A 71,458-nucleotide genomic window follows, 5' to 3' on the forward strand; every position below is an offset into this window, starting at 1 on the left:
ATATCTGAAGAACCATTTCATAATGCAAACAACCCTTTAATCATGTAAAGGGTTCTTTCTACATAGAACCATTTTCTTTCCTAAAGAACCTGTGAAGAACCTTTTTTAAGAGTGTGTATAAGTTTAAAACTACATCACCAGTATGGTGTCAGTATGATTTACACTAATTTCTATTTTTTTGCTAAGTTTAATGTAATAAAAATGTAAAATATAAAATGTGCTATATAGTAGTGAATGCAGCATTCTGGTTAATGAGTACAGTCACATGGTTTTTATACAGAAGCTTTTCTTTTTTCAAAAAACTAGAAAACAAATGATGGCAGCACTCAAACTTTCTAAGTGTTGAAACCATTAAAATAGTTTCAGTATGTCCCCTTAACAATAGTCAAAACCTTCATACCCATGGGTGATTTAAAGAATGAGCTTACCTGAGCCCAGAGTAATTCCAGGCCTCTGATTGGCCAGAGATTCATTTATTTACCCTCTACCCAGCCACACACATACACATACATGGCCAAATGTATTCAAAATATCAGCTCTGTTGGCTGAAATGAATTCATTTGACTTGAGAAATTATATCAGCTGCTTAGCAAAATGTGCAAAATCAGGGCTCAAAATTGCACAAAAAGAAAAAGCTGAACAGACTTTGATGAAAAAGAGCAAAACAATGGGATTTTTGTAAATTACTACGAATTTGCTCCTATAGCCAAGATGCAATGTCAGCATTAAACTGATTCTTACTCAGTAACTGGTGTTTTCTAGTGTGAGATAACATTAGTTATTGATTCTGTTGGTTTCTGAACTTAAGTTACATTATCCTAATTTCATAAGTTTTAACTAGACCAGGGGGTGGAAACATATGGCTCCAGAGCTACATGCGGCTCTTTTACTGCCCTGTTGTGGCTCCACAGCAGAATTAGATTTGTAGGTAAAAATAAAATAATCCTACTAGTAAAATAAAGCTCTGCTGATCGTTCAACACAGTTTAACAATAAACGGTCTTAAACTCTGGAGTTAATGTAGAACTGCTAATTCACCGACCTTTAACCCTTTGGATTGGTGTGCAGACTGATGGTCACCATAGAGAAAGATTTAAGATGAACGTTGATAATTTGGAGTGCCTATAAGCACTTTTTCCTGCACCGGTTTCCTGATACATTTAATCTGCAACAAGAAACTATTAAACACTAAAAAGTCATGAAGCTGAAGTCATTCAAAAGCTTCTTGTTCGAATTTTCACATTTCACCTTAAATGGAAAAGTTTCCTGACTGAGATGCGAGAAAAGCGGCTACAGCTGAGCTAAAGGTTAAAGCAGAGCACAATAAGTCTGCGTTTTCGTTTATATTATATTTGTTAGCCTATACTACAGACAGATTCACTCGAAAGAGGCCCCGAATGTTCTGTTGTAACTCCCGTTAGGATGAAGCAATCTAAATAAAAAAATATGCTACATACCTTGATGTATGTGTAATTGATTGCATTACATGTGATGCTGGAAGTGATCTCCGTTTTCTACCAGACACATTTCAACGCAGTGCTCCATGTTCCTGAATGTATCAGCAAACATTAGAGAGGTTAAACATTGTGACGGCTGTCTGGCGCCTACATCATTGCTCCAAGGCAGGGACATCCCAGCTTGTTCGAAGCTCCATATACTGAGGAGCTCATTGCACATTGTTTTGTTCAGATTGCTTCGTCCTAGCGAGAGTTATTACAGAATATTTGGGGCCTCTTTTGAGTGAATCTCCCTGTAGTACATTAGCACATACTGAGACATAATTACAGCCAAGATGCTAAAATGGGCATAAAATGTTGTGGCTCACGAGGTGGTTTGATTTTTTATTGAAACGACAAAATGCCTCTTCTTAACATTTAGGTTGCCGACTCCTGAACTAGACCAATAGGGACCAGATCTACCTGTAGCCCCAGGGCCCATGAGCAGGTTCAGTCGCCTCTCTTCATATTAAGAAAAATGCTTTGATGAACATGAAGCTGAGTTAAATATACCCAAAAAAATAAGCTGCTTTATATGAACAAAACCTTTGCAGGTGTTTTAACCAGAAAGCAAGATGTCCCCAAACATATGACTGCCAGATGTAGGTCATCATATCCTGCTATTTGGGTTTGACCTGCCATATACTTTAAGCTTGACTTTACCTGGATTTACCACCCTGTCACTTTCCATCTTCCTTGAGGGGAGGCAAGAGAGACATTTCAAGAGCAACCGTGTCATTTACTTATCAAATCAGATAACAGCGCAGCCGTGACCCAGAACCTGCGGGTGAGAGTTAAAAAAGCTGTCACGTTCAGGGCTTGATGCACACAGTCAGACTTTATTTCATTATTTTCTACAGTGATAGAGTCGTTTCTGTCTATTACCCTGTAACCCAGTGGTTTCTGTTCCTGCTCTTGGGAACCCCATGATTGACACGTTCTTCCTTTTGCCTAATCTAACACACCTGATTTAAATCCTAAGCTGACTGTTAAGCCCTCCATGAGCTGGGTCAAATCTGTTAAGGCAGGAAAAACAAGGAGCTGGTGTGGAGTTAGAAGCTGTAGCCAATGTGTTCATAAACATTTACAAATTGAATTATATTAAATACATTACATGTCATTAATCTTGTTGTCTTAGAGATAAATGAGTAATCAGTATCTGTAATATGATTACCAGAAAATAACTGTAATGTTTTACCCTACTTTGTTACAGGGAATGTTAATGTTAATGTTATGCTTTATCACTCCTACAAGTGAGATTTGTCATTTTGCTGCCTAACTCAGTCCAGTCTGGAAGCTGTACAGTCCTTCCTCCAGAGCAGCACTGCCTGGGGCTGTGGAGAGTTAAGTGATTTGTCCAAGGGCACAATCAGGAATACCCAGCCAATCCTTGGATTTGAACCCATAATCTTCTGGTTGCTTGTTCTCCAAAAAGTAATTATATTACTATAACAGTCTAAAGAATATAGATTGTGGAGTTCCTCAAGGGTCAGTATTGGGGCCGCTATTATTTTCCTTGGACTCCATCTCCCAGAATCCTCTGGGAGATCACATGACTCCTGACCCTCCACCATGCTCCTATCACAGATCTCTCTCTCCTGAGAACTGATCTGTTACACCTGTTGAGCTCTCATTAGCTTTAATATAAAGCCCGGGCTTTTAGAACAGTTCAGTGTGAGGTATTGCTTCTTTCTAGAGCCACTGAGTGTTTATTTCCTGTGTTGTGTTTTCCGGTTTTTGACTTATCCTGTGTATTTTGACTCACCCGTTTTTGCCTGACCCCTTTTGGATTGTGTTTGCCTGTTCTTATGTTTGTGTGTCTTTACTTGCTGCCTTTTCTGGATTTGACCTGTGCCTGTTTCTTGACAACGATTCAAACAGTAAAGGCTTTTTTGTTCTTTTTATCTGCGAGCGTCTGAGTGGTTCTGTCACGTTACAATGCTCTTTACTTGGCAGCAAAGAATGTATTCTTCGTTTTGTTTGCTGATGGCACAAATATGGAGACTGCATGGCTATGTGCTTGATTTGATACACCTGTCAGCAATGAGTGGCTGAAACACCTGAACTCAATAATAAGGACACACATTTTTATCCATATAGTGCATAATGACTGCAGTTAAATGTTCCGGATGATTATATGATGCAATTCTCATGTTGGTATGTAACAGATACTAGTAATAGTAACGTGCTGTATTCTAGAGTGGAGCAGCTTAACAGCTCTTAATAAAGATCTCAGTGTCCTATGGCAGGGGCCTCAACTCTGGTACTGAATTTAAATAATCTGATATGATAGTGAGCATCATAATGTGGACAGTTTTTTTTTGCCTTTTATCATTGTAAACACTGCACAAATATATTTCTGTTTTAGGAAAAGATATTTCAAACGTGCTTATGAGATTAAAAACATAATTGTTTATGCAGTATTGTGATCATATTGTAAACCATAATGTTTAGATAATGATCATGATACAGTTTTTTACATACCGGCACATGCTTAGCCCAACACTAGTGCCATCCTATAAAGCAGTGGTCTGCTGTATAGCCCCTTAGATGCAATACATCTCTGGAAACTGGGCCAGGTCCTAGTTTGTGAACCATTTAAGATTGAGCAGCAAATAATATTTCATCATAAACAACCACAGAAGGTCAGAGCTCTGTTTAGTTGTGAATCAGAAGCAGAAGCGCTAATTATGTAAAGTAGGCCTCTGCAGTATATTATGGGAAATCTTTACCGCACTATTTGTAAAATGATAGTAAAACTGTTGCTGCTTGGGTAACCTGAAATGTCCACTCATATACAGTTTCATTAATAAAGATTAGTGATAATGGCCTAATCGCACCCCTTATATCCACTGTGTACTCATGTAAACTAAAGGGGAGAAAAAGTTTGCTACTGTCACAGCGTGTGCTTGCAGTCATATTAATGTTAAAATATGCACGCGGTAAATGGATTTTAAGCACAGGCTGGCACAGAGGGATAGCAGAGGTGGGGAATGTGGGCGGAAAAACGACAGCAGCGCAAAACTCACACACCTGAAATGTACTCACGGTGCGCTCGCACGCGCTCACACACAAACAGCACTTGTCCTCCTCCACCTAACAAGACTAATTATCAAGCAGCAGGGAGCGAGTGTGTGCGTGAGTGAGGGGGAGAGGGGGGACCTCACTCGATTAAAACTGCCAGCTGCCCTAAGGACTGATTTATTCCCCAGCAGAATGAAAGAGAGAGAGAGAGAGAGAGGGAGAGAGAAGTACTTTCACAATTAACCACATCCGCAGATGACACAGCAGCTTCCACACTCTCATCAAACTGAGTTCTGGTCAGAATCACAATCAGTTTTATTCACAAATAGGCATCAAGTGCTGCAGCTAGCAGGTTTTGTCGCATTTGCGTAGTATTTTTCTTTAACAAGCGAGATGATGTGTCAATATAGTGAGCTTTTACTTGATAAAATGACTTAAAACAAGTAGAAATGTCTGAAAATAAGTTAAATTATCTTCCAATAAACATACAACAATCACAAAATGTGAAATATTAGATCTGTAGACTAGATTTCAGATAATTTGTCTTGGCAAGATATGATTTTCTCCAGCAAATCTATGGAAAACAGTGTAAAAAAAGGTCTAGCCCACTGATTGATATATGCTATGTTGCCTAAGTATGTGGACACACCTTTTAATTATTGCGTTCAGGTGTTTCAGCCTCACTTAAAATTAAGCACATAGTCTTGTAATCTCCATAGGCTGATGAGCTCAGTGACTTTAAAGGTGGCACTGTCATAGGATGCCACCTTTGCCACAAGAAGTTTCTTTTATGAAGGTTCTGCCCTGCTAGATCTGCCCCAGACAACTGTAAGTGCTTTCATTGCCCATGGTTTTAGAATGGGATGTCAAACAAGCTCATATACTTGTGATGGTCAGATGTCCCTGTACATTAGTCATATAGTGGACGAGTGGCTTGGTCTGGTTTAGCCCATGTTATAATTCTATTTCTTTCAACTGCATGGCAGTACAATTTGAGGTGCACTACCTCCTCAGCTAATTTTGGAGGTTTAACGGGGAGGATAAAAATAAGACTCTGACAAAAAAGAGGGGGTGTTATATGGGTGTATGGTAAAAACTGCTGGACAACAAGCAGAAAGTGTTTTCTACATATCAAACATTCGTCATCAACCTTGAAATAAAGACGTTATCCTTGAGGGCATTCACCAAGAGTTCTGAAATGAGTGATGTATATAAATAAAAAGATAGGTGTCCATAAGTACCCATATAGCAACTGCACATTCAAAAACAAGAACTGACCCAAACATGACCCAACTGACCTTACGGTTCTAGCTGTAGTTCATTTCCCACCTGCTCAAGAGACAACTGGGACCATTATAATAACCTCGATGAAAGATTTTACCGTCTTTTTGATTATTTTGTCGCTCTAAAGCAGTGGTCACCAGACCTGCTCCTAGGGAGCTCCCTTCTTGCAGACTTTAGCTCAAGCCCTATTCTTAGTCCTAATCTGGATGGAAGCGCAAGATGTTTTTATTTGACCACAATGAATGAAAACATTGAGTATAACACAAAAGAACATGAAACAAGAATCACAAAGGGGAAACTAAATGCAGGTTCGATGCAAGACTAGACAAGGAAAGACTGAAACAATGGGCTAGACATACACTAGACACAATGGGGAACACCTGGGAGAAGGAGGAGAAGAGGACTACACACAGGCGGGAATACTAATGGGAAGATGGGAACAAGGTGGAAACAAAGACTAAAATTAAAATGAGTGCACATGGCAGAAAAGCACATGGCTATGACAGAGGGGCAGAAACAGGCACACACAGGGAAACACTGGGGAATCCCTGACACCACTCCACCTGAACCATCTAATTATTCCTTCCGAAAGTCCCTTAATTAGCTGAAGGAAGTTTTTTTTATATTTGAGTTGGAGTAGAAACCTGCAGAAAGGTCGATATCCAGGAGGAGAGTTGGTGACTGCTGCTCTAAAGGGTCTAATTTGGCTAATTAGCTACCTTGCTTGCTAGTTAGCTTAACTCATTCGCTGTTATCAAATGATTTGCTGTCACAGAAATGTCTACATTTACACAGAATTGAGTGTAGAATCAAACAAAGCTTCAATTTTTCTCTGTCGTGTGTGAAAATAGAGCAAAACGCTTGTTCTGCGGATGCTAGCATTAATGCTAACACTGTTAGCTTCTTAACTAGCTTATGTCAGCTTATGTTGAACTCTCTACACAGTAATAATTCTAAAAATAGCAGTTAAAACATCAATACACCATCCTAGTTTATATTCTAGTGCATTTATAGTTGTGTAATAGTGCTTGGCAACTTAATCTCCATCTGGAAGAGTAAAGGATTCGCTACATTGCTTCAGCTACAAGTGTTAGCACAGATACTGGGATTGATACTGCTTTTGGCAGCGCTACCTGCTTTTAAAAGCTGCAAAATGGGGAAAAATGTAAAATCTATTACTTAGTTACCAGACCTTTTCAAAAATGGATTGAATTATAATGTTTTTAGCAAGCAAATTAGCTCACTGAGGCTAGGCTAGCTTAGGGCAAGTGCATTCGGACTGAACAATCTGCTTCTGATTGTTCCCCATATAAGTTTTGATGACCCCATGACGTTATCTAATACCTTGGAAACCCTTTCATAGACTCCAAAAGAACCCTTAATGTATCATTTTGAGATATGATGTATTGTGTAAACAGCTGTATTTGACATCACTGCCTTAAACACAAGATTTTACCATTATTGCTAATATTTTGTTGGTTATGTTTGAATTCATAGTAAATTGTGCCATAATCTGAGCTACTTCCATGATGACTGGATGTAACTTATCCACTCGGATGTACGGCCACTTGGATTATGTCCACAAACATTCTGATTCGATCTGCAGAATACAGTACATTAAAAAACATAAAGAACTTCTGCTTATTTGTTCATGTAGTGTTTTAAAATAAAACTAATTTAGATACATTACCTTGAGTAAACTGAGTACGTAATGAGAATGCTGCCCCAAGAGGCTCATGTCTTGCACTGCAGTGGACCTTTCATTCTTTCATATGCAAAACAGGTCCCATACTTTTAATACCTCCCTCCTTCTTTCCTTGATTGGCTTAGAGAGTTTGGGATCTGGCCAATTAAAATGCATAAAGCAACATGGCAGCTACAAAAACATAGCTTTTAAGTATCATGAGAACCAAAGCACTGACCTGCATATACTTGAGGACCACTCGTCTAAAGTTTGAGGTTTGCTGTGGTAGCCAAAAGCATGACTTGGATATTGCTGAGCAGTGTTTCCTAAGAATCCCCCCACATTCAGCTCATTATCAATCCCTTAAAGACTTCAAATAGCTGGGTTGGGGCAGTGAAATGTGTGGCGGGACTCCAGAAGCAGGAAAGAGAAACACTGTTGAAGGTATTGCGTTTAGATGTTGTTAAATAAAAAATACGTCCTGAAATACTATGTTGTCAGAGTACTGGGCAGTAGTATCCAGATGCAGCCCTGCAGGCCAAGCCTGAGGCTGAGCAAAGCCTCCAGCAGAAGCAGCTCCAGTTTGGATGAATGTTAGCCAGCTCTTGAGCTAAATGGATTGGTTAGCTTTTGGAGGGCCTTAAGCAGGATGTTTTGTGGGCCACCCATCTTGCTAGTTTATGTACTGTAAAATTATAGGCTAACTAATAATCCAGAAGTTGTTAAGGGGCCTACTGGCACCCTAAGCAGCTGCTTAAGTTGCTTATTAGGTAGAGCCAGCAGTGCTCATTAAACTTCTAGATTTTAGGACTGTTATGTTCCCTCATTGTCATTTTTGAAACAGCTCTATATTCCCAGATTCCTGTATTCCCAGGGTCCTATTTTTCTCATTGTTATGTTTGAAACAGCTCTATATTTCCTCATTATCATTTTTGAAACAGCCATTTATTTCCAGAGTCCTATATTCCCAGAGTCCTATATTCCCAGAGTCCTATATTCCTAGAGTCCTGTGTTCTCAGGGTCCTTTTTTCCCTCACTGTCATTTTTGAAACAGCCCTATATTTCCAGAGTCCTATATTCCCAGGGTCCTATTTTCCCAGATCCCTATGTTCCCTCATTGTAATTTTTGAAACAGCCCCATATTCCTAGAGGCCTATATTCCCAGGGTCCTATACTCCCTCATTATGTTTGAAACAGTCCTACATTCCCAGAGTCCTGTATTCTCAGGGTCCTATTTTCCCTCATTGTAATTTTTGAAACAGCTCTATATTCCCAGATTCCTGTATTCCCAGAGTCCTATATTCCTAGAGTCCTGTGTTCTCAGGGTCCTTTTTTCCCTCACTGTCATTTTTGAAACAGCCCTATATTTCCAGAGTCCTATATTCCCAGGGTCCTATTTTCCCAGATCCCTATGTTCCCTCATTGTAATTTTTGAAACAGCCCCATATTCCTAGAGGCCTATATTCCCAGGGTCCTATACTCCCTCATTATGTTTGAAACAGTCCTACATTCTCAGAGTCCTGTATTCTCAGGGTCCTATTTTCCCTCATTGTAATTTTTGAAACAGCTCTATATTCCCAGATTCCTGTATTCCCAGGGTCCTAATTTTCCTCATTGTAATGTTTGAAACAGTCCTATATTCAAGAGTCCTGTATTCCCTGGGTCTTATTTTCCCAGAACCCTATGTTCCCTTATCAAAGTTTTAATGAGAAATACCTCTAGGTATGTTGCCTTGGTCATATTTCCTCAACTTGAAAATAAGAGTAATGTCCACACTTCTGGTACATTTATCTGTTTGCTATATTTATCTAATATATTTATATGTTCAGCAAAGAAAATCTGAATTCATGTTCATTATTTATGTGCTGCTTCTGAATACATTCCCTCACTATACCAAACTCTAACTGAGCTTTTAAGTGAACAAGAATGAGAATCTATTCCATCTATTAGAACATTTGCCCTTCATTTCGATACCATTTTCAGAATTCTTTTCTCAACCCACCCTCACCATTTCCCCTTCCCTCATACCATGTAAGTTTATGACCTACCAAGAAGCTGGCGAACAGGAAGCCAACTTCAGCCTCATTCTTCTGTGAACCAAAACATAAGATAACCTATATGTTTTGGTGTTTTTTACTAATTAGTATTCACTGATCATTAAATAAATGTGGGTTGAACAGTGAAATATCGGTGTCTCTGCCGAAGCACTCAGCATACTTTTTGTGAACAAAGCTCCTCAAAGTCGTCCATCTTTGTTTATTGGCACGCCTCGTTTTTACCGACCAATCACAGGTTTCGTCCGCAGAGTTTGCCCAGCTGCCGTGTGCACAACACTTTGAACAGGTGTTCATTTTCTCTGCAATTCCATCATATTGTTCACTGAAGCCAGGTGAATGTAGTCTCCACAAAAAGTACACTGAGGCCTTTAGGTGCTTTTTGTATGTGTTTCTTTTAGCTGCCTAGCCTTGTGTTATTGGCTAGAAGGACAAGTTAGCGGTCCTCCTACTGCTAAGTGTGGGTTTGTTTTGGCAGGATACAACAGTGACTACCTTCTTACTAAGGGTTAACCCATCCGTGTTTGATGATCAAGCTAATCAGAAATAGTAATGTAGTTAGCTATTAAAATATATCACAGCATGCATGTTTATCTAACACAACAAATGTAAGTTATTAACATGCTATGTTTGGTATCTTAAGTACATTTACCTTAAAATTGCAGGTTTGTTCACCAGAGCTTAACTTATTCTTTTAGGGTAACTGGTTACCTCAAATTTTTTAAGTTATGTGAACTTATTTGAGCTTACAGTATGTGGCATATGTTCTTATTTCTTATGTACACCCAAAAAAGTTACTGTTTACCTGAACTTCATTCAATTATGGAAAATATATCCCCACAAATTAATGTCTTTCTTTCAAAAAAAAGGCCATTTTGTTCAATCAACATGATTTACTTCAATTGCCTAAACCTCGTCTGCTATCACATTCCCAGCTCAATTCGTTTAAGGTCATTGAACTTCATTTACTGGTGTTGATTTATCTTAGTTTCATTTCTAGAACCACACTCAACAATAGAGTGCCAACAATAACGAAGCCAATTAACCTAAATATACATTTCAAGCACACACCTGAGGGAATATTGCCTAGGAAAGAAAGAAAAACCAGAGGTGGTGAATAAAATAATCCACGTCCAGTACGCAAATAGATGGTGCAAGGAGCCAATAACATCTTAAACACAATGTGTGAATAAAAAAGCACCCCCATCTTAAAATAGTTGAGGAAAATGGCATAATATATCCTATTCAGACTTAATTTGTTTGAATATACCAGATGAAAATCTCATCAGACTTAGAAAAACACAATTCATTCTCTTTTATTTGACTTTATTGGCTTTGGCTGATTAAAAATCTGGGATAATTATGGTCTGTCAAGGCTAATGCATTTTTACAATGGGTGAATTTAATTAATATCAGCTTGATTTGTTTTTCGTAACACGTTCAGTAGCCAGTTCTGTGTACTGCAATACAGGACTGAAGCTTGTAACAGGGTTAGCCCAAGCATGTGTGGCCGATGTGCTTCCTTTACAGGGCTGAGCTGAGTCCTGCTGCTCCTCTGGGGTTTCACGTGTGCAGCTTTCTCTTCAGAGTTTAGTTCTGCTGCTCTTACAGGCCTGAGAGAGTCCTGCTGTCAGTGAGAGAGAGGCCCTGCTCCGGGTTTGTTTGAAGCTCTTTGGAGCCATCTGCTGTCTCCACATTGCTCTTGATTGTTAAGGCTGGTGTTCCCATTAGGAGAGAGAGTGTGATTTGATTACTAAGAGGTGGAACTGTGCATGTGCGCCTGCTTCCCGCTGACTCAAACGCTGCCAAATGGGTCTTTGGAGGAATTTACCATCCTTTCTTAATTCTCAATAGAGTCTGAATGCTCCGCTTCAAGGCTATCTGCATTTTCACTCCTGTTGAAGCAGCATCAGCCATGCTCGCATTAAATTACCATCACTTTGCCATTAGCTTTCATCGACAAAGCATTAGCTATGCTAATATTACTGTCTTACAGGGCCTGACCTAGATGGTTTAACGGCCGTCCTTCAGCTTTGCTAAATAAGCAAAGCTACCTGGCTGGGTAGCGAGCGCCATGACCTAATATGTGCTTATGCAGTTCAGGATCATTTAACACGGTTGGAAGGTTTGACTGGTGCTAAAGGGAAAACACTGCATCTAGCCTTTACTGTGGTGAGGATATGTGTGGATTAGCCCACATCATTTTTCTTTCACAAGCCTGTCACAATTACTACATAATCGCAATTATTTGAAATCACCATGACTATTTTCTACAGCTGTTAGCTTTCACAATCACATTGAAGTGGAATTATACATCCATCTTCTAAGCTGCTTATCCTTCTGGGTCACAGGGGGTGCTTGAGCCTATCCCAGTGGTCACTGGGCGGAAGGCAGGAAACACCATGGACAGGTCCCCAGGGGAATCCAACACAAGAACATGCAAACTCCACACAGAAAGGACCATGGTCGCCCGGCTGGGGAATCGAGCCCAGGCCCTTCTGCAAAGCAACAGTGCTACCCACTGAGCTGCCCAGATTGCTACAGATTTTTTGAAATCCCTGGAAATTTCAGTATAGAAATCAATTCAGAGTGATGTGAAATGGTGCACTGTAAAGAAGTGAGACGTCTCAGAAGGCAGAGGTGAAGTAAGACAATTTTAGCCCTCGTTGGGACTTTACAAGTTGACAGATAACAATTCAGTAGAAACTAAAGCGCCTTTGGCGTAGGCCCTGTCCTCAGTCCAGGTTTTGGAGCATCAAGACCCTCGGAGATCCTGCTGAATCAAGGTGGCAGGCATGGAGACTTCCCCCAGCAACCCCGCCCCCCCCCCAACCCCCCAGAAAACCGGATGGGACCAAACTGGTGGCGGTGGGGAACATGGAGGGGAACATCGATATGTTGGCACCTGAAAGCAGGTGCAAGAATCTTCATGAAAAATGTGTAAGTGGGTTCTAAGAAGAGCAAACAGTACTTTTCAAAGCTTTCCTAATGTTTATATATAACATAAAACTCTTTGAGGATGATTCGTTTTCCTATGAAACTGAAGCTCCACTATGTATGTTTTGGGGATATGGTGGAAATGTGTAATTGCATGCAACGTGTGTAAAAACATTTTGAAACGTCAGGTTTTAAAGTGTCCTTTAAAGTAGACCGTTTGAAAAGGTGACCAATAGATCTCCTAGTTAGTTTTAAAACTGGAAACATTCAAATCAGAAAGAAGAAAAGCAATGACAGGACAGAAAGAAGCAGAATATTTTGGCCTCTCTTTGTCCCCTTGTACTAGGCAAAATGTTAACTGTGGCATTTCTTATCACTATAAATGAAATGGGTATAAGCTTGAGCTTGAGGCTCTGAAAGATACAGGCTAACTCATTTCTGAAACATGCTCTGGACGGGGAACATTTTGGTGCACTTTAAAAAACGACGTCAGCTTAACTTTAAATAAACTTTTCCAACACAGAATTTTTCTCATTTTGGGCTCACAATCTCCTGATGCTGGGTTGAGTAAATGGACTAGAACACATGACCATGCTACCACCGTTAAAGCGACAAATTTTTTCTACACTGTATTAACATTTATGGACACAAAATGTGAGTAACTTCAGGTGTTCCTGAGTGGTGCGACAGGCTAAGCCATCACTCCAACAGGAGATCATCAGCTTGCCTGGCGATGCCATAGCCATCCATAAGTGTGTACCAGTTAGTGGAGTCCCAGCTAGTGGAGAAATTGTATTACAAATCTATATTATTTAACCAACTGAAATGCAGAACTAAAAAATGACAAGAAAATATGTATTTTGACTCAGCTAAGAAGTTTGAGTTGAGTGAACTCTAGTGTCGTCATGTTGAGTTAACTCAAGCTCAGTAATCAGTTTCTTTATACTTTTATTTTGAGCTGAATTCTCATTTTTAACAGTGTAGTGCTAGCATTGCTGGCAACGTTCTGACCTTATCTTAAAAATCTTTTACCTTCTCCAAAAGAAATTAGTGTCCTGAAGTTAAAGAACCTTCAGATGTCCTGAAATATTGCACAGTGACTGAATGAAGGCCGCGATTTTTTCCAAATATTTGCGTGAGAGGTAAACAAAGTCATTCAGAGTGGTTGGATGTGAAAATGTTCCTTGTATAGACACTTAGCAACTCAGATTTTTTTTTTTTTTTACAGTGGTGGTGATAGGAACCAGGAGTCACAATGTATACAACCCAAATATAGCCATTTTATTTACTCTCCAAAACCACCAGAGAACCGTCTGAGTTTTATATGTATTGTTGATGATTGTAAAATAGTGGAAGCCATAGTCATCTCACAAAACCATCACAAAATAATGTCTCAGACATCAGGCAGTGTATTTATAATCACTTCATCTATCAACGTTCTGTGAGGGAACTTTTAGAGGCATTAAACTCTTTAGCTGTCTGGTTCCCCTCACTATCTCTACGATCAATTCTGACCTCTCATCAAACCTCTTTGAATGACCAGATCATTATGCACAAATTTAGAAAAATTGGTAGAATTCCCTCGTTATGGTACTTTGCCATAGTCTGTGCTGCCTCTGAGTGGTTGGAAGTACTGGTAACCACTCAAAACTGGATATAAAACCCCAAATCTGAACAAACATGAACAACTGGGCCGACCTTGATTCGCTCCAATCAATTCGCCTTACAATGGATGGCTTAGAAAAGCTCCTTCAAACAAACACGTAAACATAGCAACCCATCAATATGTGTTCTCACCCGGAAGGCTGCTTCACTCTGTTATGAACAAAAAATGTTATTAAACTCAAATATTGTGCTTTGCAGTGACTTAAGCTGAGTAAACACTATTGAGACACCAGCATTCAAGGGTTCATGTTGTTAAAGACCATTCAATTTTCTGGAATTTCTAACAGGCTTGGCAAGTAGCTCTGGTCATAAAAGGTTGAAAAAGGGCATGCTGGCCTAAAACTAGCAATTAATGTTATTTGTTGTTTTATGTAGTATTCCACAGTAGCAGCATTGCTTCCGCCACTGGGGCACCACTGTAGGAGGTGAGTAGGCATGTTCACAACAAATGTAGCAATGGTTACATTTTTCATTTTCATTTTGAGTGCCCCATTGAAGTAGAGTCCTGCTTCTGTGGTGATAATTCTCTTAAACGTAAAGAGGAAGTAAAAGTATTAAGAAATGACCAAAACTAAAGCAAATACACTATACGGACAAAAGTCACGGGACACCTACACATCACACCCACATGAGCTTTTATGAATCCCATTCTAAATCTATAGGCATTAATATTGAGTTGGTCCCCCTTTGCAGCTCTATCAGCTTCCATTATTCTGGGAAGCTTCTACAAGATTTTGGAGAGAGTCTGTGGGAATTTTTGGCCATTCATCCAGAAGAGCATTTGTGTGGTCAGGCACTGATGATGGACGAGAAGGTCTGGCTCACAATCTCTTTTCTAGTTTATCCTAAAGGTGTGTGATGGGGTTGAGGTCAGGGCTCTGTGAGGGCCAGTCAAGTTCTTTCACACCAAACTCACCCAGTCAGGCCTTTATGGCGCTGCTTTGTGCACTGGGGCTCAGTCAGCAGAAAAGGTTCTTCCCCAAACTGTTCTCACAAAGTTGGAAGCACACAATGTCCAAAATGTCTTGGTGCTGAAGCATTAAGATTTCCCTTCACTGGAACTAAGGGTTCTAGACCAACCCCTGAAAAACAGTACTTACTTTTAGCTTTTTGACAATAACTAATCACTTCTTTGCATAAGAAAGGAGGCCCTCTGCTAAATATTTGGCTAAGCTAATTGGCTACCTAAGCTATTAGCTTACTTTGACCATTACCTTAGATCTTACTAAAATGCAGAACATATTATATAGAACATATTAGCCACTTTTTTATTTCATTTATTTGAAAGTAGTATAGTAGTATATTTTGAATGCATACTTAAACAATGCTTATCTAAAGAAAAGTATATTTGTCATCAATTACTTTAAAGGAATGATTTTAGTACATTTTAGTTGCAACTTCCAATTATATTGGTACCCGTAAGAGTACACACTTAAAATATGTTGCATGTGTAGAACTTCACTGCAACATTAGATGTTCCAGTTTAGAGCATTTTAAAAGCACTTATAAGTTTAGAAGATATATATATATATATATATATATATATATATATATATATATATAGTCCTATTTAATTATTTCTGCAAGTACATATCAAAGTGACTACTTAAATGTGGTTTATAAAAGTAAATACATGTTTCATTTAGTGTATTTAGTGATATTGATTGAGTTGCAAAATAACTCAATAAGTACCACTTAAGTGTATCAGTGCATACAGTATGCTACGGTTTAAAATGCAACCCACTTGTCATATTGGAGATGCTCTGACCCAGTCATCTGGCCGTATCGTTTTGGCCCTTTCAAAGCTGCTCAGGTCTTCATGCCTGCCCAATTCTTCAGAGCCAACAAATTGACAACAAGAACTGACTGTTCACTTACCATCCAATATATCCTTGACCTTGACATGTGCTGTAGATGATCAAAGTTTTCCTCTTAGTTTGTGAGTGGTCATAAATGTGGGCTCATCTGTGGATATCATTGGAGTCTATTCATTTTCAGCTTTGTTTGCAACTCATACTGGCCACACCTAACATTACAGCCAGCTCTGTAGCTGCGTGCATTTCACCACAATACATTTTGGGAAGCGATTACATTTTGGAAAGGTTTCGAGAGCACTGCACTTTCAGCAAGCTGGTCAATGCTTTTGGGATTTAGGTTTGAAAGATAAAAAGGTTAGAGAAGGCAAGTTCAAAGTGTTGTGTTCAAGCGGTTGTGGGGGGAAAATGCCATTGAAGAAATGTCTCATGGTGCAGACAAACTGTCTTTCCACAAAATATGAAGGCTTTTGAACAGAAATGCTGCTGTTTTTTTATCTTTCGTATCTCTTTTAGCTGATATCTCTGTAATCTCTGAGCTGTTTCATGTTGAAGTTTGTTCTCTTTTATTATTTTTAGCATAAAAGAAGAGCTTCATTCCATTCCTTGGGCTGTAGAATTCAGTACTAAAAGAGAGTGGCATGTTTTCTCATGACTGGCCTATTAATAATTGTAAATAATTGTCCACTTTATTACAAATCCTGTTCCAAAAAAGTTGGGACAGTATGTGAAATGCTAATAAAACCATGAAGCAGTGATTAGTAAATTCTGTTGGACCTGAAACTGAAACCAATGTTTGATATTTTACCTTCAAACTTCATTGTGTTCTTGTAAATATATTCCAAATTTGACACCTGGAACACATTCCAAAAATTTTGGGCCACTGTATTACATTACCTTTCCTTTAAACAGCACCTAATTAACATTTAGGGACTAAATACATAAAGCATTATTTTTTGCCATTCTTTTGTTATAAAAGTTGTGCAACCCTACAGGGCCTTTGCTGTCTTTTTTTTGGCCTTAATAAAACAAGCTTTTACAGTAGGAAACAGACAGACTGCAGGCAGGCACTGTCCGATTATGCAGCCATGCTGTTGTCACACGTATAGAATCCGTCATGTTGAAATGAGCATGGATGTCCCTGAAAAAGATGGCATATAGAAGGCAGCAGACATTGGCTTTTGAACTTTACACTCGTAACAATCTCAATGGTCCTTTTCTTCTTTGGCCTACAGAAGACAACTTCCATTATTTCCATAAACTGTCTCACCACAATACAATTTCAGATCAGCTCGAGCCCAGAGAAGTCGGCGGCGTTTCTGGTTGTTGTTAATGTATGGCTTCCACTGTGCATAGTGCAATCTTAACTTGCATTTGTGGATAGTGACAGGCAGTGTTTACTGACAACAACTTGGCAAAGTATTTCTGATTCCATAAGGTGATATCTATCACAAAAGCATGCCAGTTTTTAATGCAGTGCCATCTGAGGTGTGGAAGGTGATGGGCACTCAGTTGTGTTTCTCGGCCTTGCCTTTTATGCACAGAGATTTATCCAGATTCCCTAAATGATATGATATTATGCACTGTAAACAGTGAAATCCTTGCAGTCCTTTATTGAGGAACATCCTAAACCTGTTGAATTTTCTGCTGATACATTTTTGGCAAAGGGGCAAACCTTGACTATCCTTGCTCATAAAGGACTAGGCCTTTCCTAGATGCTCCTTTTATATCCAAGCATGACTACACTAAGATTTCTCAACACTTCTATAATCAATTAGTCATAATTATTGTCTGTGGTAATCAATAGTATAAAACAGATGCAGCAGATTAGGTTGAAAAATATATTCCTTCGCAAGTTCACCAGCTTTACTGAGAAATCCTGCTTTGGTCAGGAGATTAGAAGGGTCCTAAATGACGCACGGATGGCTCTGTACTCACAGGAGGGTGTTTTAGATAGCATCAGAAAGCTCATTAAGAAGCTCAGTCAAACACACCAAGCCCTCCTTGGCATCAACAATATGCTTGAGCAGTCGCGTCGAACCGCTAAATAATAAACAAGCTTATAATGAACAACAATGAGGAACCTACTATCTAAGGAAAATTCTCAGCATTTTGTGTACAGCTTAAGTGTCCCTATGTTTAGGTGAGTTGTAAAATTTTTCAAATGCAATTTCCTACAAACATATATAGCTAAATTACACAGACATATATACTATATTACACATGGCTTTCCTGAAGCACATGTTGCACAAGGGGAAGCTCACACTTTCTTACCCAAGAAATCATGAACCCAAATCAGTAGGAGCTCAAGAATGCATGTGTTCACAGTAGCAAGTTTCAAATGAAGAGGTGAAATAGTTTTCACAATTAGTTTTTTCTATGATTTTCATTACATTCATTAATGGTAAGACATTATATAAACAACTTGTCTGTTCTAAACTAGAACAATAATTGGCACATTGGTACATAAACACAATATTACAATCGTCCTGTGGGTAGCGTCCTGTGACACAAACTGCAGAGCAGATGAGCTATCATCTCTGACTTTACATCTACAAGGTGGACAGAAGGGAAGGAGTGTCTAATAGAGTGGACAGTGAGTGGACACAGTGTTTAAAAACTCCAGCAGCACTGCTGTGTCTGATCCACCCGTACCAGCACAACACACACTAACACACCACCACCATGTCAGTGTTACTGCAGTGCTGAGAATGATCCACCACCCAAATAGTACCTGCTCTTGAGGGTCCATGGGGGTCCTGACCACTGAAGAACAGGGTAAAAGGGGGCTAACAAAGTATGCAGAGAAACAGATGGACTACAGTCTGTAACTGTAGAACTACAAAGTGCACCTATATAGTAAGTGGAGCTGATAAAATGGACAATGAGCATAGAAACAAGGAGGTGGTCATAATGTTATGCCTGATCGGTACAATATAGTGCTGTGGAAAAGTATTCACCCTGATTTCCTCTATTTTTGTATATTTATCACTATAATTGGTAATTCAGATCCTCATACAAAATTTAACATGAGCCAAAGAGAACATGAGGAAACACAGCACAGTTTTTAAATGATAATTTCCTTTACTGAAGGAAAAAATGCAGCACTTATACCACCCTTATTAAAAAGCATTCCTAAACTTAATAACTGGTTGTGCCACCTTAACCAATAACTTTATATAACTGTAGATCAGTCTTTCACATCACTGTCGAGGAGTTTTGGCCCAATCTTCTTTGCACAATTGCTTTAATTCAGCCATACTGGAGGGCTTTCAAGCATGAGCTGTCCATTTAAGGTCCTGCCACAGCATCTCAATATGGTTCAAGTCAGGACCTTGACTGGGCCACTCCAAAACTGTAATTTTGTTTCTTTTGAGCCAGTCAGAGGTGGACGTGCTCTTGTGCTTTCGATTGTTGTCTTGATTCATAACACAAATGAGCTTGAGCTTCAGATGATGGACTGATGAGCGGACATTCTCCAGCATGACTTTCTGGTAGACTGTTTTTTTTAGTAGCCCAGGCCCTAAAGCAGAAAAGCATGCCCCACACCATCACACTACCACCGCCATGTTTCACTGCTGGTATGATGCTCTTATTTTTGTGAAATGCTATGTTAGCTTTATGCCAAATGTATGTGGTAAAAAAAAAAAGATAATGCAGCATATTTCATGTTCCTGTGGTTTCTGCCTTGCAACCCTCCCATGGATACCACTATATTTCATATTTCAATAACTGAATTGAAATGTAACAACTGGGAACCTTTAGCCTATTTCACATTGTTGGAAAGGTTCCATTTAAGTGATGTTTTGATTAAATAGTACGGGTAGTAATCAAGCCTGTGAGTATCTAGTTTAATTAATTCCATTTATCGACTAAATTTGGTGGATTGAGTAACAATGGAGGCAATAAGTGTTTCACTGTAAATTATTTATTTCAATAAAAGTACTAAATTAATAAATTCAAATGAATCCAGTTTTGTTTCTCTTCATTTCTTTCTTAATTCCTCCTTTCTCTTCTTGCCCTCTTTTCCTTCTTTCCTTCCTTCCTTCCTTCATTTCTTCTTTTTCTTCTTTTCTTTATTTCTTCTTCCTTTCTTCATTCTTTCTTTTCTTCTTTTATTGTCTTTCTTTTTTTCTTTCTTTCTTTATTTATTTATTTATTTCCATCTGTCCTTGCTGTTTTATACATTTGAATTCTGTGACCTGTTGCTTAGATTTTTTTCTCATATTTTCTAGCCCTGCAAGCACCGTTTTTCCTTTAGCAAAGGCAAATCTAGCTACTTAAGATTTAGCGAGTGAAATTATTTAGACACATAGTTATGTAGAGGCCATTGATTTATGTGGCCCATTCATTACAGGAAAGACTGAGACCACCCCAGTTGTTATGTTTTGCATTTGAGTAGAAGTGAAAAAGTGAAAAACTTAATATGACGTGAATGTCTATCAGGGAGTAATTTTATAAGTGCTCTTCACACGCAATGTATAGTTATGCTGAACGCCAAGACGATGCAACTCCTCTTCAAGCTTGGGAGAAAGAGTGAGAGAGAGAGAGAGAGAGTGAGAGAGAGAGAGTGAGAGAGAGAGAGGGAGAGTATTAATATGAATCTTTGATAGAATAGTATTAATATCAGTCCATTTTCTTTTAGTCTCTTACAGAAGTCTCTCCAGTTTTTAGGTCATTTTTTAACTAATGATTCAAAACTGGTGTAAAATGGTTCAGAATGGTCCACTCGGTTTAGCTGCATTAATATGGAGTAGAAACTGAGAAGCCACTCACCTTCATCAGGACCAGCTTCTCAATATCAGACTCTGATAGGACCCCATGTGTAATGACCTTTGCTCTCAGGCCAATCCGTACATCTGTGGAAACCCAATTAGAAACCACTATACACTATATATAGTAAAAGATTTGTAGTTATTTTCAGCTCCATATTTAACATAAACACCATTAGTAAAGATAGGTAAGAAAAAAGGTCATCAAAAATGTCTGGTGTGCAGCTGTTTTTAATAGCTATTGTCTAATTTATGAAGTTCAAGATCTTCCACATGGTCATTAATGACAAAGGGGACCTGGCCTCTGTGTTACCTCATATTTATACCCCAGTGAAACAGGAAATCATGGATGAGCATTTAAAAGTTCCTGTACACTCTGATAGACTCTTACCAAGGGTGCCAGAAATGATGCAGGTGATTATATATGTATTTCATGTGCATTTATCTCACAGAAACTTCCATATGCACACCTGCTAACTTTACATTTTTGCATGAAACTTTCACCATATAAAGCCAGAATTACACATACTTGCCATGGAGGGCTGAATTGTAGAATTCACTGCAATAGATGGTTGACTTGTGGAATTCACTGCCATGGAGAGTTGGGTTATGGAATTCACTGTTGTGGGGGGTTGAGTTGTTGAATTCACATGTGTGGAGGATTGAGCTGTAGAATTTATGCCTGTGGAGGGTTCGGCCATGAAATTCACTACTGTCGAACGTGGATGAGCTGTGGGATTCAATGTTGTAGATGGTTGAGCTGTGGAATTCACTGCTGTAGAGGGTGGAACTGTGGAATTCACTGCTGTAGAGGGTGTAACTGTGGAATTCACTGCTGTAGAGGGTGGAACTGTGGAATTCACCAGTGTTGAGGGTTTAGCTGTGGAAATTCTCTGCTGTAAAGGGTGGAATTGTGGCATTCACTGCTGTAGAGGGTTGAGCTGTGGAATTCACCACCATGGAAGGTGGTGTTGTGGCATTCACTGCTGCAGAGGGTTGAAATGTGGAATTCACTGCTGTAGAGGGTTGAGCTGTGGAACTCACTGCTGTAGATGGTTGAGCTGTGGAATTCACCACCATGGAAGGTGGTGTTGTGGCATTCACTGCTGTAGAGGGTTGAAATGTGGAACTCACTGCTGTAGAGGGTTGAACTGTGGAATTCAGTGCTGTAGATGGTTGAGCTGTGGAATTCACTGCTGTAGAGGGTGTAACTGTGGAATTCACTGCTGTAAAGGGTGTAACTGTGGAATTCACCGGTCTTGAGGGTTTAGCTGTGGAATTCTCTGTTGTAGAGGGTTGAGCTGTCGAATTCACTGCTGTAAAGGGTGGAACTGTGGCATTCACTGCTGTAGAGGGTTGAGCTGTCGAATTCACTGCTGTAAAGGGTGGAACTGTGGCATTCACTGCTGTAGAGGGTTGAGCTGTCGAATTCACTGCTGTAAAGGGTGGAACTGTGGCATTCACTGCTGTAGAGGGTTGAGCTGTGGAATTCACCACCATGGAAGGTGGTGTTGTGGAATTCACTGCTGTAGAGGGTTGAGCTGTGGAATTCACTGCTGTAGAGGGTTGAGCTGTGGAATTCACTGCTGTAGATGGTTGAGCTGTGGAACTCACTGCTGTAGATGGTTGAGCTGTGGAATTCACTGCTGTAGAGGGTTGAACTGTGGAATTCACTGCTGTAGATGGTTGAGCTGTGGAATTCACTGCTGTAGAGGGTGTAACTGTGGAATTCACTGCTGTAAAGGGTGGAACTGTGGAATTCACCGGTGTTGAGGGTTTAGCTGTGGAATTCACCACCATGGAAGGTCGTGTTGTGGAATTCACTGCTGTAGAGGATTGAGCTGTGGAATTCACCACCATGGAAGGTCGTGTTGTGGAATTCACTGCTGTAGATGGTTGAGCTGTGGAATTCACTGCTGTAGAGGGTGTAACTGTGGAATTCACTGCTGTAAAGGGTGGAACTGTGGAATTCACCAGTGTTGAGGGTTTAGCTGTGGAATTCACCACCATGGAAGGTCGTGCTGTGGAATTCACTGCTGTAGAGGGTTGAGCTGTGGAATTCACTGCTGTAGAGGGTTGAGCTGTGGAAGTCACTGCTGTAGATGGGTGAGCTGTGGAACTCACTGCTATAGATGGGTGAGCTGTGGAACTCACTGCTGTAGATGGGTGAGCTGTGGAATTCACTGCTGTGGAAGGTTGAACTGTAGAATTCACTGCTGTAGAGGGTTGAGCTGTGTAATTAACTGCCGTGAAGAGTTGTGTTGTGAAATTCAATGCCTTGGGGGATTGGGTCGTGGAGTTCACTGTGGTAGAGGCTTGAATTGTAAAATTCAATGCTGTGGACGACTGAGTTATGGTATTCGCTGTGGAAGGTTCAGTCATGAAATTCAAAGCTGGGAAGAATTGAGCTGTGGAATTTACTGCTGTGAAGAGTTGCATTGTGGAATTCACTGTTGAGGATTGAGATGTGGAATTTACTGTTGCAGAGGGCTGAGTTGTGGACTGTACTGTAGTAAAGTGTTGAGATAAGGAATTCACTGCTGTGGAGGATTGAGTTGCATTATTCACTGTGGAGAACTGAGCTGTAGCATTCATTGCTGTTGAGGATTGACCTGTAGAATTTACTGCCATGGAAGTTTGAGTTGTGGAATTCACTTCTGTAGAGAGTTGAACTGTGGAATTCAGTGTGGAAAGTTGAGCTGTAAAATTCACAGCTGTGGAGTGTTGAGATATGGAATTCAATGCAGTGGAGGGCTGAGTTGTGGAATTCACTTTGGAGGACTGAGCTGTAGAAGTCATCACTGTGGAGGGTTGAGCTGTGTCATTCATTGCCATAGAGGGTTGAGCTGTGGAATTTACTGCAGTGGAGGGTTGAGCAGTATAATTTATTGTTGTGGACGGGTGGAGCTGTGTAACTGACTGCTGTAGAGGCTTGAGCTGTGGAATTCACTGCTGCAGAGGATTGAGCTGTGGAATTCACTGCTGTAGAGGATTGAGCTGTGGCATTCCCTGCTGTAGAAGGTGGAACTGTGGAATTTACTGCTGTAGAGGGTTGAGCTGTGGAATTCACTGCTGTATAGGGTGGAACTGTGGAATTCACTACTGTAAAGTGTGGAACTGTGGAATTCACTGCTGTAGAGGGGTGAGCTGTGGAATTCACTGCTGTAAAGGGTGGAGCTGTGGAATTCACTGCTGTAAAGGGTTGAACTGTGGCATTCACTGCTGTAAAGGGTGGAACTGTGGCATTCACTGCTGTAGAGGGTTGAGCTGTGGAATTCATTGCTGCAGAGGCTTGAGCTGTGGAATTCACTGCTGTAGAGGATTGAGCTGTGGAATTCACTGCTGTAGAGGCTTGAGCTGTGGAATTCACTGCTGTAGAGGTGGAACTGTGGAATTCACTGCTGCAGAGGGTTGAGCTGTGGAATTCACTGCTGTAAAGGGTGGAACTGTGGAATTCACTGCTGTAAAGGGTGGAACTGTGGCATTCACTGCTGTAAAAGGTGGAACTGTGGCATTCACTGCTGTAGAGGGTTGAGCTGTGGAATTCACTGCTGCAGAGGGTTGAGCTGTGGAATTCACTGCTGTAGAGGGTTGAACTGTGGAATTCACTGCTGTAGATGGTTGAGCTGTGGAATTCACTGCTGTAGATGGTGGAACTGTGGAATTCACTGCTGCAGAGGGTTGAGCTGTGGAATTCACTGCTGTAAAGAGTGGAACTGTGGAATTCACTGCTGCAGAGGGTTCAGCTGTGGAATTCATTGCTGTAGAGGGTTGAACTGTGGAATTCACTGCTGTAGAGGGTTGAACTGTGGAATTCACTGCTGTAGAGGGTTGAGCTGTGGAATTCACTGCTGTAGATGGTTGAACTGTGAAATTCACTGCTGTAGAGGGTTGAGCTGTGGAATTCATCACCATGGAAGGTCGTGTTGTAGAATTCACTGCTGCAGAGGGTTGATCTGTGGAATTCACTGCTGCAGAGGGTTGATCTGTAGAATTCACTGCTGCAGAGGGTTGAACTGTGGAATTCTCTGCTGTAAAGGTTGGAACTGTGGAATTCACTGCTGTAGAGGGTTGAGCTGTGGAATTCATCACCATGGAAGGTCGTGTTGTAGAATTCACTGCTGCAGAGGGTTGAACTGTGGAATTCACTGCTGTAAAGGGTGGAACTGTGGAATTCACTGCTGCAGAGGGTTGAGCTGTGGAATTCACTGCTGTAAAGGGTGGAACTGTGGAATTCACTGCTGTAGAGGGTTGAGCTGTGGAATTCACTGCTGCAGAGGGTTGAACTGTGGAATTCACTGCTGTAAAGGGTGGAACTGTGGAATTCACTGCTGTAGATGGTTGAGCTGTGGAATTCACTGCTGTAGAGGGTTGAGCTGTGGAATTCACTGCTGTAGAGGGTTGAGATGTGGAATTCACTGCTGTAGAGGGTTGAGCTGTGGAATTCACCACCATGGATGGTGGTGTTGTGGAATTCACTGCTGTAGAGGGTTGAGCTGTGTAATTCACTGCTGTAGAGGGTTGAGCTGTGGAATTCACTGCTGTAGAGGGTTGAGATGTGGAATTTACTGCTGTAGAGGGTTGAGATGTGGAATTCACTGCTGTGGAGGGTCCAGCTGTGGAATTCACTGCTGTGGAGGGTCCATCTGTGGAATTCACTGCTGTGGAGGGTTGCGTTGAGAAATTTGCTGCTGTGGTCGGTTGAAATGTAGAATTCACTGCTGCAAATGGTTCAGTTATAGAATCCACTGCCATGGAAGGTTGAGTTGTGGAATTCACTGCTGTGGAGGGTTCGTATGTGGCATTCACTGCTGTAGAGAGTTGAGCTGTGGAATTCACTGCTGTAAAGAGTGGAACTGTGGCATTCACTGCTGTAGAGGGTTGAGCTGTGGAATTCACTGCTGTAGATGGTTGAGCTGTGGAATTCACTGCTGTAAAGGGTGGAACTGTGGAATTCACTGCTGTAGAGGGTTGAGCTGTGGAATTCACTGCTGTAGAGGGTGAGCTGTGGATTCACTGCTGTAAAGGGTGGAACTGGAATTCACTGCTGTAGAGGGTTGAGCTGTGGAATTCACTGCTGCAGAGGGTTGAGCTGTGGAATTCACTGCTGCAGAGGGTTGATCTGTGGAATTCACTGCTGTAGAGGGTTGAACTGTGGAATTCACTGCTGTGGAGGGTTGAACTGTGGAATTCACTGCTGTAGAGGGTTGAGCTGTGGAATTCACTGCTGCAGAGGGTTGATCTGTGGAATTCATTGCTGTAGAGAGTTGAACTGTGGAATTCACTGCTGTAGATGGTTGAACTGTGGAATTCACTGCTGTAGATGGTTGAGCTGTGGAATTCACTGCTGTAAAGGGTGGAACTGTGGAATTCACTGCTGCAGAGGGTTGAACTGTGGAATTCACTGCTATAGAGGGTTGAGCTGTGGAATTCACTGCTGCAGAGGGTTGATCTGTGGAATTCACTGCTGTAGAGGGTTGAGCTGTGGAATTCTCTGCTGTAGAGGGTTGAGCTGTGGAATTCACCACCATGGAAGGTCGTGTTGTGGAATTCACTGCTGTAGAGGGTTGATCTGTGGAATTCACCACCATGGAAGGTCGTGTTGTGGAATTCACTGCTGTAGAGGGTGGAACTGTGGAATTCACTGCTGTAAAGGGTGGAACTGTGGAATTCACTGCTGTAGAGGGTTGAGCTGTGGAATTCACCACCATGGAAGGTCGTGTTGTGGAATTCACTGCTGTAGAGGGTTGATCTGTGGAATTCACCACCATGGAAGGTCGTGTTGTGGAATTCACTGCTGTAGAGGGTTGAGCTGTGGAATTCACTGCTGTAGAGGGTTGAGCTGTGGAATTCTCTGCTGTAGAGGGTTGAGCTGTGGAATTCACCACCATGGAAGGTCGTGTTGTGGAATTCACTGCTGTAGAGGGTTGAGCTGTGGAATTCACTGCTGTAGAGAGTTGAACTGTGGAATTCACTGCTGTAGAGGGTTGAGCTGTGGAATTCACCACCATGGAAGGTCGTGTTGTGGAATTCACTGCTGTAGAGGGTTGAACTGTGGAATTCACTGCAGTAAAGGGTGGAACTGTGGAATTCACTGCTGTAGAGGGTTGAGCTGTGGAATTCACCACCATGGAAGGTCGTGTTGTGGAATTCACTGCTGTAGAGGGTTGAACTGTGGAATTCACTGCTGTAAAGGGTGGAACTGTGGAATTCACTGCTGTAGAGGGTCGAGCTGTGGAATTCACTGCTGTGGAGGGTCGAGCTGTGGAATTCACTGCTGTAGAGGGTTGAACTGTGGAATTCACTGCTGTAGAGGGTCGAGCTGTGGAATTCACTGCTGTAGAGGGTTGAGCTGTGGAATTCACTGCTGTAGAGGGTCGAGCTGTGGAATTCACTGCTGTAGAGGGTTGCGTTGAGAAATTTGCTGCTGTTGTCGGTTGAAACGTAGAATTCACTGCTGCGAAGGGTTCAGTTATAGAATCCACTGCCATGGAGGGTTGAGTTGTGGACTTCACTGCTGTAGAGGGTTCATTTGTGGAATTCACTGCCGTGGAGGATTGAGTTGTGAAATTTGTTGTAAAAACATAAAGAAAAGCAGTCCTGGGTATTACTTTCCTTCTGATGTTAGTTATTAACTTTTTAGATGTTGTAAATAAATAAATAAATAAACAACAGCCAATAGAACTGTTTGTTTCATTACATATATCATCAGACTGTCATAGGCCTCAGGCCAATCATGGTCTCAAAAAAAACCAAAGTCTCTAGTTATAATTACTGGAAACTACAGTGCTTGATGTCTCCACTCACCGTGGTGTCACCCATCTAATACACAAACATCTTAAAATATGCCCTTCAAATTATTTCACTTTTTTCAGGTGCGACACCCGCTCATTTCCAAGATGTATTTAAAGAACATTTGTAAAATGGTACATGATCCTGTCTCTCACCAAATGATATTCACAAGATTTTGCACAAAGTTACCTAAAGTATTATGTTCATAAGATAAAATGTTTATCAGGACTTACAGCTGTAGCAGACGAAAGGGAGAGCGGTCAAACAGTTCTCATCTGTCCACTGTCCATAGTCATTCAAGGACACTGCTGTGCAGTGCTGATCCAGGTTCTCAAACATAGAATTTTTTCCATCATCAGGCTCTCCTTTTCTCCAGTAAGTGAATGATGAGTTGCTGTTGTCAGACCACGTTCTGGTCCTGTACAGTCCAATCCAAACTCCCCAAACTCCGTCCAAAAACTGGATTTCAAAGCTTCTGCGTGTTTCCGTGAAAATCTCCAGATTCTCCTCTTGGTTCCTTACACTGGCCAGGTCTACATAGTGTTCCCTGCAGTAACTCTGAGCATCCATCCATGTTTTAGACTCGGCTATTGGAACGTAGGTCCCAGTGGTATTATTGCTCTCTACAATTAGAAAATCAGACTTCTGTGAGCAAAAAAGTTAAACTTGCCACATAAATGCATTCATAAGTTTACTTACCCTTATAGCAAATGAACTGACGTTCTTCCATGCAAGATCGGTCAACCCATCTTTCCTCATATGTTGGTTGAGTGTTGAACAACATCAGCGCACAAAAATCATTTCCACGTTCATTCAGAGGATACTCAAACCATCTCCTGAAGTCTTTTTCCCCTTCCTTGTAGAACTGAGGGTCCTCCAGAGACCATTTCCAGCTGTTCTTTGGGTCATCGTACAGTCCGATCCAGGCAGAGCCGCCATAAGTGCCGTTGACGGACCCCAGCAGCCTGCTCATGTCCCTCATGTTGTCAACAGTGGCCAGGTCAGTGTAGATGTTTCTGCAGTAGCTTTGAGCCTCGGCCCAGCTCTTAGACTCCCTCACGAAGTGATACTGACGAGGGGAGACAGGCGAAGCTAGGGAGAACAATGAGAGTGAGATTTGTTTGATGTTATGTGGCAAGAACATCAGTCTTATATTATTAAGAACTTTGACACTGTATACAAGTGAGAGCAAACTTACAACGTGTGCCTCCAGACAGGTGACATATTAAAAGAAAAACATGAATACGTAAGTCAAGACACTGTGCACATAATGTGTGCAGATGCTTTGAGATAGTTACTAAGGTGTTGCTATGTTGTCAGGCTGTTCCTATGGTATCCTATGTGGTTGCGAAGATGTTGTCAGGCTGTTCCTATGGTATCCCAGGTGGTTGCAAAGATGTTGTCAGGCTGTTCCTATGGTATCCCAGGTGGTTACTAGGATGTTGCTATGTTGTCCCAGGTGGTTGCTAAGGTGTTGCTAAGATATTGCTAGGATGTTGCTATGTTGTCCCAGGTGGTTGGTAAGATGTTGCCAGGCTGTTCCTATGGTATCTCAGATGGTTGCTAAGGTGTTGCCTGGCTGTTCCTATGGTATCCCAAGTGGTTGCTAAGATGTTGCCAAGCTGTTGCTATAGTATCCCATGTGGTTGCTAAGGTGTTACTATGTTATCCCAGATGGTTGCTAAGATGTTGCCAGGCTCTTGCTATGGTATCCCAGGTGGTTGCTAAGATCTTGCCAGTCTGTTCCTATGGCATCCCAAATGTTTGCTAAGATGTTGCTAGGCTGTTACTATGGTATCCCAGGTGGTTGCCAAGGTGTTTCTATGTTATCCTGGGTGTTTGCTAAGATGTTTCTAGGTTGTTACTATGGTATCCCAGGTGGTTGCTAAGGTGTCGCTATGTTATCCGAGGTGTTTGCTAAGATGTTGCTAGGCTGTTACTATGGTATCCCAGGTGGTTGGTAAGGTGTTGCTATGTTATCCCAGGTGGTTGCTAAGATGTTGCCAGGCTGTTGCTGTAATATCCTAGGTGGTTGCAAAGATGTTGTCAGGCTGTTGCTATGGTGTCCCAGGTGGTTGGAAAAGTGTTGCCAAGCTGTTGCCATGGCTTGTCAGGTGGTTGCTAAGATGTTGCCAGGCTGTTGCTATGGTATCTCAGGTGGTTGCTAAGCTATTGCCAGGCTCTTCCTATGGTATCCCAGGAGATTGCTAGGACGTTGCTATGTTCTCCCAGGTGATTGTGAAGATGTTGGCAGGCTGTTCCAATGGTATCCCGGGTGGTTGTTAAGATGTTGCTAGGCTGTTGCTACGGTATCCTAGGTTTTTGCTAAGATGTTGCCAGGCTGTTGCTATGGTATCCCAGCTGTTTGCTAAAGTGTTGCCAGTCTGTTGCTATATTATCCCAGGTGGTTGCTAAGATGTCACCAGGCTGTTGCTATGGTACACCAAGTGGTTGCTAAGGTGTTGCTAGGACATTTCTATGGAATCCCAGGCAGTTGCTAAGGAGTTGCTAGGCCATTGCCATAGTATCCCATGCACAGCCCACCCGTGACTACATAGAGAGGGATATGATAGTAGGGCCAGCATGTTAATCATTGCTCTCCACCTCCACCATCAAAACAGAAATTAATTTTTTTTTTGGAAGAACGGTGTTCCATCCCTCCAGTACAGTTCTAGTGGCCCAACACCTTATTGAGACACTTTAGGTTGGTTTTTCCTTTATTTTGTTACCCATCTGTATACAGTAGGTGTATCTGTTAGGATGTCTGAAGTAGATCAATATATTTAATGCTAATTTAATGCTAATGCTATTAACCAACTAAAAGCTCACCCATGTGGCAGATGAAGGGGAGTGTGATGTTGCAGCTTTCTTCAATCCATCTGCCTGAATCTCCAAAGGACACAGTAGCACAGGATGGACTCAAATGTTCCAAGTTCACATTTGGTTCTTCTGCTTTCCAATATCTGAAAGATGAGTTACTCTGGTCGGACCATATTCTGGTCCTGTACAGCCCAATCCAGACAAAACTCAGCTGCACTTTCAGTCCCACTATGCTGGCAATTCTGCCATTCTCCTTTTGGTTCCTGATGCTGGCCAGATCTGTGTGATGCTCTCTACAGTACCGTTGGGCTTCCGTCCAGTTTTTAAATTCAGATATCAGAACCAAACTCTCAGTGGCATTTTCTCTTCCTGGTGTAAAGAGAAAAGTGTTAATTCATATCAGATACAGGTCTATTTTTTTATGAATTTATATTTCTACAAGTTTGTACAGCAACAACTACAGCAACAGTGCTATGCTTGTTTCACTCATACTCATTTGTATTGTTTTTGAACACAATGGTCATGCTAGGTGTAATTAAACCCTACAATCAGAAGCTAAATGCTGTGACGGCTTTTTCTCTTGTGATTTTGCTAAGTTTTTTCTGGTAAATACTGCAGTAGCCTCCTACACGTCCTCTATAGTGGCCTTTCCCCTGGTGGAATGGAAATGTAATTAACTTAATCTAATAAAACCTTTTTTCCTCATAACTGTGTAATCAAATTAACTAGGACACTGTTGGTTCTCTAAGTGAAACAACTCTGTTAAGTTGCTTGCGAGCAATGCAGGTGAAACTGGAAAGGTGGGAACCTCCTACTGTGAAAACTATTGCCACCTTTCCACAAAGACAACTGTGCTGAGATAAAAACATCTGCTTGCTCGCCTACTAAGACAATCAACTTCTAGTTCACAACAATGCTTGGCATTGCATATAGTCATCTTAGGCTTGTGTGCAGCTGCTCAGCCATTGAAAACCCATTTCATGAAGCCCCCGACACACAGTTTTTGTGCTGATGTTGCTTCCAGAGGCAGTTTGGAACTCCAAACAGAGGATTTTCAGCACTTGGCGGCACAGCTCTTTGAGTTTTCATGCTCTACCTCTTCAGTAGCACTTACAGTTGTCTAGGGCAGATCTAGCAAGTCAGAAATGTCTTACTAACTGGCAAAGGTGGGATCATCTGATAGTGACACGTTTGAAGTCACTAAGCTCCCAATGCTAAAATTTGTCAAGTAAATGTACCAATTCTTTATAGAGAAACTTGAGTTGCTCACCATCAAAGCAAACAAATGAGAGCAGAGTTTCACAGGGATAGAGGTGCCATATGCCACGATCAAATATCACACAAACAGGCTCTCTTCTTGAAACATCTGCTAGAGTTGTGACCCAGTTCCTGAAGTCTTTTTCTCCCTCCTTGTAGAACTGAGGGCCCTCCAGAGACCATCTCCAGCTGTTCTTTGGGTCATCATACAGTCCAATCCATGCAGAGCCGTTGTAAGTGCCGTCGACGGACTCCAGCAGCCTGCTCATGTCTGTCATGTTGTCTACAGTGGCCAGGTCAGTGTATGTGAATCTGCAGAAGCTCTGAGCCTCGGCCCAGCTCCTAGACTCCCTCACGAAGTGATACTGACGAGGCAGGCAAAACGGCAGCAGGCAGAAACCTGGGATCCGATTTGAAATGTTTACTTACAGTGTGATCTTGATGTGTATAACTTGTGTTTTCATGCTCTGAATAAGTGACTACAAACAAGAGATAAAGACATTTTTAAGGAATTGCATGCTTACCTGAAAACAGCAGGATGGAAAACATGACTGTCAACTGAATCCAAATTTCAAAGAGTTCTAATGTCAACACATAACAAACAGTATGTTTCATGTATTCACAGGTCATTATTACCATACAACAGGGATTGGCAACATGTGGCTCTGGAGTAATTTTTTTTACTATTTTTATTTGTAGATAAAAATGAAATAATCCTCTTTCACAGTAAAATAAAGCTCTGCTGATCGTTCAACACAGTTTTATCAATAAATTGTCTCAAACGCTGGAGTTAATGTAGAACTTCTAATTCACCCTTTAACCCTGAAGGCTGGCGCACAGACTGCTGGTCACCATAGCAACACAGACAAGAATCTCACCTAGCAAGTAGCTAATAAACCACAAAGAGAGAGATTTAAAGCAAACATTGATAATTTGGAGACAAATGGACTTATTTGCGTTTATAATCACTCCAACTGGTTTCCTGATATGTTTAATCTGCAACAGGAAACTGTCAAACACTAAAAAGTCATGAGGCTGAAGTCACTTCTCATTCACCAGCTTCCTGCTCGAATTTTCCCGTTCCACCTTAACTGGTGCAGCAGTTGCATTCTGGCACCTCAGGCACCATTTAAGGTGGAACGTGAAAATTCAAACAAGAAGCTGGTGAATGAGAAGCGACTTCAGCCTCATTAAAAATCAAATGTTGAGAGACATTTTACAAGAAACTGTTCCATTTTTGAGGAAAATTTTCCTGCCGGAGATGCGAGAAAAGCAACTATAGCTGAGCTACAGCTTAAAGCAGAGCAAAAAAATTAGCTAGCTCATATTAAAATATATTTACAGCCAAGATAGTAAAACATTTTTTCAATAAAGTGGACATAAAACGTGGCTCCCAAGGTGGTTTGATTTTTGTTGAGTGGTCAAAATGGCCAACCCCTGCCATAAACCATGGATGAAACAGTAAACAACAAAAAAAGAAAGAAAAAACAAATACAATATTTTTCACTGTCACTGAAAACAGGAACAGAAGCTCAAATAAAAACTTTAGTGGTCAACATTATTTTTTCTTAACATGATTAATTTTCATAGATTTAAGGATTAGACGTCTTTCATTTTTGTTTGTTCAAAGCAGCCAACAAACTTCTAAGACTGAACTTTGCAGGTGGGGAAAATATCCCTGCAGATTTCTTTAGAAAACTGAAAGTGAGTCTCCTGAAAAGAATGGAAGCTGTTATGAAGGTAAGACATATTTAGTTGTTGAGGCTTCTGGGTGATTTTCTGTTGAATAGGTGTGTTTTCTGAAACTGATGAAGTTAAATAAATGAAGGGTAGCCTCCAACTTTTGCAAAGTACTGTCGGAGACTATTCGGCTGTTTTAGCCGGCTGTTTTTTTGTACATTAAAATAGCAAGAACACCAATTACTGTCGTATTTGATCAATAAATATTTCATTTATAAGTTAAACACATTGAAATAAAGGTTAACGGTTTAAAATGGAAGTGAAGAGTGATTTTGTTCCTGTTTTGATAAAGTTCTGTGAAAAATATTGACTCTACTTGAACCCTGTTACATAACAATGAGATAACCTTGCTATAAACATATCATAGCAGATGTCATGTGCTGTAATAAGTTATCATGACCGATCAGTGTCATGTTACCGTTACCAGTAATTGTCATGACAGATGCTATAATGTTTGACGACATGGCAGCTTATGTCACATTAATGTATGCTGTATGACGGTAATGGTAACACAACACTGTTACATGACTGAACATAATCTGTCATGACAGCTCATAACAGCATATGACATCTGCCATGACATGTTTATGGCATGGTCATGTTAATATTATGTAAAAGGCTCATTGTCCATTTCATCAGCTCCACTTACTATATAGGTGCACTTTGTAGTTCTACAGTTACAGACTGTAGTCCATCTGTTTCTCTGCATACTTTGTTAGCCCCCTTTTACCCTGTTCTTCAGTGGTCAGGACCCCCATGGACCCTCACAGAGCAGGTACTATTTGGGTGGTGGGTCATTCTCAGCACTGCAGTAACACTGACGTGGTGGTGTGTTAGTGTGTGTTGCGCTGGTACGAGTGGATCAGACACAGCAGTGCTGCTGGAGTTTTTAAACACCTCAGTGTCACTGCTGGACTGAGAATAGTCCACCAACCAAAAACATCCAGCCAACAGCGTCCTGTGGGCAGCGTCCAGTGACCCCTGATGAAGGACTAGAGGATGACTAACACAAACTGTGCAGCAGCAGATGAGCTATCGTCTCTGACTTTACATCTACAAGGTGGACTGACAAGGTAGGAGTGTCTAATAGAGTGGACAGTGAGTGGACACAGTGTTTAACCCACGCATGTAGTCCCAGAAAGACAAGACTGTGTGAACAATACTGTGAATAAGTATAATGACAATAAATACCAAGTGACCATCAATAGCATAATATATGTACAACTAATAAATCTTGTGTGATTAATACAATCAGTGGATACATTTTGCTTACCCGGATGAAGATTCACCCCTTCATCAGGATGGGCTTCACATGAAGTGGAATACAGTCAGTCCTCACTAACAGCACACCAGGCTGTGTAGTTTCACTGCCTGGGTTAAGCAAGGAGACAAAACAGGGCTAAAATTGCTGAAGTCAGTTTCTTCATTACACAATAACATGAGCACAGATTGATCCATATCTAACAGCAGGTCTGCTTTATTTGAAAACAAGGGGGTAAATTTGCATGGCAGTTACAAGCAACTATCAGTAAACATGAATTAAAAGATATTTTAAAAAGGTTAACTAGAGAAAAGCTCTACATTCAGTTTACTAGGACATGCTAAAAACATGAGTACTACACTTGTGAGCCACGGTATTAGAAACCTTGCTGGTGTAATAACTGTAGGCCAGGTGTGCCCGATCCTAGTCCTGGAGCTCTACCACCCTTGCAGAGTTTAGCTTTAACTCTAATATAACAGGCAAGGAAGGCCTGCAAGAGCTTCTGAACATGAGAGCCAGGTGTGCTGGATCTGAATTTCACAGGGTGGTAGATCTCCAGGACCATAAAGGGGCACCCCTGCTGTAGGCCATCTGCTCGGGCATGCAAATGTTGTGTGCCAAGCGGAGAGGGGGGGTAATATTGGGAGGTGAAGGCAACACACTGATGAAGGACTTGAATGTGGGTCGAAAAGTTGTTTTTGACAATGCTGGTATAACACGTTGCACCTTTCTCTTAATAAAAAAACAATAATAATAAAATTACTTATATGGAAATGTTCAGTGGCGTAGAAAGTACTTAACTTGTTTCCTTAAGACACAATAGAATTAAGCAATAAATAAAACATGAGAGGGAGCATGTTATCATGAAATAACATCACGGCTGTGATTTGGTCGCAGGCACGACCCAAAGCCGAGTGCTGTAGATTATCATAGCCGTGATGTTATTCATGATAACACACGACCTTGAGAGTTCTCCAGCTCCTTACACTAAATACTGAAACTGTCATCACCACTGAGCAAGCTTTTCAGTCGGCATCTGTGACAGAAGAACAGCTAAACAACCTGGAATTAGCCAGAAATGAACTCAATACCATTCACCAAACGTGTAGTCTGATCTTCAGAGACTGACCAAACAGATTGAGCCATAAAACTGCCGCAATATCAGGTTTAGCTCAGTTTAGTCAGTTTTTGCCAGATCAGTATTAATGTTGTTTTGTTCCAGCCAGTCTGTAAAGCATCTTACAGCCCATTTAGTTTGGCGAATGGTGTTGGGTTCATTTCTGGCTGATTCCAGGTTGTTTATCTGTACTTCTGTCACAGCTGCCGACTGAAAAGCTGCTCAGTGGTGATGACAGTCATCTACACTAAACTGAATTGACCAAATCGGCTGTCGGTCAAATGTGATCTTAAAAGTATCGATTTTCTGTTTGTGGCACAGTAAGAAGTAAAAACGTTCAAATGGCTCCTACAGCTGTCAAAGTCGTTGCTTAGCAACAGCGTCTCAGCAGAGTGATACAGTGTTTGTGAAAAAAATGACAAATAACAGCACAGTTAGAACGCTTCTCAACCAATCAGGTTGCATGGCCGGAACTAACTATTGTATAAGTAACAGTAAAACATAAGCATAAACTGTCAAAAAAAAAGAGTGAATAAGTTTTTTTTTGAGACAATATGTGAAATGCTAATAAAAACTGAATTGATTATTAGTATGTTCATTTTGACCTGATTAAAAAAGTGATATTTCACATTTTACCTGATGAACTTGACATTCCAAATAAGTTGGGATGGACCCTGTTTACCACTGTGTAACATCACCTTTACGTTTAACAGCACTTAAAACTGTGTTTTCTTTCTAATTTGTGTTAATCTTGTTCTTGCATGCAAGCAGTAAACTTGTCAAAAAGTACCCCCTTTGAATAATATTCCAGTGACCCATCAATGGCCGATATATTTCACCATATTTCTCTCATCTCAATGTAAACTGGGCGGTCCTAATCTTGGCTAACGATTCTGTAAGAATTCCTCTGACCAATCACAGGACTGGCGTCTCATGCCCCACCCACACAAAACAGTTTAAGAGAAACTTAGCGAGCTAAAGCTAAGCCCGCATAACCACAGCTAGACCACCTGTCTGTAGATGCCTGTCGCCCGTTCATTCAATTATCCATACACCAACATTGTGTGTTCATCTGTTCCTTTGCATGTTCCTTCATCCCTCCGTCAATCCATTTGTTCGCTTGTCTGTCCATCTGTTCATCCGTGACTTTTTATGTTCAGTTAGCGTCACATAAAAGCTAGACAATGATTTTAGCTCTGTATGAGGGGCAGAGCAGCCTAGGAGTGTTAGACAGAGAGCTGTCAATCAAGCTGCTCTTTAGCCACACCCACACAGTTCTTAGATTTAGTTTGATCAGCCATTTTTAAGCTGTGTTTTTTAATATTTATATCTTACATTGTTCATTCAAGCTTGTCTGGATGTTCAATATAACACTCAAGTTTAGTATCATATAAATATTTTTAATCTTTTTACTTTGTGTTCCCTGGGACTTTAATAAACTTTTGGGGACTGAAGACACCAAAATTCTTGCAACTCTTCAGCTGCACCTTCATTGTGGTACTCTGCACTTCATAATGTGCACACTCTGACTACCCATACACTCTGATGTCGCAGCCATGCTGTTGTAACCCATGCAGAATGTTGCTTGCTGTTGTCATGTTGAAATAAGCATGGACGTGCCTGAAAAAGACGTCATCTAGAAGGCAACGTATTTTGCTCCAAAATGTATGTTATTTTCAGTGTCAATGGCACTTTCACAGATGAGCAGATTGCCATTAGCACCGATGCACCCCTGTACCACGACTGGCTCAGCTTTTACTTCATTGTCAACAGTTTGTGAAAGTTTCGCCTGAGCACATGCAGTGATATCTATCACAGAAGCAAGCCAGTTTTTAATGCAGTATCCAGTGAGGGGTCGAAAGTTACGGGCAGTCATTCATCATTTTTGGCCATGCTCTTTACACTCAGACATTCTCCTGGGGCCGTATTACAGAAAATTCTTATCTTTATGTCTTAATTTAAAATCTGACAGGTCAAGATAAGATTTTTCACAAATTCGTATTACAGAAGCAAATCAAGTTAGTTAGCCAGACAGCTAACATTAGCTGCCATTAACAGGTGATTAAAACAGAAGTTAAGACACTCTGAGGTTTATCTTAAAGTTGAGAAAATATTTTGGATATTTTGGCAACTTAAGATGTTTCTGTAATACTGTTTTCTTATCTGGAAATAAGATAAGATTATAGACTTAAGAACTGTTGTTATGTTATGGCTTCTGTCCTAAATTCAGTCTTAACTGAAGTTGCCATGACAACAAAGGAGATCTCAGACTTAAGAATTTTCTGTAATACAGCCCCAGATTTTCAGATTGTTTGATAATATTATGCAGCATAAGGAGTGAAATGCCTAAAATCCTTGCAATCGCTTGCTGAGGAACGTTGTTCTTAAAGTGTTGAGTTATTCGCTAATGCATTTTTTTCCTGGAAGCTTCGAGTTCCAACCACATATTTCGACTGTAATCACAGAATTTAGTGCTCATTCCATTTCAGTCACATCAAATCTTTTGCCTTTCTCCTCCTTAGAACCTAGAACACCTTCCCAATCTGTGGATCTTGATTTATACATCCAAATTTTAGTACATAAACAAATGCCAGTAGAACAGATATTTAAACATTTAAATTTAACACATTTCTTGCAAAATGTCCAAAAATTCAACAGAAACCAGGCTAAACTGAAGATAATCTTCAACCATGCAGTGATTCATAATCAGATTTCAGACTTCAGGACAGCCTTGAATACGAGGAACTCGTCCATCACATTTCTGCCTGAAGGACAAAGTAGAAAGAAAGCAAAAGGTGGACTTACGGCTCCCTGTGGATGAATGGAAAGGCGCTGGGGCCGTCCTCATCTGACCGTCATCTGGAGTTGCTGACAGACTGATAGATGGTTTTGGACCAGCTGCTATGGATCCGTCTGGAAAGCTCTAACTACAGATTGGCCCACGAGCTGATTTTCAACTAAAACATGGGTTTCTTCACAACCGACGCATGAGACATTGTTACAGACGATGGCATTTGATATAGGCCTATTGTGTTTGTTGAAAAAAGGTGGAGAAGGAAACAATGGAGCGATGTTGCTTTCAGAGGTGTCAAGTAACTCCTAACCCAGGATGAATGAATTCAGTTCAGAAATCTCTAAAGAATTTAATATACCTCGGATGGAGCTCAAACACAGAGAAATGTTGATATTTTGATATCAAATGGAACGAAATGTCAATGTTGACTATGTTTTATTGCAGTTTAGGTTCTATTTTTACACTGGTCTGAATTTTGAAGGAGGTTGTAGCACAAAAATTGTTGGTACACATGTACAGTTACAGACTTTTCTACCTATTATGATGATCTGAATACGATACAATGCTTTTGGGAAATGAGGCCCTGTGGGTAGATTTCAATTCCAGACTATGTACCTGGTGAAGACACTAACGCCAACAGTAACACTTTACTTGAAGGGTGTTTACATAACACATTCATAACATCTTACATACACACTTCATGACATGTTCTAACATGTTCATGAAAGTTTACATTGAGTTAAGTTTTACATGATATTAATGTGGATTATATGTCATTTTTCATGTCATGAAAGACATTTTTCAAAATAAAAGCGCTCAATTTCTTTTGAAAAACTATGTTATTTTCAGTAAAATGCCTAATTTCTGGACAGCCAAATAAAAATGACCTCACTTTACCCCTTTGGTCATTAAGTGCTTTGATATTTAGGCACATTTCGCCTATACTTTCAACTTTTTATTTTAATTATATGTACTTTTTTTTCCTCAAGCATTTGTTTCTTTGTATGCCACTTTACTATATGGATGGTAAATTTCCCATAAATATGCTATGAACAATCATTCGACTGTGTCAGGACAGGACAGAAGTCAGACACTCGCAGATTAAGAAAAGAGGTTTTAATAAAGGGCTTAGATACAAAGGGATAGTCAAAAACAGTCAGAGTCAGCAACAGCACAAAAAGTAGTAAAGGGGCATACCAAAAGACGTAGTCGAAAAACAAGCAAAGATCCAAACCAGAGAAACAGAGTCCAAATGGGAGAGGCAAAACACAGAGTCAAAAACAGGTTAAGGTCAAACACGGAAGGATAAACAGACATGGAACACTTTGTGATGCTAGTAGGCTAGCCGAAACCCGGCAAAGAACAATACAACAGGGTGAGTATATATTGGCTGGGACACAGGTGAAAAGAATCAATACTCAGGTGATTGAGAACGGGGGGTACGTCATGTGACTCTGGTTAGAAGTCACGTGAGAGTCAGTGGCATCATGGGAAATGGAGTCCTGTTCGGCTTGGGAGCCGAAGGGAAGCGTGACAGACTGGTGGTGGGACTTTTACAGGGCCACAACACTCATCCATTCCCTGTAGATGCTGAATAGCTACATAAATGTAAGTTGACTACTTTGTATTGCAATTTAAAGATCCAAATAACATGCATTTCAGTCTGGTTAACTTCCATCATAAACTCAAGATAAATAACATTTTCCTCAACAATGTATATAAGTGGAAAATACAAAAATGTTTAAGAAGAAACAAATAATTAAAAGAAGTTGAAAGAATCAAAAAAGTGTCAAAGCACTTAATGACTAAAGGGGTAAAGTGAGGGGTATTTCACTGAAAATAATACAAATTTTAAAATTAAAGGAGGACTTCTATTTTGAAAAAGGTCAGTAAGATGACATAGTAGTCCATATCAATATCATGTAAGACATGTATACTTTATTAACGTTCATTTAAACATTGATGAACATGTTATTGTTTTTTTTGTGAAGAAGTGTTTATGTAAGATGTTATGAACGTGTTATGTAGACACCCTTCAGGTAAAGTGTTACTAAATTTGCACTCTGTGGTATTTACTGGACAAACCAATATTTTTGAACTTACAACACTCTGATAAAAGTCAGTGTCCACCCTTCATGTACTAAATTTTCAGTCAGAACTGCCTTTACGTCTGACTTATTCACTGTTCTGGTGGTTAGATTTAAGGTAGTCTTGCTTCTAAGACTGAACTTTGACAGTGTGGAAAAATATTTTGGCAGATTTATTTGAAAAACAAAACAAAGCAAAGCGAGTCTCAATTCTGCTTGAAAGCAAGTCTCCACAGGTCCAAAGTTCAGTCCTAGAAGTTGGTTGGAAGTCGGATGAAACGCTGCTGAAGAGAGTGTAAATTGCAGTGATAGTGTGGTTAAATTTTATTGACTGCTACAACATTGAACTCCAAGTCATGTCAATAATAAGAGACGTGAAAATATGTTATACAATATTACAAAAAACATGATAGTGATGTTAGATACAAATATCAAATACGAACCAATAAAATTTTACAATTAACTGACACTTTTATTATTATTTTATTTTATTTTGTTTTATTATGCAGAGAATTGAAAGTAAGTGAATCAAGTCTCTTGGATAAGTTAAATATATTACTTAGATACACAGATTATACATCAGTTCAGTCCGAGTTATAATCAAAAAAAGTCTGATTTTGCTCTGTAGGCACGTTTAACGGGCTCGGCAACAGAATTTCACGGTCACAGTGACAAATGTTACATTTTCTCAGTTAAGTTCAATTCAATTTGGTATTAATTCCAACTGAAAGCTTATACAGCTCTCCCTCACTTTCTTCTTGATCACTGACCTCCATCAGATCTGCTGCTTCAGCTCTGTCCGTCTCCTTCAGCCTCATTTTCTCCCTCTCTTCACCTGTTAAAGTAACACGTTAATTTTATTATTATTAATTTTATTATTATTAATGACGATAATTCAATTCAATTTGGCTTTACCTGGTAAAACTCTCATCTGACTGGCCTTCATCTCCATCTACAGGTGGAGGAATTAGACTCTAGCAGGTCTAAGATGGTCAAAGGTGGTTGACCAGCTGGACTAGACCGAAACTAAATGAACTGTAAAGCAGTGCTACTTCCCAGCGCGCTCGCTAGAGGGCGCTCGTGTTCGTAATTCGCCACGAGCCACCGACTCACGAGAGAAGAAGTCGAACGCGCCTGTGGTGTATCAATATTGGTTCCTCGGCAAATTATGCACCCCTGGTTTCCTGCCGCGCTCTGATTGGACGACTCGAAGGACCTCAACTCAACAGCTCTGGGAGGAGCTCACGGAGCTGAATCATGACACTATTTGGGTTCACAAATCACCAGAATTTGACAAGATTTGAAAAATGAATATTTTTAATGTAATCTACTTATTTTTCTGGCAAAGTCTTCTGTTCATAAATGTGATGTGCGAAAGAGTAAACACCCCTTTTTCTCACTATATCAAAGATGTCGAACACTGTGTGAAAACCTCATCTTCTTCCTGTAATAAGAAAGCTGAAAACCTGGAAACCTGAGCTCTGATTTTGGCCTCTTATGCAAACAGTCCTTCTTATAATGTTGTCTCCATTATATATATATCCGCCCAATGACAGCTGAGATAGGCTCCAGCACCCCTCTGTGACCCAGAAGGATAAGTGGTTTAGATGATGTATGTATGTATTTGTATGTTTATTTCTCCTCTCTCTACCCTGGTTGTAGCTTGTTTTTCCAAAATAAAATAAAATAAAATATAACTTTTATTTTGAAACTAAAAAAAAGATGAATAATGACTTTGTGACTTCAAATCCGTCCTAAATTGGCGTATCATCAGAGCCGGATTTTGAGGAGCCTGGCCACTTCCTATTTCGCCCGTTATATCAAGAACAGGACTGCAAAACAGCAGAGGGCGCCTGCAAGTTCTCAATGAATAGGAGTAAATGGAGCTAAACGGCTAAAAATGAAAAGTTAAAATAGTTTATAATCACTGAACCAGAACTTTTCTTTAGTTTTAGACAGTAGAAGGATGGATTTCACTAAAAAACCAAAGAAAACTCACCTGAATGTTTCCTTTATTCTACAGCAAACGGGTTTTGGGCAGCAGAACGCTAACATTACTGCTACTGAGTGCTGATTGGTTGGCGAGCGGAGCAGCTCATTGGCTGTTTGTGCATACAGACGTCAATGAGGTACAAATTGAAATCCTATAACTCGAGTTTAAAAGCTATTAAAAATATAACAGCGGTGTTAAAATGTTTTATGCTGCATTTATAAACTATGATTTTGCTCAAACGCTCCATATCAACCCATTCATTTTGGACTCACTCGGGAGCGCCCTCTAGCGTTTGAGAAACACACAAGACGTTGCAGAGCGGTAAGTCTCCTCTCTACAGGTTCTCTGGTATCATTAACACAGCAGCGAACTGTGTCTAGAAGTTTTCAGTACCATAATCGGCTATCGGTAAAGTGCACAGAATCAAATATGTAAGCTTTGAAACGTTGTTTCGTTCCAAAATGTATTCAAAACACTGAAGTCCTTTGCTTTTCATATGTTTTCCACTGTTTGAAGCTTCACACAAGATATTTTTCTAATAAATTTGAAGGTTTTCCATCCGTCCATTCATCCTGACATTTTAGATCGCACAATGTAAAGGGCAGCAAATTCTGTTTAGAAAAAAAGTACAAAACGACAAGCAGCGATATTCAATATGGGTTGTATTTGCCTAAAATGCCTTTAATTACAGAGCCATTCAAGTGAAATTAAGTTGTGATTTTTTTTTATACATATTCGTGTCATAAGGTACACTAGAAGTTGGGCTGGTTTAAACCAGGCGAACGCGACAGCCACCACAAAGGGTCCTTAGGGTGCAACGCTGTGTAGGGGGGCGTTTGTTAGCGCAACACGCCGGCGGCCCCGTTCGTGTGTTTTCTTTTATTTCTGAAAGAGGGAGAAACAACGACCGCAAACGATGGAGGAGTCCAAGAATAAAGACAGAAAGCAGCCGGAGAAGACGGAGGAGAAGGAGAAACAGCCGGCCGGGAAGGATAAGGAGAAGAAAGAAGAGCAAGAGCTGGTGAGGAGTTAGAAATTCGCCGGGAGTCGAGTTTTACCTGAGTCACTGCTGCAGAGCTGCGCGAGAAAAGGGAGTGAATTATTAGTGTTTTTAGCGGAACAAATCACGAAAATATCAGCAGAAGTGTGTTAAAGAGCTTTACAACACCGGGGCAGTCTAAATCGTGACGTACAGAGTCCAAAACTCACGGAAAAACAACAAAGTTTCCAGCTTTCGCTCGCATTTGTCCGGTCCACCTTAAATGGCGCAGCAGTTACATTGAGGCGCCTCAGACGGCAGAATGAAACTGCTGCGCCATTTAAGGTGGAACGGATAAATGCGAGCGAGAAGCTGAATCACTGACAGCGTTAGCTCGCTGTGTGTACAGACGCAGTAATCATGTTCATAGTTCAGCGTTACTAAAGCATTGAAATGACAGAAAACGTCTTAACGGCTCCACTAACGTCACACAACCAGCCGCGCGAGGTTCTGATGTTTAGTAACCGAACTTGCTAGAAAAACCGACGTTAGCTACAGATGCTAATTAGCCGTTTTTAAGTGACAGCGCTGCTGAGTCACTCCGTGTGAACTATTATAGGATTAAAATGATAACGCTCCGTGTTTTAGTCCTCGTTATTGTGTCTCTGGGGAGCGTAGTGTGTCGATATAAGGTCATTTTGGGCGTAAATGACCGGCTAATTTAGCTTAGCCTGCAGGACATGAGCTGAAGCGTTAGCCACTTTAGCTGCGATCGCTTTAGCCTCGTTAGCTTAACCGCTTCTGCGCTTCGCGGTGAGGCAGCAGTAAAAAAATACAGTTCAGCATATAGACAGATATATATAACACCGGCACACTGAGCTTTGAAGTATATAAATATATACATTTACATGTTTCTGACTCACATTTGCCGTAGCTGGGTCGTTAGCCTGGCTGGCTGAAGCGGCAGACAGCGGGGTGAAGTGTCAGGGAGGGTAACGGGGCTGCTGAGCTAACCTGTCCATGTTTCTCAGTCAGAATAGACACATTTAGGAGGCTACACACTCAAAAATAAGGGTTCTTCAAGGGTTCTTCAGTAAAGAAGGTGGTTCTATATAGAACCATGTACACTCAGAGCACTTTGTGTAATAAAAGGGTTCTTTAGTAAAGAAAGCGGTTCTGTATAGAACCATGTACACTCAGAGCACTTTGTGTAATTAAAGGGTTCTTTAGTAAAGAAAATGGTTCTGTATAGAACTGTGGACACTCAAAGAGCGCTTTGTGTAATTAAAGGGTTCTTTAGTAAAGAAAATGGTTCTGTCCGTAGTTTTCGGTCTTGTACAAAAAAACCTGAGGAACTGTTGTGAAGAAATGGACAGTGCCGTGACCTCTGAACTCTGGGTTTCTTATTTAGACACCTATGGAGCCGTAAGTGTCAGAGTTAGTTGTTCCCCAGGGGTTTGATTTAGATTCCAGATCTGTCATCATATCATCAGTACATCCCACGAAGAGCCTCTTATTTTGGACACTTCACCTCAGTAACTGGTACTGTCCCCTTTGACAGGAACAACTTTGTTTGGCGTTTCTTATATCTGTGTACCACTTTCTGAGAACATCTGGGAGATTTTTTTGCCTGCCTTCCATACGTTTTTCATCGTGTATGTTTTGAGGGGTTTCTTGCAAGTACAGCCTGTTTCACATCCCCCCCTACAAAAGGGATTCAGATCTAGGCTTTGACTAGGCCATTCCACAACCCTCCATTTCTCTCTTTCGAGCCATTCCTTAGTGATTTTACCTGTATGTTTGGGATCATTATCCTGTTGGAAGGTCCACTTCTTCAGCTTCAACGTCTTACGTTTTCCTCAAGCTCTCTCTGGTGTGGAAGAGAATTACTATTCGATTCTGTGATTGTAAGTTCTCCAGGCCCTGAGGCAGCAAAGCAGACCCAAACTATAACACTTCCACCACCATGCTTCACTGTTGGAATGAGCTCCTTCTTATCAAATGCTGTCTTTTGTTTTTGCCAAAGATAGGTAGCTCCTGGCACTGTGGCCATTTGTCTCATTTGTTCATAGACATTCATTACCAAGCTTTAGTCTTGCCCTAAAATTCTATTTTAATACGGCAAAGACTTCCTTCTAGCGCTCCTCCCATGTAGGTCATATTTGTGCAGTCTTTTTCTAATGGTGGAGACTTCTTTTAGCATCTTACGGTCTGCTCTGGGGTCAAATTCGCTGGCCTGGACACGTTGGCAGTGGTTTTAAATCTTCTGCACTTACAGATCGTCTTCTAGACAGGCAAACGATTGACTTCCAATATTTTGGAAATCCTTCCCAGGCTCATAGGCATCTACAACCTGCTTTCTGAGGGCTTCAGAGAGCTCGATGATACCACACAGTTCAATAGCAAAGAGCAAACCAGAGCAGATATCTGAGGTTTAAAAATAGACAAGTACCTCCAAGATGTTCTCTGGCAATTCAGCACATTTGAAATAGTGACATATGTGCATTTACATTTATAGCATTTGGACGATGCTCTTATCCAGAGCAGCTTACAATTTGATCATTTTACACAGGTAGGTGAAGGTAGTGTTAGGAGTCTTGCCCAAGGACTCTTATTGGTATAGTATAGGGTGCTTACCCAGGCGGGGATTCAACCCCAGTCTACAGCGTAGAAGACAGAGGTTTTACCCACCACACTATACCAAGCATGTATGGATGTACTTACGTTTTTCACATAAATTATTTTTGTTTATTTCATTTATTAACAGAAAAAATATTCAGTTTAAGCATCAAATGTTCAATTAAATCTTAATCAGTCAAAATTGCTTAAATGAAGACTGGATATCTGTACGTTTATATATGTTGAAAAAGTTAATGGGATGGTTTATATTGTCTAGGGCTTACTTGTTACAACATAGTGTATCTCTCCGACCCTTTAATACAGTCTACTAAATATGTTAATAGAGAACCTGGGGGAGTCGCACCTCTCTGCCATACATATAGAGCACAGACCTACACTGGTCATTCACAATTCCTCATTTTCTTTAAGTCCTTTTTTGATGGTGTTTAACAGTGTTTCTTTCTGTCTAGTCGGAAGAGGACAAGCAGTTGCAAGAAGAGTTGGAATTGATGGTCGAGAGACTTGGTGTGAGTATGATATTTAGCTTGAGTCTTTGGGGGTTAATGTTGTCTGGTGTATATATGGTTTGGATTTTTTTATGAGTAGTAAACTATTTTAAGGTTTGTGGGTTTAGTCAATGTAGTTGTAGTACATGAACAGTTCAGTAAAGATAACTTGCAATTCTATCATGTATTCTTCTCCTCCCTCCCTCTCTATTCCTCTCTTCTCTCTCAGGAGAAGGATACCTCTCTCTACCGCCCCGCACTTGAGGAGTTGCGTAGGCAGATTCGTTCCTCCACGACCTCCATGACCTCTGTGCCCAAACCTCTGAAGTTCCTGAGACCCCACTATGGCAAGCTCAAGGAAGTCTACGAAGGAATGGCTCCTGGAGAGAACAAGGTGTGTGCCAGTGTTCGAATATGTGCTCAGGTATTTGTTACGCTGGTAGAAAATATACAGACCAACAGTTCTGTGGAGCGTTGATGTCTGAACCGGGTCGTAAAATGCAATTTTTTTTGGCTCATATTTAAGATTGAGTGTTATACTTTGTTATACTGGAACCCGAGTCCCTTTATGCAAGTGTGTTGTTTTTATGGACGTGATCAAGAGGTTAGAGATGCTGCTGTAACTAGGCCGAGTACTGTACCTGCTGTTGGTCCAAAAACAACAAAAAGATGCAGTACTGTGCAAAAATCTTAGATGCACAAGAGTATTACATATAAATAGCTGTAAGAACCATAGACAACATAATAAACGTGGCAATAGATCATGTTATCCTACAAGACCTGTGTTATGTGGATACAGTCTGAAAATGTCAAGAGTGACTATCCAGTTATTTATGCAGATGGTGTAAACTGTTTTGTTTTGATATTGCATCATAAAGAAAATCACAGGTGACCTGAAGGCCAATGTCAGCCCTTTTTTTGGAAAAAGTTGTCATTTTTATACTGGTTCAGTCACATCTACTACCCACCACAACATGAAAATGTGTCATAACAAGGATAATTTGTTGGGGAAAAAATTCAGTACACACAAGATTTATATGGCTGTCAAAGGAATAAGACAGTTCATACACGTTTTCAGTAGTGATGAGTAACTTGTAAGTATTACATATTCTCCCATTTCCCCTCTAATTTCAGCGTTTCTGTGCTGACGTGGTTTCTGTCCTCGCTATGACGATGAGCGGGGAGCGGGAATGTTTGAAGTATCGTCTGTTGGGTTCACAGGAAGAACTGGCATCCTGGGGCCATGAATACGTCAGGTAAACATTGATAACTGTGAATGAGTCTCTGAAAACATCGTTCACATTGGTATAAATGTCACTAAAAGGCAGTTGTACTGATTCTGTATATATTTCTGAGTCTCTGTGATTCTCTTGTATGTAGGCACCTTGCGGGAGAAGTTGCTAAAGAGTGGCAGGAGATCGAGGAGGGCGATAAGGCGCAGCAGGAGACTCTGCTGAAGCTGGTGAAAGAGATCGTGCCCTATAACATGGCCCACAATGCCGAGCACGAGGCTTGCGACCTGCTCATGGAGATCGAACGACTCGACATGCTGGAGATGTACATCGATGAGAACGCCTACGCTAAAGTCTGCCTTTACCTCACTAGGTAAGTCTCTCGTTCTCTTTCTTTCTCTCTTTCTATTTATTGAAAAAGAACAGTGCCTAAACCTTTCTCTAGTTCAAGTTCTTTCCCCTCTTTAACCCTCTTTTCTTCTGTTTTTTCACTCTCTTTCTCTAGCTGTGTGAGTTACGTTCCTGAGCCGGAGAACTCCGCTCTGCTGAAGTGCGCCCTCAACATCTTCCGCAAGTTCAACCGTTACCCCGAAGCCCTCAGGCTGGCGCTGATGCTCAACGACGTGGAGCTGGTGGAGAACATTTTCACCTCCTGCAAAGACATGTAAGACAGCAACACGTTTAAAAATGATACGAATACATACATAGGGGTTGCACGGACCAGTCGACTAATGGATCCATTAGTTGGCGCTGTGGGCAGCAGTAAAGAAAAAATGCAGACAGGAAGGAGAGAGTCACCCCATGAGACGAGACCTTAATGTCCAGCTCCTTCTCCTCTATTTGTATGCAGTGTGATTCAAAAGCAGATGGCGTTCATGCTGGGCAGACACGGCATGTTTCTGGAGCTGAACGAAGATGTGGAGGATTACGAGGATCTGACGGAGATCATGTCCAACGTGCAGCTCAACAGCAACTTCCTCGCCCTTGCTCGTGAGGTGCTTGTTTTTCTACACTTTTGAAGACTAATTCAAGACAAAATGGTCTTAGGCCTGATTCACACATACTGCTCCTGTGTGGCATGAGCAATGCAAAAAGTCTTGCTTTTCATTTTGGCGCCCATGTTAACTGGTTTCACACAGGCTGGTAAAGCATCCCAGATGTCGCACTGAAGCAGAGCGGTATTTAGAAAATAGACCTTTCGCCAATTTTTGCTGCGTCAGTTAAAATAATGTTTTAAAATAAATCAGTAAAAATTAAACAGAAAACCATATAAACACATTGAAATATTAGTTAAACATTACGTGCTGCAAGCAGGTTTTCTGGTTGGTCTACCAGCCTTGAAGCTTTTTGCATAATCACAAGTCAGAATGTTGTCGAGGATAAACAAACATATCGTGCACTTTTACAAATTTTTTTACAATTTCTTTTGAGCAGAGTGACTCATGCGACCCTTTTTCCGTCTGGAAAAAGGAATGTCTGTATAACTTTCTCGCTGCTCTGCTCTATAACATGAACACTATGAATGTATGAAAGGCCAGCGCGTTCACGCCACACAGAGGTAGCATGTGTGCATTAGGCCTTAGCCTGCAATACAGCACAACTTAGACCATTCTCTGTATATGGTGATGTTTCTGATGCACCATGTCTGTTGTTCCTTCCATCCACAGCTGGATATCATGGAGCCCAAAGTGCCAGATGATATTTACAAAACCCACCTGGAGAACAACAGTGAGACCTTTTAGTTCTCTTTCTTACATAAATCTCTTACTTACCTCTCTGTGCTGTAAACAAATATGCTGAGCAATATTCCACCTTTTCTCTCTCTTTCTGGCAGGATTTGGTGGCAGTGGATCTCAGGTGGACTCTGCTCGTATGAACCTGGCCTCCTCGTTTGTGAACGGGTTTGTTAATGCAGCGTTTGGGCAGGACAAACTGCTGACAGAGGACGGCAATAAGTGGCTGTATAAGAACAAAGATCATGGTAAGATATATACTTTGTACGCATTAATAGAGCTAAACGTCAGGGTAGCCTATCAATGTTGTTCTTTCATGTTATAAAGCATAACAGATGGTATCAAATGGATTAAAATGTATGTTTTGTGTCTGTAGGAATGCTGAGTGCTGCTGCATCTCTGGGTATGATACTGCTGTGGGACGTTGACGGGGGTCTCACTCAGATTGACAAATATCTCTACTCTTCTGAAGACTACATCAAGGTATGAACTCAGAACTCGTTCACAAACACGGCAGTGGACGCTCGGTGTTGTAACAGCAGTTCCAACATGCATTTCTCTCTCTCTCTCTAGTCCGGGGCCTTGTTGGCTTGCGGTATAGTGAACTCCGGAGTGCGTAATGAATGTGACCCAGCTTTGGCTCTTCTGTCTGACTACGTCCTCCACAACAGCAACGTCATGAGGATAGGAGCCATCTTTGGGTACGGCACACTTCTGCATGACAATCGTCTTTTTTATGTCTAAAAAAAAAACACAGATGTTTGTAGTTGCTTAACATTGTATTGAGAAATGTGGGCATTTTGAGGAAAGATTGGTTTTCAAACAGTTGAACTTCTTCTAGTTGCATTCTTTTAATGGGCATCCATGTGATTTTTGAAGAGAAATAAAAAAACTAAATATATACCACACGGTCTGAGAGTTTAATATCTGACCTTTGTGTTCACCAAGGCTGGGTCTGGCCTACGCAGGCTCTAACAGAGAGGACGTCCTGTCTCTGCTGCTGCCGGTCATGGGAGATTCTAAATCCAGCATGGAGGTGGGTTTGATCCTGTTGTTTATTTTCATTCATTCAGTTTAATTACGTATTTAGAAGGCTGCAGTGTGCTGGTTTAGTTCATCATAATTATAGGTTCCCTTTGCTTCTGCTTAAGAAGTTCTGAACAATGTTTGTCTTTAGAACGCCGTGTCTAAGGCTTTGTTCACACAGCAGGTAAAAGTGGCCCAAATCCGATCTTTTTCTCCATATGTGACTCAGATGTGTGTCTGTGTCAGTGTGAACAGCAAAAACACACTAAATCTGACATTTTCAAGATTTGTTTTTGAGACTCTTTCATATGTGGTGCTGAAATCCGATACGTATCCGATATGCGGCAGTGTGACTCAGTCTGAACAGCCAGATCAGAATTCATGTGATTCAGTCCAACTCGATATTCATCATAATTTCGCGTTGCTGAGACGTCAAACATTTAGGCCGATGTTTCTGTACCAAAAAATTTGAAGAGATGTATCCAAAACCCGTGTTTGAAGGGATTTTGAAAGAAATGTCCGAACGCGGCCGTAGGAGATCGAGGCTGCAGCGTCAAAGAACAGTTAAAAGTCTGAAATCAAGGTTGAAGAATCCAACGACACAAACCAAAGAAGCTGTCATGCACTTTTCACGGCGAGGAGTCCAGCTGTCAGTCAGTGAAGCTTCATGATGGCTCCTGTGATGCTGGCCCAGATGAAGCTGAACCTCTGGGAGCGACTGGCGTTCGTTGACAGGTCGTGATTGTTTAGATGCTGATCTGTTCAGACTGATGTCGCATATCGGTCACATTTAAATGATAATAAGAACATTTGGTGATAAAATCAGATTTGGGCCACTTTTAGCTGCTGCGTAAACGTAGTCTAACTTTGTTTCCTATTGTGTTTGTAGGTTGCAGGTGTGACCGCACTGGCCTGCGGGATGATCGCAGTAGGCTCCTGTAATGGTGACGTCACTTCCACCATCCTGCAGACCATCATGGAGAAGAACGAGCAGGAGCTGAAAGACACATACGCTCGCTGGCTCCCCCTCGGCCTCGGACTCAACCACCTCGGTAAGGGCAGTGCACCTTAGGGAACTGTACCACGAGAGTGGAGAGCAGAGGGACCATTAGTATCTTGTGTAATACTTTGTGATTCTACAGTTTAAGTTAACTTGGTAAATTAGCTGTCACCATGCCGTTCTCAAAGTCAGATTTCTTTTGGGTTTTATTCGGATTTTTTTTTCTTCACTATCTTTTGAGCAGAGAGTGCGCAAAGGTTAATGTGTGTAAATTATAGTTTGCAACCAAGGCAGCTACAACTTTCTATAGTTTCTCTAGACCACATGTGTCAGGCTCCAGTCCTCTCAGGCCAAAACACTGCAGACTTCAGGACACTGCCTTATTAAACACACCTGATTCAGCTCATCAGATAATTAGCACGGCCTTCACAAACTGTATTCAGAGTGTTAGATGAGGGAAAACGATAATCTTCGCAGCACTATGGCCTGGAAAGTCCCCAGTTTGACATGTCTGCTATAGACTGAGCTGTTAAGGGACCGTCTGCAAACTACATTACAGTAAAACAGCCACAAGTGGCCATTGTGGTCAAAGCCTAATGAGTCATTGTGGAGCAGTATGAAGCCAGTTATAGGCCTTTATGCAGACACAATTTGGTTTGTTTCTTTTATTAATTTCATGTCTTATGAACTGTGCTGAAAGAGGACTGTTCTCTTGTCTGTCTGTCTGTGTAGGTAAGGGGGAAGCGATTGAGACCACTCTGGCAGCTCTGCAGGTTGTTCCAGAACCTTACCGTAGCTTCGCAAACACACTTGTGGACATCTGTGCCTATGCAGGTAAGCAATAGCAAGTACTCAATGACTGTGACTCATGTAGGTCATAATATATCTTGAGGATTCTTATGTACATCCAAACTGCAGTTATACTGAATGTTTATATGCCTCTCTCTCTCTCTCAGGGTCTGGCAATGTCCTGAAGGTGCAGCAGTTGTTGCACATCTGCAGCGAGCACTACGACAACACAAAGGACAAAGACGACGACAAAGACAAGAAAGACAAAAAGGACAAAGACAAGAAAGAAAGTGCAGCGGACATGGGCTCCCACCAGGTGTGTGGACGTGTTAAAAATCCAGATTTTTGGACTTTGGTCCAATGTGTGAAGCGCAGGCTTTCTTAGTTTGATCTGTTTGTGCTCTCTGCTGCAGGGTGTGGCTGTGCTGGGTATTGCGCTCATTGCTATGGGAGAGGAGATCGGATCGGAGATGGCACTGCGCACATTTGGCCACCTGGTTAGTCATCACAGACTGAGAGAAATGTGCCACGGTGTCGTGGAGTGAGGTGCTTTAAGATAGAGGAGCCTCACTAGTACAACTACTTCTTGACTTTGTTTTACTCTCTTTTCTTCTCTAGATTTAAATGGCTTTTTCGGCAAGAATTGTAATTAACTGTTGCCAAAACAATGAAAGGAATGCATAACGCTAATAGTGATATATTTACATATTTATTTTCATAGGATAAGCTTGGGATATGCTTTCATTTTTCCTCAACATACATGTTTTGCCTTTTTCTCTCTGTAGTTGCGGTATGGAGAGCCCACTCTGAGGAGGGCAGTGCCACTAGCATTAGCTCTGATCTCCGTTTCCAACCCCAGGCTCAACATTCTGGACACTCTGAGTAAATTCTCCCATGACGCTGACCCTGAGGTGTCCCACAATGCCATCTTCGCCATGGGCATGGTGGGCAGCGGTGAGTTCTGGTTTGTTTGGATCCATATAAAGCATCAAATATATAAACATAACCTGGTGAAGGTTCCGTTTAGCTTATTAGTGTTTGGAAAATGTGCTTCACCAGTTTTCCAGAGTGCTACACCTTTTGTCCACTGACTGTGTCTTCACACTTTGCTGCTATGTCCCAGTAACGGTCAGTTTTCTGTCCACAGGTACCAACAATGCACGTCTAGCTGCCATGCTGCGACAGCTGGCTCAGTACCACGCCAAGGACCCCAATAACCTGTTCATGGTCCGACTCGCACAGGTGAGGACTCTTTGTGCCTCTTTTAGCCTCCCAAACTTTAAAGAATCATATCTGAGCTCTCATAACTACTTTCTTTAATGCTTTTTCCCTTCGGTCAGGGTCTGACTCATCTGGGCAAAGGGACGTTGACCTTGTGTCCATACCACAGTGACAGGCAGCTCATGAGTCAGGTGGCAGTAGCCGGACTCCTCACAGTCCTAGTGTCCTTTTTAGACGTCAAAAACAGTAAGAATATTGTGTTTCTCTCTTGTCTTTTCTCCACCTCTCCTCCTTTTAAATTAATGAAAATATGTAATATTTCGTATCGTAAATTAAAAGCAGCAGTTCTATTAAAGTGGTATGTTGTCTGTACTGGTATACCGTTATTAATGTCATAAAATAATATTGAATTTTATCGTTAGCTGCAGTTTTAGTTTATAGGACAGCTACCATTATATCTGTGAGAAAAGTCTAGATCAGGGGTCGGCAACAAGCGGTTCTTTTACTGCCCTGTTGTGGCTCCACTGCAGAATTAGATTAGTAGGTAAAAATAAAATAATCCTCCTTTACAGTAAAATAAAGCTCTGCTGATCGTTCAACACAGTTTAACAATAAATGGTCTTAAAAGCTGGAGTTAATGTAGAACTGCTAATTCACGCTTTAATCCTGAAGATCAGCGCAGACTGATGGTCACCATAGCAACAACAACAGTCTGTCCTAGCTAGTAGCTAACGAAACGGCAAAGAGAGAGATTTAAGACGAACATGGATAATTTGGCGATGAATGGACTTATTTACATTTATAATCACTCCAGCTGGTTTCCTGCAACGACAAACTGACAAACACTAAAAAGTCACGAGGCTGAAGTCGCTTCTCATTCACCAGCTTCTCGTTTGAATTGTCCCGTTCCACCTTGAATGGTGCAGCAGTTACATTCTGGCGCCTCTGGCACCATTTAAGGTGGAATGGAAAAATTTAAACAAGAAGCTGGAGAATGAGAAGCGACTTCAGCCTCTTAAAAAGTCGAAACGTTGAGAGACATTTTACAAGAAACCTTTACTTTTGCGAAAAAGTTTCCTGCTGGAGATGTGAGAAAAGCAGCTATAGCTGAGCTAAAACTTAAGTAAGTCTCTGTTTGTGTTTATATTATATTTATAGCTTATACTAGTACATTAACACATACTGAGACAGATTTGCAGCCAAGATGGTAAAATGGACATGAAATGTTGTGTCTCCCAAGGTGGTTTGATTTTTGTTGAAAGGATGAAAACAGCTCTTCTTAACATGAGTTGCCGACCTCTGGCCTAGACTATAAAATTGCAGTGATAGTCTTGTCATGCCAGTAGAAATGCAGTATGTAAGGTTCATTTAAAGTGAAATAAACAAAACAAAAAATGCTAAGGCGTTCCTTCAGCTTAGAGTACCAGTGCTCAGGAAGCAACAGTTCTTTAAATTTATTATAAATGCAAGCTGCCTAGCCCTATTTTTAAAATGCTATTTTTGAATAAACAAAATCATTTCAGTTACCAACTGCTTTTTCATCCCTCTTTCTACAGTAATCTTGGGCAAGTCTCACTACGTGCTGTACGGACTTGTAGCAGCGATGCAGCCTCGAATGCTCGTCACATTCGATGAGGAACTCCGGCCGCTGCCAGTGTCGGTCCGAGTGGGACAGGTACGTGTTTGTGTGCATTTACTGATGGTGCCAGAACTTCAGATAAAGTGGAAATAGATAATATGGGCTCCCTTCGGTGTGACATTTCTGATCACTGCATAACCTGACAGACGTTTGATATGTAGTTAAAGGAATAGTTTAGTGAAAATTTACTCCTTATGTAGTCGATCAGCAAAGACAAGTTAAGTGTCTGATGTCTGCTTCTTTAGTTTTGCTCTGGAGCTACAAGGTTAATGTGGCTTAACAAGTCCACCAAATAGCATTCTGCAAAAAATGGTATCTTGTCAAGTGAAAAGATCTTAAATCTAGTCGATATGTCTAATATTGCTCATTTTGAGATTGGTGTGCACTTATTATAAGATTATCTAGCTTATTTCTAGACATTTTTCACTTTCATTTTTCATTTTATTTATTTTGTCATGTAAAATGATGTCACTATACTGGCAGATAATTTTGCTGGTTTCTTTTTATTATTTAAAACAAGAAAGATTGTCAATATAGTGAGAATTTTACTTAATAAAATTACTTAAAACAAGTAAGCAAAGTCTGGAAAAGAGGTAAATAGTCTTAAATTAAGTTTACAGTTTCAACAGGAGGAATATTAGATTTATTGACTATATTTGAGAATTATACTTGACAAGATACCATTTTAATTTAAGTAATCTCAGATATACTTGATTGTTTGGCTACTAGCATACTGTTATCTATAAAACTGAATTAACTTGGCTGACTTTATTTAGTGATTTAGCAGGTGTTCTGATTATATTGTAAGCCAATTTGTTGTAATTGTATATTTTACTTTGTGGAAGGGTGCATATTTCAGACAGTCTATACAGTAACAACCAAGTATCTCCCATTCTGAGTGTTTCACACCTGAACGTCTCTGTGGAGTCGAGTCCAGAGCTTCAGAGTCGATTCCCAGACGCACTAGTAGCAGTCGTCCCGAAGCCTGTCTGTCTGTTGTTACAGTGCTCTGAATGACGTGCTCTTTCTCTGTTTCTGTCCAGGCTGTGGATGTGGTTGGACAGGCAGGCAAGCCCAAAGCGATCACAGGCTTTCAGACGCACACCACACCAGTGCTGCTGGCTCACGGAGAGAGGGCGGAGCTGGCCACCGAAGAGTACATCCCCGTCACCCCCATCCTTGAGGGCTTCGTCATCCTGCGCAAAAACCCCAACTATGACGCCTAAACCCCCACAAACACAGACTCTAGTTGAGTGTTTCTCAGTCCTGCTCATTGTGGACGTTTGTGTTTCTACCTGCTTCCAGCACACCTGACCCAACTCACCACAAATTAACCAACCCCTCATGAGGTTCTGAGTGCGGTCCTGCAGGGAAAGGAACATTTTCAATGCATGGGATTGAGAAACACTCCCCTAGTTCATCAACACAAACTCAGTCATTTTTACCTGGGACCTCCATGTGTGATATTTAGAAGGCCCTCTTCCTCCCTTCCCTTCTCCTTACCTTTCTCTGCCTGTGACCATAATAAGGTTGGGCTGCACAGATTCTCTGTTCGTGACACCCGTTACAAGAGCGAGGTTTTTCTCTTTCGCTCTTCGTCTCCCTGTCCCAGCTTTTCTCCTCCTTTTTGTAAGTAGAGCGTGAAGACGAAGTGAAACGTGTGCTCAGATCCGGCTAATTATTTCTTTTCATTTTGTTGGTTTTGTTATATTTTACTGTAAAAGGTTGAGATATAAAAAAGAATTAAATAATAAAAAAAGGTATCCTCTGGTCGTGGTTATTTGAGTGCTATAAAGGGGTTGTAACATAGAAAACCAAAAAAAGAGGTATATATGAAAACGTTAAAGTTTCAAAACGTACTGTTCCTTCCTCAGTCCAAACAGTCCATATATGGAAAATAAGTCGTCTGTTTTAAATGTTTCTGTGATCTCACAACAACCAACACGTTTACATACGTCTGCTTACTCGGGCAACAGTAGTTTAGCCCTGACCGTTCACACTGACCATGCGGTTTTTAGTTTCCAGAAATCGTTAGGCATCCTCTGGCTGTAGCAGTCCAAAACTATGATGTGGAGAAAATGCACTGCACTGATAATCTCTGCCACGTTATGATGTAATACCATGTTATGACCACAAGATGTCCCGCTTGTTGCACATCATATTGGAGCCAACTAAATGTATATCTATGAATGTGTGTACATATATCACTGTTGTCGGAAGAAAACCTTGTATCTCCAAAATGGTAACTTTACAGGAGAAGGAAAAAACATACTTTACTTTTAATGTAAGTCAATGGAACCAGACTTTTTCCAAGTCATTTTGGGTCATTTCTTTTGGTCCATTCATCATGAACTTTACACACAATGTAAAGAACATCAGGCATTTTCAAATTATATCAAAAACTGAAAAATGACAAAAACGGAGATACGAGGGTGAATCTTGAGAGGTTGGTTAAACCAACGTAAACAGAACAGCACATATGAGCATTTCATCTGTCCGAAGGTAGGTGGACAGCAGACGGGTCTAAAGTGACCAATGCAACCCGAACACCATGTTAGACCTTGACTAATTATACACGGTAAGTAAACAAAAACTACAACAAACTCCAACGTTATAGCTGGCCAGTAAGGAATGCATCAGACTTCATATGCTTAAAGGAGAATTCCACCAATTTTTCAAGATTCCTGCATAACGAAATTGTTAAGATATAAACCAAGTAATTCAGAGCGGTTTGGTGTGAAATGCTCCGTTCTTGAGAGTCAGAACTGTTCACAGTGGTGGTGATAGGAACCAGACGTCCACCTCTAAAAGCTCCCTCACAGAAAGCTATTGCATGAAATGGCCGCCTGATGAGGCGAGAGGGGTACATTCAGGGCATTGTGAGGCAAAATGGTCCCCAGAGAAAAATTATTTTTTCAGATTTATCACTAACATCAACATTACATGGTAACACAGAAGATCCTTGTAGGTTGCCTGGTGGTTTTGTATAGTAAATAAAACGGCTATTTGCAGTGGACCTGTGCGACCTGTGATTCCTAATTCACCGTTTGTATGCCACTTAATACCACTGTAAGCCTGGCTACTTCCTATTTTTTCCAGTTATGTCAAAAAAATGACCATAAACCACCAGAGGGCATCTGCAAGCAGTTCCTCAATGCATGGGGTTCAATGGAGTAAAAAGTAAACATATTTTTAACCATTTGTTTGGGATTTTTCCTTTAATTTTGGGACGTAGAAGGATATTTTTCACTACGAATTTGAAGACCAGCTTACTAGTATGTTTACACTCATTGACATCATTAACAAACATACATGTCACTATTATAGAGTTTAAAAGCACTCGGAGATATAATAGCTGTGTTAAAATATCGTATGTGGCTCTGTATGAAGACAATTGTTGAATTTACTATATAAAAATGATTAAGCATTGTGCAAATGAATGGGTCAGTGACTTTAAAGTGGCTCTAGCACAGGATGCCACCTTTGCTACAAGATAGTTTGTGAAATTTCTGCCCCAGACAACTGTAAGTGCTATTATTATGAAGAGTCTAGCAGCAAAAACAGCTCAGCCATGAAGTGGTAGACCACACAAACTCACAGAGCATGACTGCCAAGTGCTGAAGCACATAATGTGTAACAGTTGCCTGTCCTCTGTTTCATCACTCAATACAGAGTTTCCAAACTGCCTCTGGAAGCAACATCAGCACAAGAACTGTGTATCAGGAGCTTCATTAAATGGGTTTTCGTGGCTGAGCGGCTGCACACAAGCCTAAGATCACTATGTTCAATGCCAAGTGTCGGCTGGAGGGGTGTAAAGTAGGCCACCACTGGACTCTGGAGCAGTGGAAATGTAGTGATGGAGTGATGAATCGCACTTCACTGTCTGGGAATCTGGGTTTGACAGATGCCAGGAGAACGTTACCTAACAACAGTAAAGTTTGGTGGAGGTGGGATAATGGGCTGGGGCTGTTTTTCAGGGCCACTTAGTTCCAGTGAAGGGAGATGTTAATGCTACAGCAATCAGTAATCGAATGTCCAACAAGCTCATAGTTTCACTTTGTAGGTTTACACTGTTGCTTCACAACTGATTGCCGAGCGTCACATGCAAGACCGAGAGTCAGTCATGTCGAACCAGCAGGCTGATTAACTGATAATGTGCACCTGTGCCTCGTTTCTGCCAGCCTACTCTTTTCTCAGTGGGTTGCAGAGCCCAGGGAGAAGGAGACCAGTGGAGACGTGAGAGCAGAGCAGAGATAAACAGAGAGCCAAACGAGCAGAAAAGACTGAAAAGTCCCAGCAAGCGTGTTCTTTTATTTTGTATGTGGGCTGAAAAGCTGACTGATTTTGTGTTGCGTGTGAATAAACAAAGCTCTTGGTCTCCACACCTGCTCCCGGTGTCCTCAGTCCTCTACCAGGTCTTCCAGGTCTACCACCAAAACTGCCCCCATCAGATAAACAGCACTTAAAGCTTTCATCTCTGAGAGAGAGGAGAAAATCAAGCTGCTTCAGATCTGAAAACATCCACAGGTGTTTCTGTCCATCCTTCCACTGTGAGAAGACGACTCAGCGCTGTGGGTCTGAAAGGATGTGTAGCTGATCAAGAAGAACCTCGCTGAGAAAAGGAGACGGACACATCAAACAAAGAAGCTGAACGATGGACTGACCACCCCAGAGTCCAGACCTCAACACCTCTGAATGGGTTTGGAATTATTTGGATCGTGGGATGCAACCAACTTCTAAGACTGACCTTTGGAGGTGTGGAAAAATGTCCCTGCAGATTTCTATGAAAAACTGAAAGTGGGTCTCCTGATGAGAATGGAAGCTGTAATAAAGGAAAATTGTGGAGACACTGAATAATGAAAAATGTGATATTATACTGTTGGACGCTTTTGCCAAATGTTTGTTAAATGTATGTTTTCTGATGCTAAAAAATTAATAACTTATACCCTACTGGAAATGAAATAAACAAAAGGTGGTCTCTGATCTTTGCACTGTGCTGTATTTGGTAACTGGACCTAAAAAAGGGCAGTGATAGGTGTATATCATAAAGTGGCCAGTGAGTTTACATGGACATTATAGTGACTAATGTATGGCTGTTCAAACAGACTATAATACAGTATGCAAAACAGTAGCACATTGAAATAACTGAGGAGGAACAATTGTCGCCACACAACAAGAAGGATCTGGGTTCGAGTCCCCGGCTAGGTGACCAGTTTCTTTCTGTGTGGAGTTTGCATGTTCTCCCCGTGTCAGTGTGGGTTTCCTCTGGGCGCTTCAGTTTCCTCTCACAGTCCAAAGACATGCAGTTAAGCCAATTGGAGATGCTAAATTGCCCCTAGGTGTGAGTGTGTATGTCTGTCTGTCTGCCCTGCGATGGACTGGTGACCTGTCCAGGGTGTTTCCTGACTTCTACATGATGAACGCTGGGATAGGCTCCAGCACCCTCTGCGACCCAGAAGGTCAAGCAGCTTAGAAGAAGATGGATGGATTTATTGCATACGATGGTCTTCTCCTGGAAAAGGATGGCATGCTCCCTCAAGGTAAGGGGAGAGGTCCTGCCCCAAATGGAGAAGTTTAAGTATCTCAGGGTCTTGTTCACAAGTGATGGGAAGAGGGATGGTGAGATGGGCCGCAGCCTGGGACAGGCAGCAGCAGTAAAGCGGTCACTGTACCAGACTGTAGTGGTGAAGAGGGAGCTGAGCCATAAGGCAAAGCTCTCTGTTTGGTCATGAGCTTTGGGTAATGACCAAGGAATGAGGTTGCAGGCACAGGCGGCGGAATTGAGCTTTCTTCACAAGGTGGTGGGCTACACTCCACTTGATAGGGTGAGGAGCTCGGTCATCCGGGAGGAGCTCAGAGTAAAGCCACTACTCCTCCACATTCAAAGAAGCCAGTTGAGGTGGTTCTGGCATCTGATCAGCATGGCCCCCGGCCACCTCCCGTTGGAGGTTTACCAAGCACGGCCTACAGGAACGAGACCCCAGGGTTGTCCCAGGACTTGCCGTAGGGATCTCCAAGTTGGCCTGGGAGCAGGTTGTTGCAGGGGAAAGAGTCATCTGGGATTCTCTGCTTTCCCAACTGCTACTGCGACCCCAGCTGGAAAAAAGCAGGTTAAGAAGATGAAGATTAAAATAATTTAGATGATTTTATTCAACACGAGAGCAACTCTAATGCTGCACCATGGAAATCTTCTGAAAACAGTCTTCAGAGGCATTTCATCTCCTTGCACTGCATGCAGCTGTTTGTTTCCTGTCATTCCGAAACTCCATCTGAAACTGCCTGAAGAGGAGTCGTCAGACCGCAGCTGGGAGCTATTTTTTACATATGAAACATCCTGGCAGTGTCATTTGTTTTGGTCTTATTTTATGGAGGAAAAACAATAAAGTGAGTACAGCTGTCAAGCAAACATTGCATGCAATTGCATGTAAATACCTACAATAACTTTCTGAGATCGATTTGAGCCAAGATGTTCACTACAGCACTGTCACTGTAAATATGAAATCTACTCTCTTTTAAATACACGCTTTTCAAAACTATAGTTCAAAGAACATTTCAATAACAGCAGTTAAGCCAGTTTCGTTTTGGTTCACTGTCAGATATTCATCGTACTACTTCATGCAGAATCAGCAATGTTGTTTTATTTAAACTGCCACACGGTCTCTCCCACGCCATGCATACAAACACAGCCACATGCAGTCAAAATCGAGAGAGCAGAGTTGAGTTGAGTTTGTTGATGATCTGACAGAACAAGTCTCTGATGATGTAGCATCAACGGGGCAACAAATTGAAGTGGATAGTTGCGCTCCTAAAATCTGCTTGGCTGAGCAGCTTTCAAAGCCGTTTTAAATGACTTGATGTACGCATACCTGGGACTGCCTCACAACAACTGAATTCTAGACTCGCTAAAAACCTCTGTGGTTTGAATATTTATATGACTATTCCAAGCTTTATAAGACTGTTTAGCACCAAAACTGAAAAAAATTTATACTGGGAAACCGTATGTTATATCAGTATCAGTATTAGTATCATATATTTCAGTATTTGCATCGTATCCTTATCAGTATTGTATCAATGTAAATATCATATTTTATCAGTACTATTATCATAGCGGTATTAGCATCGTATTATCGGTATCATGATCAGATCAGTATCAGGATCAGTGCCATATTGTATCAGTATCATGTCGTATAAGTATCATATCATATAAGTATCAGTATCAGTATCATATCGTGTCAGTATCGTATTGTATAAATATCAGGATAAGTATCATATTGTATCAGTATGATATTGTGTAAGTATCAGGATCAGTATCATATCATATCATATCATATAGTATCAGAATCATGTCGTATCAGTATAAGTATCAGTATGATATTGTGTAAGTATCATATCATATCGGTATCCTATCGTATCAGTATCATATCATAAAAGTATCAGGATCAGTATCACATTGTATCAGTATCATACTGCATCAGTATTATATCGTATAAGTATTAGGACCAGTATCATATTGTATCAGTATAAGTATCAGTATCATATCTTATCAGTGTAAGTGTCAGGATCATATCGTATCAGTATAAGTATCAGTATCAGCATCATATAGCATCACAAATAGTATCAGTGTATCAGTATCATGTCATATAAGTATTAGTATCATATAGTATCAGTGTAAGTATCAGTATCATATAGTATCAGTGTAAGTATCAGTATCATATTGTATCAGTGTAAGTATCAATATCATATCGTATCAGTATAAGTATTAGTATCATATAGTATTTGTATAAGTATCAATATCATATCACATACTTATCAGTATCATATAGTATCAGTATCAGTGTTGCATCTTATCAATATAAGTGTCAGTATCATATCGTATCAGTATAAGTATCAGTATCAGCATCATATAGTATCACAAATAGTATCAGTGTATCAGTATCATGTCGTATAAGTATTAGTATCATATAGTATCAGTATAAGTGTCAGTATCATATCATATCAGTATCAGTATGATATCAGTATAAGTGTAAGTATCATATCTTATCAGTATCATATCACATATAGTATCAGTGTAAGTATCAGTATCATATTGTATCAGTATAAGTATCAGTATCATATCGTATCAGTATAAGTATTAGTATCATATCAGTATTAGTATAAGAATCAATATCATATCACATACTTATCAGTGTCATATAGTATCAGTATCAGTGTTGCATCTTATCAATATGAGTGTCTATTATATTGTATCAGTATAGGTGTCAGTATCATATCATATCAGTATAAGTATCAGTATAGGTGTCGGTATCATATTGTATCAGTATAAGTGTCAGTATCATATCGTATCAGTATAGGTGTCGGTATCATATTGTATCAGTATAAGTGTCAGCATCATATCGTATCAGTATAGGTGTCAGTATCATATCATATCAGTATAAGTATCAGTATAGGTGTCGGTATCATATTGTATCAGTATAAGTGTCAGTATCATATCGTATCAGTATAGGTGTCGGTATCATATTGTATCAGTATAAGTGTCAGCATCATATCGTATCAATATAGGTGCCAGTATCATATCGTATCAGTATAGGCGTCAGTATCATATTGTATCAGTATAAGTGTCAGCATCATATCGTATCAATATAGGTGCCAGTATCATATCGTATCAGTATAGGCGTCAGTATCATAACGTATCAGTATCATATCAGTATAAGTGTCAGCATCATATCGTATCAATATAGGTGTCAGTATCATATCGTATCAGTATAGGTGTCAGTATCATATCGTTTCAGTATAGGTGTCAGTATCATATTGTATCAGTATCATATCAGTATCAGTGTCAGTATCATATTGTATCAGTATCATATCAGTATAGGTGTCAGTATCATATCGTATCAGTATCATATCAGTATAGGTGTCAGTATCATATTGTATCAGTATCAGTATCATATCAGTATAGGTGTCAGTATCGTATCAGTATCATAACAGTATAGGTGTCAGTATCGTATCAGTATCAGTATCAGTATAGGTGTCAGTATCGTATCAGTATCATAACAGTATAGGTGTCAGTATCGTATCAGTATCATATCAGTATAGGTGTCAGTATCGTATCAGTATCAGTATCATATCAGTATAGGTGTCAGTATCGTATCAGTATCTGTATCAGTATAGGTGTCAGTATTGTATCAGTATCAGTATCACATCAGTATAGGTGTCAGTATCGTATCATATCAGTATCAGTATCAGTATAGGTGTCAGTATCGTATCAGTATCAGTATCATATCAGTATAGGTGTCAGTATCATATCAGTATCAGTATCAGTATAGGTGTCAGTATCGTATCAGTATCAGTATCATATCAGTATAGGTGTCAGTATCGTATCAGTATCAGTATCATATCAGTATAGGTGTCAGTATCATATCGTATCAGTATAGGTGTCAGTATCGTATCAGTATCAGTACAGGTGTCAGTATCATATTGTATCAGTATCAGTATCATATCAGTATAGGTGTCAGTATCATATCAGTATCTGTATCAGTATAGGTGTCAGTATCATATTGTATCAGTATCAGTATCATATCAGTATAGGTGTCAGTATCATATCAGTATCAGTATCAGTATAGGTGTCAGTATCATATTGTATCAGTATCATATCAGTATAGGTATCAGTATAGGTGTCAGTATCGTATCAGTATCAGTATAGGTGTCAGTATCATATCGTATCAGTATCAGTATCATATCAGTATAGGTGTCAGTATCGTATCAGTATCAGTATCATATCAGTATAGGTGTCAGTATCATATCGTATCAGTATAGGTGTCAGTATCGTATCAGTATCAGTATAGGTGTCAGTATCATATCGTATCAGCATAAGTGTCAGTATCATATTGTATCAGTATTGGTGTCAGTATCATATCGTATCAGTATAGGTGTCAGTATCGTATCAGTATCAGTATAGGTGTCAGTATCATATCGTATCAGCATAAGTGTCAGTATCATATTGTATCAGTATAGGTGTCAGTATCATATTGTATCAGTATAAGTGTTAGTATCACAACGTATCAGTATCATATCAGTATAGGTGTCGGTATCATATAGTATCAGTATAAGTGTCAGCATCATATCGTATCAATATAGGTGCCAGTATCATATCGTATCAGTATAGGCGTCAGTATCATATTGTATCAGTATAAGTGTCAGCAGCATATCGTATCAGTATAATTGTCAGTATCATAACGTATCAGTATCATATCAGTATAGGTGTCAGTATCATATCGTATCAGTATAAGTGTCAGCATCATAACATATCAGTATCATATCAGTATAGGTGTCGGTATCATATCAGTATAAGTGTCAGCATCATATCGTATCAATATAGGTGTCAGTATCATATCGTATCAGTATAGGTGTCAGTATCATATCGTTTCAGTATAGGTGTCAGTATCATATTGTAGCAGTATCATATCAGTATCAGTGTCAGTATCATATCGTATCAGTATCATATCAGTATAGGTGTCAGTATCATATCGTATCAGTATCATATCAGTATAGATGTCAGTATCATATAATATCAGTATAGGTGTCAGTATCATATCGTATCAGTATCATATCAGTATAGGTGTCAGTATCATATTGTATCAGTATCAGTATCATATCAGTATAGATGTCAGTATCATATAATATCAGTATAGGTGTCAGTATCATATCGTATCAGTATCATATCAGTATAGGTGTCAGTATCATATTGTATCAGTATCAGTATCATATCAGTATAGATGTCAGTATCATATAATATCAGTATAGGTGTCAGTATCATATCGTATCAGTATCATAACAGTATAGGTGTCAGTATCGTATCAGTATCAGTATCAGTATCAATATAGGTGTCAGTATCGTATCAGTAGCAGTATCATATCAGTATAGGTGTCAGTATCGTATCAGTATCTGTATCAGTATAGGTGTCAGTATTGTATCAGTATCAGTATCACATCAGTATAGGCATCAGTATCGTATCAGTATCAGTATCAGTATAGTTGTCAGTATCATATCAGTATCAGTATCATATCAGTATAGGTGTCAGTATCGTATCAGTATCATATCAGTATAGGTGTCAGTATTGTATCAGTATCAGTATCAGTATCAGTATAGGTGTCAGTATTGTATCAGTATCAGTATCATATCAGTATAGGTGTCAGTATTGTATCAGTATCAGTATCATATCAGTATAGGTGTCAGTATCATATCGTATCAGTATAAGTGTCAGTATCATATCGTATCAGTATCAGTATCATATCAGTATAGGTGTCAGTATCGTATCAGTATCATATCGTATCAGTATAGGTGTCAGTATCATATCAGTATCAGTATCAGTATAGGTGTCAGTATCATATCGTATCAGCATCTCTCTCTTTCACTCTGCCACGTGACAAGGAATTCCTCGCATCATTAAACCGGAAGCTGTCTCCCGGGTTTCCGGCAGGAAGGATTGTGTCCGGTGCTGCGGACTGAAGGAGAGTGAAACGCCATCGCTGATCTGCGCTTCTGTTTGGGCTCATTAAAACAGGTTTTCGTGTCGGACACAGCGCTGCTCCGCCTGCTGCCTGACTCCCAGAGCCGTGTGTGAGGACCCCTCTCCGCTCAGGAGCCCCCGCGGTGTTTATTTTCAGCCACAATGCTCCTCAGTAATGTGAGTTAGAGTGAGAACTCAGCCAGCTCTCCTCCTGTGACCAGACCCTCCTGATCAAAGGACAGGAGATCATCTCTGCACTCGGATATCGGCGAAACCGAGGGGCTCAAACCAGGTAAGGCTTCGCACACGAACGAGAAAAGGTCCAGCCGGCTACTCGCCAGCTTCTTGCTCGAATTTTCCCGTTCCACCTTAAATGGTGCAGCAGTTACATGGAACTGTTGCACCATTTAAGGTGGAACGGCAAGATTCGAAAAAGAAGCTGGGATATCTGGCAGCTATATTTAATGCCATGTAGCACTGAAGTTAGCCGTGGCATTCGCCACATTTGGAGTGTGTGTGTGTGAGTGTGTGTGTGTGTGTGTGTGTGTGTGTGAGTGAGTGTGTGAGTGTCACGTCGGTTTATGGCTTACTAAGTAGTGAGTAAGCAATAATGCTGACAGCCGGTTAGCAAAGCTAAGCTAACCGACGCTCCGGCGGACCTTTTTGACGAATAATCGCTGTTTTCGCTTCTGACAACAAGCCAGGTATGATTTTAATGTTGCTTTCTTGCCTTTATCGTTTGTTTGCTCGTGTTAGATCTGTAAAATTGGTGCTGTTTGGCTGTTTTAGGCTCAGGCAGAGTCGATTAACAGTTCTCTCTTGCCTCGATTAGTCTTTAGTCGCCTGTAAACAAACATGAATCTACCGTCTGCTGTATTTGCTGGAGGGGCTTCATGTGAACACAACGTTGTGTTTGTAACTGATATTAAGGGGGTTTTGGTTGGAAGTCCAGGTCAGGCCCAGCCTACAAGCCTAAACCCAAAAACAGAGCTGTGTCAAGGCTGATACAGCCTGCCTGGTTGGCCGAATCCAGATATGTTGTTCGCAATGCTGGGAACATTTCCCATAGTGACACTTTCACCTGATTTTGTTTACATTTTCTATCATTTAGCATGTTGTAGATGTCTGTGAGTTCCTGTCCCTCCATATGACCCGTATAACGTGTTAAACCCGGTCATAGAGCTGTGGTTTGGTTACTTGTGTCTTGTTTCGTGCCTTCAGAGGCAGTTTAACTGTGCTGGGACGATTAATCGGGTCGATTAGTTGTTTGTTTTGCCTCCGAAGATGTTTACTCGTGCGGTGCACCTGGAACATCTTCATCCCAAAGTTGTAAACACTGTCTAAATCTCTTCTCCTGGTTGTTATGCCGTGAATGCCAAGGCTTAAACAGTGAAATTGAAGTGTTTGTCAACCAAAAGCGAATTTGAAGCTGAAACACGTCGATTAATATAGCTAATTGGGGTTGTTATGGTAGCTGGACATCTCTGATCTGACTGTAGCTCCTTCTCTCTAAGCCGTGTGGGCTGGTTTAGTCTGTGCAGTGTTGTTATATGTGTTTTTGAGCGTTTGGGAGGCGTTTGGAGGTAGTTTTGAGCTGCGTTTCTGAGATGACACGTCAACAGACCGAGGGGGCTGAAGGCCGTGTGGAGTGAGACGGGCCAGCTGCCTTAGCTAGCAGGCTAACCGCCCAGAGAGGCCGTTCTAGCTTCTCAGGTTCTGTTAAACGGCCTTCAGTTCCCACCGAAGCGCCGTGTAAGTGTGTGTGTTTAAGGGTAATGTCCTCCGGCTGTGTTTGAACGGTTACGTTGTGTGTAAATAAGGCGGATTTCTCTGCGTTCGTCGCCTCAGGACGGTGCAGTGAAACCGGCATGTTCAAACGGCGCATGCGCGCGGAGTTCACGTGGGCCTCCATCTGCCACACTGCCTTACTGGAGCACTACAGCTAGTCAGTGTCTCTCTCTCTCTCTCTGCTTATATGAACAGTATTATTTTGACTATATGTTTGAAGGGGAATGCCACCAAATTTTTACAATTTCTGCATAATTCAGCCCTTGATTTGTAAACACATCGTTCAGAGAGGTTTGATGTGAAGAGGTTCAGTTGAGAAACTCACAGACTCCGATTTCTTTACAGTGGTGCTCATTGGAACCAGGGGTCACGATGGCTATAACACAAGTATAGCTATTTTATTTACTGTCCAAACCACCAGTGAACCTACACACGAAGGAAAAATAGTCATAAATTTGAAAAAGTTTTCTTTGGGGACTGTTTTGCCTTAGAACGCCCTGTATGTATCCCTCCACCATGAATGGATTAAAATGCATGGATTTAAATACATTTTAAGCCCAAACTTTGTCACAAAGCTACCATGAAACAGTGTGTTGGAGATCAGGCAGCATATATGCCACCATTTCATGGTGTTTGTGAGGGAGCTTTTAGAGGGATTAAACTCTTCAGACGTCTGGTTCCTATCATGACCACTGTGAACAATTCTGACCAACCTCAGTTACTTTGTTTACATCTCAATCACCTAATTATGAAGCATTTTTGAAAAATTGGTGGAGTTCCCCTTGAAGCATGTGCATTATACAACACTGTGCGTATGTCTTAGGTGCCTATGCCTTTTTTAATTTTGGAAATTAGTGTGTTTTTCTTTTTAAAATTACAGTATATAAGTAGAATGAGTGTAAATAAACAAATAAAATTTCTTTTAAAAAAAGTTAAACTAGTTTGAAGAACAAAGTTTGGTTCCACATGTCTTCTGGACACCCCCAGTCCTTGCATGGGTTCATTGAATTTCACTTGATTTAACATAATGAAGTGTTTATTAGCCAAACCAGGTACAGGATGATGCCTACAAATAATACTTTGCTTTCTTGAGGAGATTTGGAAATGGTTAAACTCAACACTTTATTGTATTAGAGTTGTATGTATTTATTGCAATATTAGTATTTTTCTGTGCAACTAAATGCATACAAGCCAGATAAGTAGCTTTTCAGATGTAATTTAGGTGCCTAAAACTTTTGCACTCCACTATATATACTATTCATTTAATCCTCTGCATTGTGTTTAGTTGATATATTTTAATTTTTGTATATTTTGATATATTTTAATCTTTTAAACTGTTTTTAGGAAGCTACTGATCGTAAAAAAAGCACAGTGTTTTAGTACATATTGCATTGGGGTGAATTTTGGGCAAAAGGTTGTGAAATTGTGTATATGTATTTATGTATGCGTGTAGGTGTAGTCATGTGAAGAGTTATACATAAACATATTTGGACATACAGATATCTGGTCTTCATTTAAACTGTGTTGAAAGATGAAGGTGATATAATTTTACATGTGCCACATAAAACTTTTGTCATCCTTTTATAACTGAAATAAACAAACATTCCTATATCACTATTTCAGATGTGTCAGATTGAAATCAGCTGCTCCTGTTTAGGTTCTAATGATTAGATCGCTGTTCTGTCTTAGAGGAACCCATCTTACTTAAACCTCAGATATCTGGTCTGATTTGCTCTGTGTTATTGGAGCGTGTGATCTCATCATGTCTAGAGCAAAGGAGCTCTCTGAGGCCTTCAGACAGAAGGTTGTGGATGCTTTTAAGTCTGCGAAGGTGTTCATTGGAAATCAATCATTCTACTGCTCCTGAGTAAATTTAACCTGAGAGCAGAACCCCAACGTTTCATCACAGGGTCTGCAGGTAGTTCTCACCACTGTAGATATAAAACTGCATTCATCTGCTATCAGAATTATGTATTCACCCTGAGACCACGTAAATTTGACCTGCATGGGAGGTGCGCCAGGAGGAAGCATTTGGTGTCTAAAAAGAACATCAGGGCAGGACTATTATAGATATTACTAGTAAAAACAGGCTGTACATGCAAGAAGCCCCTCAAACATTGCACAGTTGAAAGTATCCTGTATGGAGGAATGGCTCAGACGCTGGTGGACCCTTACAAGAAATGCCTACATAAAGTTGTTTCTGCACCAGTTACTGAAGCCAGATCAGTACTTCATTTTTCAATCGTTTTATGCATTTATCACAGTCCCTGTAACATCCAACATCATAGCACTGCTTTTTATACCTGCTGAACAAAGGAATTAATATTTGTCTATATCAATAAAAAAAAATAAAGTTTGTTTTAACCTCCTTGTATGACGTCGGCACAACAGTGTCAGTGATGTGTTGTTGGGAGGGTTTGGTGTAATGAGGCTCCATCGTAGTCACCATATTACGGAAGCCTTGTTTGTGCTGCCTTGTATAAAAGTCTTACCGTAGGGCATAAATACAAGTAGCTCCCTACATAAAACTGTAGGTAGGACATTTTGATAACAGCGTCCTATTTGCCAGCTTCTTGTTTGAATATTCCCGTTCCACCTTAAATGGTGCAGCAGTTATTATTACAACGCCTTAGGTGGCAGAATGTAACTACTGCACCATTTAAGGTGGAACGGGAAAATTCAAAATGAGAAGCTGGCGAATAGGACGCTGACTTCAGGCTCGACTAAATCTCATCAGAAAATGTTACCAGCATTAAAACAATAGCTTTTAGGTAGAGCTGGGCGATATGGCCAAAAATGTTATCACGATAAACAAAATTCATATTGTTCG

General features: G+C 40.7%; 5 protein-coding genes across 7 annotated transcripts in view; 3 read left to right on the forward strand and 2 right to left on the reverse strand.

The window, feature by feature from the left end:
• Positions 1-18,793: 18,793 nt before the first annotated feature.
• Positions 18,794-22,529, reverse strand: LOC118802261 (uncharacterized protein PB18E9.04c-like). The gene is made up of 3 exons (XM_036562739.1): positions 21,259-22,529; positions 20,734-20,816; positions 18,794-20,480 (listed from the first exon to the last, which is right to left on the reverse strand). The coding sequence occupies exon 1, from the start codon at positions 22,527-22,529 to the stop codon at positions 21,606-21,608; it is 924 nt and encodes a 307-aa protein (XP_036418632.1). The 3' UTR covers positions 18,794-20,480; positions 20,734-20,816; positions 21,259-21,605.
• A 3,107-nt stretch (positions 22,530-25,636) lies between these two features.
• On the forward strand, positions 25,637-27,638 carry LOC118802262 (keratin-associated protein 5-5). Its single transcript, XM_036562740.1, has 4 exons — positions 25,637-25,662; positions 25,813-26,265; positions 26,326-26,985; positions 27,605-27,638. The coding sequence occupies exons 1-4, from the start codon at positions 25,637-25,639 to the stop codon at positions 27,636-27,638; spliced, it is 1,173 nt and encodes a 390-aa protein (XP_036418633.1).
• Positions 27,025-32,228, reverse strand: LOC118802294 (C-type mannose receptor 2-like). Its single transcript, XM_036562792.1, has 5 exons — positions 32,123-32,228; positions 31,612-31,998; positions 30,351-30,710; positions 28,221-28,613; positions 27,025-28,144 (listed from the first exon to the last, which is right to left on the reverse strand). The coding sequence occupies exons 1-5, from the start codon at positions 32,226-32,228 to the stop codon at positions 27,744-27,746; spliced, it is 1,647 nt and encodes a 548-aa protein (XP_036418685.1). The 3' UTR covers positions 27,025-27,743.
• Positions 32,229-43,396: 11,168 nt separating this feature from the next.
• psmd2 (proteasome 26S subunit, non-ATPase 2) lies at positions 43,397-57,097 on the forward strand. The gene is made up of 21 exons (XM_036562749.1): positions 43,397-43,611; positions 46,659-46,715; positions 46,924-47,088; positions 47,829-47,950; positions 48,075-48,299; positions 48,432-48,590; positions 48,777-48,921; positions 49,594-49,654; positions 49,761-49,907; positions 50,036-50,142; positions 50,233-50,360; positions 50,608-50,695; positions 51,575-51,737; positions 52,418-52,519; positions 52,642-52,790; positions 52,888-52,971; positions 53,260-53,428; positions 53,622-53,716; positions 53,815-53,941; positions 55,252-55,370; positions 56,378-57,097. Exons 1-21 carry the CDS (start codon positions 43,507-43,509, stop codon positions 56,558-56,560), a joined length of 2,700 nt encoding a protein of 899 aa, XP_036418642.1. The 5' UTR covers positions 43,397-43,506; the 3' UTR covers positions 56,561-57,097.
• Positions 57,098-66,814: 9,717 nt separating this feature from the next.
• Positions 66,815-71,458, forward strand: part of wu:fb16f03 (eukaryotic translation initiation factor 4 gamma 1) — a 68,504-nt gene continuing 63,860 nt past the window's right edge. For 2 of the 3 annotated variants that reach the window (XM_036562766.1, XM_036562768.1), the window contains exon 1: positions 66,815-67,132. The gene's annotated coding sequence lies outside the window, so the exon portion shown is untranslated. Of the gene's footprint in view, positions 67,133-67,365; positions 67,545-71,458 lie in introns of those variants that run through there. The other variant, XM_036562767.1, reaches the window with a different exon arrangement.

The sequence above is a fragment of the Colossoma macropomum genome, unplaced genomic scaffold, assembly GCF_904425465.1.
Source record: "Colossoma macropomum unplaced genomic scaffold, Colossoma_macropomum, whole genome shotgun sequence".
Taxonomy (NCBI): domain Eukaryota; kingdom Metazoa; phylum Chordata; class Actinopteri; order Characiformes; family Serrasalmidae; genus Colossoma; species Colossoma macropomum.

Coding starts and splice junctions, on each gene's coding strand:
- LOC118802261 (XM_036562739.1), bottom strand. CDS start 22,529: ATGGTGGTGAATTCCACAGCTAAACCCTCAACACCGGTGAATTCCACA.
- LOC118802262 (XM_036562740.1), top strand. CDS start 25,637: ATGGTTGAGCTGTGGAATTCACTGCT. Junction 26,266..26,325: donor GGAATTCACCACCATGGAAG/GTCGTGTTGTGG, acceptor CCACCATGGAAG/GTCGTGTTGTGGAATTCACT. Junction 26,986..27,604: donor GGAATTCACTGCTGTGGAGG/GTCGAGCTGTGG, acceptor CACTTTTTTCAG/GTGCGACACCCGCTCATTTC.
- LOC118802294 (XM_036562792.1), bottom strand. CDS start 32,228: ATGACCTGTGAATACATGAAACATACTGTTTGTTATGTGTTGACATTA. Junction 31,999..32,122: donor TTCCATCCTGCTGTTTTCAG/GTAAGCATGCAA, acceptor ATCGGATCCCAG/GTTTCTGCCTGCTGCCGTTT. Junction 30,711..31,611: donor CTCATTTGTTTGCTTTGATG/GTGAGCAACTCA, acceptor TCTTTACACCAG/GAAGAGAAAATGCCACTGAG.
- psmd2 (XM_036562749.1), top strand. CDS start 43,507: ATGGAGGAGTCCAAGAATAAAGACAGAAAGCAGCCGGAGAAGACGGAG. Junction 49,655..49,760: donor AACCCACCTGGAGAACAACA/GTGAGACCTTTT, acceptor TCTTTCTGGCAG/GATTTGGTGGCAGTGGATCT. Junction 52,972..53,259: donor TGCGCACATTTGGCCACCTG/GTTAGTCATCAC, acceptor TTCTCTCTGTAG/TTGCGGTATGGAGAGCCCAC.